The sequence below is a fragment of the Myxine glutinosa genome, chromosome 8, assembly GCF_964187855.1.
Source record: "Myxine glutinosa chromosome 8, kmMyxGlut1.1, whole genome shotgun sequence".
In the NCBI taxonomy this organism is placed as follows: domain Eukaryota; kingdom Metazoa; phylum Chordata; class Myxini; order Myxiniformes; family Myxinidae; genus Myxine; species Myxine glutinosa.
Genome location: NC_136268.1, coordinates 145869594 through 145941676, shown reverse-complemented (window position 1 = coordinate 145941676; position 72083 = coordinate 145869594). Strand labels below are relative to the sequence as shown.

Genomic DNA, 72083 nt, shown 5'->3' with positions numbered 1-72083 from the left:
ACGATTCTACAGTTCCACATATTTCAATTCCAACTTTGATCAATGCTATTGCTGATCTCATTTTCTTCCGGTTGTTCATATTATGTTCACTTATTTATTATCTTCCAATGCAGGGAAACATTGCAGACCTGTTGGCATCATCAACTTAGCTGCTTCTTCGAGGAATAACCAAGCTGCACCGATCCATACCATACCCATTGTAACGATTCTTACATACTCCTCCAGTATGATATGCAGCAAATGATCTTCACCACTGCATCTCCTTTGACCGCTTAGTGCGTGGCTCATCAGAATTTGTAGACGTATTCATCATGGAAGTACAAAGCAGTTGAACTGATTCTACAAGGTTTTGGTAGGTGACGGTGAATACAGTTGATCTGATTCTCCAAGATTTTGGTAGGTGATGGTGAATACAGTTGATCTGATTATACCATGTTTTGGTGGGTGAGGGTGAATGCAATTGATCTGATTCTCCAAGATTTTGGTAGGTGATGGTGAATACAGTTGATCTACTTCTAAAAGATTTTGGTAATTGATGGTGAATACAGTCGATTTGATTCTACAAGGTTTTGGTAGGTGACGTTGAATGCAGTTGATCTGATTCTCCAAAATTTTGGTGGGTGACGGAGAATACAGTTGATCTGATTCTCCAAGATTTTGGTAGGTGACGGAGAATACAGTTGATCTGATTCTACAAAGTTTTGGTAGGTGAGGGTGAATACAGTTGACTGGATTCTATAAGATTTTGGTAGGTGAGGGTAAATGCATCTGAACTGATTCCACAAGGTTTTGGTAGATGACAAGGTTTTGGTAGGTGACGGTGAATGCAGTTGATCTGATTTTACAAGATTGTGGTAGGTGAGGGTGAGTTCAGTTGATCTGATTCTCAAAGGTTTTGGTAGGTGATGGTGAATGCAGTTGATCTGATTCAACAAGGTTGGTGACAAGATTTTGGTAGGTGACGGAGAATACAGTTGATCTGATTCTACAAAGTTTTGGTAGGTGAGGGTGAATACAGTTGACCGGATTCTATAAGATTTTAGTAGGTGACGGTAAATGCAGCTGAACTGATTCCACAAGGTTTTGGTAGGTGACGGTGAATGCAGTTGTTCTGATTCTACAAGGTTGTGGTAGGTGAGGGTGAGTGCAGTTGAAATGATTCTACAAGGTTTTGGTAAGTGAGGGTGAGTACAGTTGATGTGATTCTACCAGGTTTTGGTAGGTAACAAGGTTTTGGTAGGTGATGGTGAATGCAGTTGATCTGATTCACCAAGGTTTTGGTAGGTGACTGTGAATGCAGTTGATCTGATTCACCAAGGTTTTGGTAGGTGATGGTGAATGCAGTTGAACTGATTTTTCAAGGTTGTGGGAGGTGAGGGTGAGTACAGCTGAACTGATTCAATAGGATTTTGGTAGGTGACGGTAAATGCAGCTGAACTGATTCAATAGGATTTTGGTAGGTGACGGTAAATGCAGCTGAACTGATTCTATAAGATTTTGGTCGGTGACGGTGAATGCAGTTGAACTGATTTAACAAGGTTTTGGTAGATGCCGGTGAATGCAGTTGAACTGATTTAACAATGATTTGGTGGATGACGGTGAATACAGTTGAACTGATTTAACAATGTTTTGGTAGATGCCGGTGAATACAGTTGAACTGATTTAACAAGGTTTTGGTAGGTGACGGTGAATGCAGTTGATCTGATTCACCAAGGTTTTGGTAGATGATGGTGAATGCAGTTGAACTGATTTAACAATGTTTTGGTAGATGCCGGTGAATACAGTTGAACTGATTTAACAAGGTTTTGGTAGGTGACGGTGAATGCAGTTGATCTGATTCACCAAGGTTTTGGTAGGTGACGGTGAATGCAGTTGATCTGATTCACCAAGGTTTTGGCAGGTGACGGTGAATGCAGTTGATCTGATTCACCAAGGTTTTGGTAGGTGACGGTGAATGCAGTTGATCTGATTCACCAAGGTTTTGGTAGATGATGGTGAATGCAGTTGAACTGATTTAACAATGTTTTGGTAGATGCCGGTGAATACAGTTGAACTGATTTAACAAGGTTTTGGTAGGTGACGGTGAATGCAGTTGATCTGATTCACCAAGGTTTTGGCAGGTGACGGTGAATGCAGTTGATCTGATTCACCAAGGTTTTGGTAGGTGATGGTGAATGCAGTTGAACTGATTCACCAAGGTTTTGGCAGGTGACGGTGAATGCAGTTGATCTGATTCACCAAGGTTTTGGTAGGTGATGGTGAATGCAGTTGAACTGATTTTACAAGGTTGTGGTAGGTGAGGGTGAGTACAGCTGAAATGATTCAATAGGGTTTTGGTAGGTGACGGTAAATGCAGCTGAACTGATTCTATAAGATTTTGGTCGGTGACGGTGAATAAAATTGAACTGATTTAACAAGGTTTTGGTAGGTGACGGTGAATATAGTTGAACTGATTTAACAAGGTTTTGGTAGGTGACGGTGAATATAGTTGAACTGATTTAATAAGATTTGGTAGGTGACGGTAAATGCAGCTGAACTGATTCTATAAGATTTTGGTAGGTGACGGTGAATACAGTTGATCTGATTATACAAAGTTTTGGTAGGTGACAAGGTTTTGGTAGGTGGTGGTGAATACACATTAAGCATACACAAGGTGTTTGCACAAGACAATACGTAGCAGAACACAGGTATCATTGTCCCAGTTAATCAAGCTTTTGGAGAGGTTAACGTGTTTTTAAGGTAAAGGTAAACCAGGTATGGGTACTCATCGATTAAAAGGTGTTATCAACCCACCTAAACATGTTAAAAATTGGTCTTGCTCGTTGTTGAGAAAAAGAAAACGTTCCAATTTAAGACTTCATCATAATACAGTTTGTGACTTGTGAGTTCACTTTTTTTCTGAGTCTCATTCTGCGATTCAAGAGGATTACTTGACCCAGAAAACCCACTTGACGCCATTTCCCCCCAAAAGTATGAGATTTGAAGATTACAGTACGGCACAGCATCACGCGTGTAAGTCACCAAAACAAAATGTTTCCCAATCCCATGTGACTCGCAGTCTAGCATATTTTCGTCATGAAGTGTGTTGTAATGTTTCTGTTGCCGAAGCGCCTCCGTGTTCGGCAAGGCACTCTATGTCCTAATAAATCCTCTGTTATTGAGCATAATCCAAAGAGCTGCCTCTTAAATATGCTCAAGTGGCATTTTTTGTCAGTCGTGAAATTGAAGATAATGCTGCATCCTATTGTAGGTTTATAATCCTGGTGGATAATGTACTGCATTGTGAAGTTAATAACCACATACGTTACAATGAATGCACGTTACAGACAAGAAAAGGAGGCAGTGAAATATACGTCCGCGTGTATTTGTTTGCGCACACACTCAAATTCACGCTCCAAGCAGCTTTTCTCTTTGAAGAAATCCCAAATTAGACAAAAAAGCAGAGCACTGTGAAATTAGACACAATAATTTGACTCATTCTGAATGAAAGCGAGTAGCAGAGTAGCGCATAATGCGGAAAGACCTTTGGCGAGGCCCGAGCCCTGCTCCAAAACAAAAAAGAAATTTAAAAAAAATGAGATATTTCCTGTCTTTCTTGTTCGGTCTCATCACCCATTGTGTGCTTTGTTTTTGCAGCCTGCTGTCAGTGAGCTGTCTGTCTGCCACGCTCATTGCGTCACTAGTGCCAACAGATGCTTGTCCGTTTCCCTTGCGCTCCCTTACGCCTGTACGCGAGTTGTAGCAAATGGTTCCCAATCACCAACTCTCCGCAATCATCATCCTCCCAGGCTTCCAATCATCGGCAATGTCTGCATATGCACCTAGAACCAGGCACGTCACAATCACAACATCCATGCTGCAGGTGCAACCTTCAGAAAGCAGCAACTGCGCTAACATCCCCGAGGACATTTCTGTCACCTATGTAGGTGTAGCTACTTGCTCTCACGCAACAAGATATTAGTCACAATGTTATAATGAACAGTTGATATGCTGCGGTAACGACAGTGTTTTGCATCAGAAACTCAAAACAGCCACATGGCTTTTGTGCTCCGTTCCAACATGTAGTCATCACTCACTCTCTGGTCCAACGCCAGGATTGGACAAAGTAGAGACACGACCAGAAGGGAGGGTCAGCGTAAAAATGGTTACGATGATTTGCAAAATTCTACCACTTCAGTACTATTTTGGACAGCTGTCTTGGACGTCTTGTCCTAATCAACAAGAAAAGAAAAACACCAATTGAAGGGAACTGGCAAGTGGAGATAAAACGAGAGATTAAAAAAGAAGATGGAGGGAAGAGAGAAGAACAGAGGGGGGAAAGGGACACATGGGTGTATGCCTGTTGGTTGTGTAGGTACACAGTGGGTGAATGTTACTTGCTCGCCATAATGGAAGCACTGATAGATCCTTTGCAGAGGGAGCTTTCAACAACAGAGCCCAATGGAGGCAGAAAAGGCAGGCTCAGACTTTCCTGGCTTTGTTGCTGAAAGATATTCTTTCTCAGCTTCTCACCTTACAAAAGCCCTTTGTGGCCAACATGTCAGACCTGTCACGACTAAAACAAGTCTATTCTCTTTCTGCCTTTGAAGCCTTTCATCCTGACACATGCCAGTCTGTGGAGATGATAAATTAGTGCCTCATTAAGGAGGGTGTGGGATTCCAGGCTGACAAGTCATTAATCATCTGCGCTGTGTCAGGAGTCCAAGGGAGAGCCATTGTTAGCAGATTTTTGTTAACATGTCTTTCTCATTCACTGACAGCATGTAATCAATCATCCAAAGCCCTGACTGACACTCCTGATAGATTTGGCCATCCACTCACAGGGTAATGACAGATAAAGTTTCGAGCCGATGTCAGAGCCGTCTGTCTGCCTAAAAGCCCCGCATCGAGCTGAGTGTCGCCCGCCTGATGCGGGCGGCAGGTGCAAGGCACCCGCTGCCACCAGAGGTGACTGCCTGACATGCTGATGACTGGGTCATGCTCCTTCGGGCCTCGGTGCATTGTGCCACTCACACCCACGTCCTCGTGGACGACAAACTCTCCTTGCCTCATAAACCCATCTCGGCCAAAACAGTCAATGTTCCGATCAAGGGGTGGAAGCATTTTTGGCTGTGGCTGATGAGGATAGCACACACATCAACTTTGTGGTGAATACTTTGGCCTAACAACAACTAATGCACATTTAGAATGCCAAACATTTTTTTCTCTCTCTCTGCTTGAGGTGCAATGCCAGTTATTGGGTGTTTTTCTCTCAAAGGTTAAATTACGTGTGTTGACAGAAGTGTGTAGTGATACCTCAGAAATACACAAGTATTAGGAAAACATCGTGCAATAGACTTGCCCTTTTTACCAATTCCAGCAAATTTTCAAGATCATACAAATTGGTAAAAAAAATTGTATTTCTTAAATGATAAAGTTCTTAAATCATTATTATTAGTTAGCCAGTCCCGCGCACAACAGGAGACGGGGTTTTTCAATCACTTGTGTGTCTGTCTGTCTATTTGTACGTGTGTGTGCTTCTGTCTGGGCCATAACTATTTTACCATTTGAGGTTTGTCATCAAATTTTCACCAAAGTTTGTTATGATAAAACGGAGAAAAGCAAATGAATAATTTGGTCAAAAGGTCAAAGGTCAGCATCACATGAAATCATCAATTGTCATCCAATTGACCTGAAATTTCAATTTACAATTTGAGTTTTGTCATCAAATTTTCAACAAAGCTTTATCATGATAATAAGACGAATTAATAATAATAGAAATTATTCTTTTTTGTTTACAATATCGAGGCTCGTGTAAGACCTAACATTAATCACATAAAAACAAACTGACACATAAAACATAGATAAAGGGAGCGGGAGACAAGAGGTTGAGAGAGAGGGAAGCACACAAGCACAACAACAGTAGAGAACAAGCACGTCGGTAGATCTGTAGAAGGGGAATGGCTGGGGTAGGAGGGAGGGGTACAGGGTATAAAACAAATGAACACTTCTCGGAATTTCAGGAAAGAAGTTAGGGATCGAAAGAGGCGGATTTTGGGTGTTTTAACGGGGGTATAAAAGATCAAGATTTTGGATGGGGGAAGATGAGAGATGGTGGTGAACAGCTGTTTTGAAGACCTGGAAGGAGGAGAAGGGTTGAAGAGAGTGTGGGAGTTTGTTCCAGAGGCGGGAGAAAAGAGGAATGAAAGAGGGGAGCAAGACCGGAGAGGAGTCAGTAGAAGACAGAAAGACCACCAACCTGCCTGCGGTGAGTGAGTGAAAGGCCCTCGGAGTTAGCTTCATCGCAGGATATTCCAATGATTCTCAACGCTTTGGTTTCAACAGCATCAAGCCGAGCTAGGTGTGAGGCAGGAGCACCAGCCCAGAGGGGGGAACAGTATTCCATTGAGCTGCGGATGAAAGCCTTGTATGTGGTGAGGAGCTCAGGTGTGCCGAGGAAGGACTTCGCACGACGGAGGATGCCCAGTCGGCGACTGGCTTTGGAGGCCAGCTTGGAAATGTGGTTTTCCCAGGAAAGATCATGGCAGATAGTGAGACCCAAAAGTTTGAGTGACAGAATTTCTTCAAGAGGATTGTGGAGAAAGTAGATTGGAGGGTTGTCCAGACGGTCTTTTCGGAGAGACATTGTAAGAGTGTGAGATTTGTCAGGATTGAAAGACCTGTTCCACTTGTTTGACCAGTCTGTGATATTGTCCAGGTCTGCAGAGAGTGAGGAGGCTGCAGACTGCCGAACTGAGGATTGAGGCACGGAGCGGCAGAGAGTGGAGTCATCAGCAAAGAGATAGAGAGGATTTTCCAGAGAGTCGGAGAGATCATTGATGAAGACCAGAAAAAGCACAGGGCCCAGAACACTACCTTGGGGAACTCCAGCCTGAACAGGAAGAGGAGATGAGAGAATTCCATTCAGGGCCACACGTTGACTGTGATCAGAAAGGAAGTCCGCAAGCCACGCGTGGAGGTTTCCATGGATACCATCGGAGGAGAGTTTGGTGAGCAGGGCGGGGTGCCAGACCATATTGAAGGCACGAGAAGTTTGTCAAAAGGTCAAAAGGGTCGAGGTCAGCATCACCTAAAATCATAAATTTTCATCCCATTGACCTGAAATTTCAATTTACAATTTGAGTTTTGTCATCAAATTTTAAATAAAGCTTTGTTATGAGAATATGGAGAAGGTAAATTAATAATTTGGTCAAAATCTCAAAAGGTCAAAGGGTCAGCGTGACATAAAATTGTCAATTTTTATCCAACTGACCTGAAAATTTTAGTATTTGCATATTGGGTCATTGAATTGGTTCGTCAATCAAAAGCTACAAGCCGATTTTTTATATATTTTTATTAGATCAAAAGGTCAAAATTGCATAAAATCACCAATTTTCATTTTGTATTTAAAAAAAAAAAAACTTTTCGTTAGTTTAAGCATATGGTAGAAGAAGAAGACGTCTGAATACAAATGGACATGGACGGGCTTTGCATTTTCAGATGCTTTCTAGGTTTTCTTTTTTAGTTGTTTTTTTTTTTTTAGCTCATATGTGAAAGCGTAGCCTCATATGCGAAATTTTCATGCCTTGCTTCATTTAGAATTTCTTATTTTGCAATGTAGTGAAAATGGGGACTTTTGGGGAGTGGGGAGTTGTTTTGGGGAGACCGTATCTGGAAGAAAAGTATTCAACTTCCATAATGTGCAATTTTGGGGGTTGAATCAGGAGGAAGTTACTGGAAGAAAGCATGCATTTTAGAGGAGCTGTAGAGAGTCTGAAGGCCGAGAGAGCACAGGGGGCTCCGTATCCATCAAAGATCAGTGAACTCGAAAGAGGTACTTGGTGTGGTGGTCCCCATCGCCACCTTGAGTTTCAAACCTTAATGCTCCGGCCCCGAAGGATATTTATGGCAAGAGATGCTGCGGTCTTCCCACACTGAAGGCAGAATAATTTGTCAGGGTGTTCATTGCCGTAAACCTTCCTTTAATGGTAGAACAGCCCTGCTGTATAAACGAATAACATACTACATTTTGGCTCAAGGCATGTATTCAAAACTTGTTGAGGTTGTTGATCAGGTTGGATGGTGGCCTAATGCACATGCTGGAACAAGCAAACTTAGGATTGGAAGCTTTGGCAACATTGTGAACAAGAATGGAAGGATTGCGTACAGGGCTGTAAAGGAGAATCCTGTAGTTGCTCGTGGGCCTGCTTTAGGTCCCGGAACAGGCATTATTGGGATTGGACGCTTCAACGACACTGAGCAAATATTTTTTTGGTTGTAATGGCTTCTCGACTGGGAAATCTTGTCACCCTGTATCAGAGACAGGACATTGAATCAACGAGGGTGTTGCATGAATCAATTATTGATTAGGTGAGGGATGGTCGATTGCTTCTGCCAATAGCAGATGAGAGATATGATTGGGCCTTTGAGATGTATAATATGTGAGGTTGTCTAGCTCCTGGCATTCCATGTGATTGGGCGATGTTGCATCGTTTATTTGACTCCATAACTGGATAACTGATTGTCATAGGGGTGAAATGGCTAGACCAATTGGATGGTCAAATACAGTTTTGGGGTTGCCTACATATCTGCAATGTCAATGTTTTTGTTTTAGAACTACTTGGATCAGGAGAGAAATGGCGATGGGCTTGCTGGGATACAGCTCTTTTTGACCAATTGGTCACCTTACTCGGTTTGTGACCTTTATGTTTCTGATTATTACTTTTAAACTTTATAATCATCATGGAGTACACTCATACTCCATATGTAGGGATGGCACAGGAAAAATGGCCACCCATTCAAATGTATAATCCTAGTCACAGGTGGGGACAACTACTTAGTTGAGATATGATTGATTGCTTCTGAGGGACATACCATTGGAGACGGACGGACGTACGCACAAACTTCAAAAATCAAGGTCTCCTCATTCACATTTCCCGAATGGATGGGTGTGAACTGCATGACAATTGCATCATTCAGTTCATATTCACGTTGCTAATGGAACGACAAGCGAATAATGCGACATGTGGCAGCAGAGTATGTCACGATGTGTCAATGAGGTCACATAGTGTGCACTTGCACAATGGAAAATGCTTGCTTTAAGCATGCAATGGGTTATCATTAGATTTTTAATCTGATTCGGAAAACTGTGGATATTCATCAAGAGCTGGTTTCAGGATGTGGAGAGTCTACCATGCACGTGAAAAACGTTCCGAGTTTGGTGTGGAGGTTAAAGGACGTGAAATCAGCAAACCAAGCGTCGTCTTAGACTACCATGAACAAGCCGAGGACGTATTAAATGGTTGTGTAAACGATTTTGTTCAACAATCTCGAAATATCAAACGTTTCTGCATGCCGGATGCTGTGTGCGGAAATGCTGACAGACGAAAAAAGAGCAACATGATTCTCCTCGTCTCAGATTATGGTGACCTTTTGTTTTCATTTTGCTTCATTTTGTTTTCTGTAAACATAGAGATAATGTGCTTTACCAAAAAGCTCTAGTTTGGTCTCATCTGTCCACAGGACATTCTTCCAGAGGGATTTTGGCTTGTTCAGGTGTGTTTTGGCAAACTCCAGTCGGGCTTTCTTATGTCTCTCTCTCAATAGCAGTGGGGTCCTCCTGGGTCTCCTTTCAATCAGGGGGTGACGAATGGTGCGAGTTGAAACTGTCGTACCTTGTGTCTGAAGGTCAGCTTGAATCTGTTTGGCAGTTGATCGAGATGCTTTCTCCACCATTCGCACAATCCTTCGCTGCAATCTTCAAGCAAGTCTTCTCTTGCGGCCACGTCCAGGGAGGTTGGCTAAAGTGCCATGGGCCTTAAAGGTCCTCATAACATTGCGTACGGTGGACACAGGAACATCAAGGTCTCTGGAGATGGACCTGTAGCCTTGAGATTGTCCATGTTTGTCTACAATATTTTGTCTGATCTCCTCAGACAATTCTCTTGTTTTCTTTCTTTTCTCCGTGCTCATTGCGGTACATACAGTGACACAAAACAGCAGAATGACTCCTTTTTTCTATTCAAACTGGTTGATGAGTGATTTTTATATTTCAGGCACCTACAACTCACCACAGGTGAGTTCAATTCCAAAGTAAAGGAGAATCACCTGCTTGAAATCTAATTCTTTCGAACAACTTCTAAAAGGTGCCAATATTATTGTCTGGGCCATTTTAGGATTTTAGTGTGGAATAAGCTAAGATTTAGTAATTTTTTCAGCTTTTTTGTTTTGTTCCACTGCAAACCAAAGAAATACATATGTAGATACCAAAATATTTTTTAATTTCAACAATTTCCTTGAAGAAATGGTGAATTATTTGAAAAAAGTGCAAGGGTGCCAATATTTTTAGTCACGACTGTATATATGACTGGCAGGAGTTATACACAGTTATACACAGAGTTATACACACGCGCTTCTGGGCTGTCTAGCCTAGGTTCGAATCTCAGCTATAAATCGCCATCCTGGCGTTTCACAGGCAGAGCGATGCATCAATGTGTGCCGTTCTTCTCGTATTAGCTGGTGGACATTAAAAATCCCAGGGTGTCCTTCGCAAAGTTGGGCGAGTCATCACTGGCACCCTAGCCAAATTTCAAATTACTAGGGCATGCCCGTACTATATATATATCTAAAATTATATCCCCCCCCCTCTATTTACATGAAATGGTTTGGTCCAAAGCGAACGGCTTGCGAGTGGTGACAATCCCCCCCCTCTATTTACATGCAATGGTTCGGTCCAAAGCGAACGGCTTCCGGAGTTTGGTAAAGAAATCGCCATCGCGTACACAAACGCGCAGGAAAGCGAATGAATCGCAAATTCGTTTTTATTAGTTGTAAAACATAGTTTAACGCCAACATAGTTTGCAAACGTGAAATAAATGAATACGCTCTCAAATGTGCCATCCGAGGCAGAGTGTGCCCGCCACGTTCGGCACACGCGATCGTTCGCTGCTCTCTGATTGGTTGAATCGTTTTTTGTACATAGCTCGGTAAGTAATTGTCCGATTAATATGAAACCTTGAAAAGGCACATCCTCGGGTCCCCAGCAATATACCTGGCAAGTTAAAAGTATATCGGACCCGTGGTTGTCGAGAAACAGCGGTCACAGACAAACAGACGTACAGACGTACAAACGTACAAACGTACAGACAGAGATTACTGGAATTATAGATAGATAGACTCCTTCAGGAACATGTCAGGCCTAGCCAGCTGGTTCATGAAAACACTTCGGTCAAAAATTCTCCCTGGCAGACCACAAAATGCGGCAGCTGTTAAAGTAGGAGTAGTAGTCTCAAAACTTCCATCACCCAACCTTAATTACAGATATTTCACAGTCAACAAACTTTATTAACTCCACATTATTTACTATATTCTACATCCTCTTCAATGTATTTCATTCTTTGGTCAATCAACGTTTTGATTCCAGAACAGAAGCCCATCTTCTGAAATGTTCTCAACACAGTGGATGTGGCTGTGTTAATATCTTCAGCTGATGCAAAACATCTTCCCACTCAATTTGGCAAATAAGTGAAAGTCAAATGTACTTAAATCTTGTGAATATATGATAGCTGTGGCAAAGCTTCCCACTCTCAGGACTAATTATAAGGGGCAGACATTGCATTTTGCATGAATTGTAGCATTGTTACGGGGGGTGAGGATGGCATCAATCAGAATAACTGGACACTTATGTACTGCAGGTCCTACATGATCACACCAAACTAGATGGATGTAATCTCCACTCACTGTTCCACCTGGTAACTACTCAGTTTAGCAAAATTCCCATGAGGACATATAAAATAAGGTGAAGCACCTTTTTGGACAAGACGAAGCCAGCCCCTTACACTCACTACACTCGTACACTAAATGGGACATCGGTTCTGACTTGTACCTGTGGCATCAGGTTTCGGCTCCAGCAATGATACATTCCGAGATAATGTCGCCTTCCAAAAACAACGCCAAGATGCTGTTGACAGAGCAAGTCAGCTAGCCTTCTGCTCCTCCGTGAGGATACGAGGCAGCCATTTTACCAACACTTTTCATTTTCTCATATCCTCAGTAACAATGTGATGCAATGTTGACTTAGATGTTCCTGACTCTCTCACAAGTTCTCAAATTGCGATACTCCGATCTTGAGTCAAGAGTTTGTTCGTCGGTAACATTGTCCTGTCATCATCTGGTGGAAAGCTTGTCTGAACATGGCACATTGAGTACACCTGTTCTTCCTCTCGAACAGGATGTTACCGATCGTTGAAAAGGTCACAAGTGCAGAAATGTGTTTGGAGGTATGGATGGTGATGTTCCCTTTCAGTGGGCTGGTTATGGTGATGTTTAAACCAGGACAAAAAGAAAACTCACTCACGGATAAAACGCATTGATGTGTTTTGAAAGAAGTGTGGTTGATGAAAACTCCATGGCGTCATCTCTCCAGCTATTAATTCCATAGAGGGCTGGATTCCTTGGTGTAGAGCAGCCGTGGCCTCAAGATGGCGTCAAATGCTAAACGTAGGGTGCTCGTTTGTTGTTGTCGTGGTTTCTCGAACAAGCAAACGAAAATCCACTTCACTCGATGGTCGTGGTGGTGTACAACAAAAGTCGCAATTGAATATCGATGTGTTGTGTGACTCGAGAAATCAGAAAAACATCCTGCACGGAAAAGAGCACCTCGAGCTGCACGCGTCCTGAAATGAGCTCTTCGCATCTCTTGTGACCGCAATGCCCATTGGCTCTCTGAAAAGACTGCAATGATTGGCCAATAATATTCACAAAAGTTTCTTTTTTTATTATTTTCAGAACCTCATTTCTGAAATGTTATCATTTTTTTAAATCAGAATTCCATCAACAAATGGAAAGAATAAATAAAGTCATTACGAAGGGATTGCAAAAACCTTGTGGTGTATTTCATGTGCCTCTTTATTTTGCATTATCATTAATTTAACAAGAGCTGGGATGTCTCCCTCAGTGAAACTTTTTTTCACAGGCACATCCTTGATACTACATGCCATTATTTTAATACCTGAAACAAAACAGATCGTCGAAGAAACTTGACATGTACCAGGCAAATCAGTAAATAATGAGACAATATACATGTAATTCTGCAATCAACTCCAACTTTTAATTGCAAATTTACAAGCAGAGCAACAGAAGTTTGGGAATGACCCTTGCGCACGCACACACAGGCACGGACGGATGCACGCACGCACACCTCGTTTTCCCATATAAAACTGTTCCTAAGAATAATTGTAATCATTTATTCAACAGTAGCTATCCCTAATGTATCAAATTAACATTAAATTGGCACGTGTTATAAATGGGACTGATTATACTTGTACAAAACCCAATACTTTATTGACCACACTCTGGTGGTGTAATGGGTAGAGTTTCCACTCTGAGTCTGGGAGGTAGCTGGTTCAAACCTCCGACCGAGTCACACCAAAACATTAAAAATGGTACATGCTGCTTCCATTGCTTGGTTATCAGCATTTAAAAGGACTAGGGCATGCCCGTACTATATCTATATCTAAAATTATATCCCCCCCCTCTATTTACATGAAATGGTTTGGTCCAAAGCGAACGGCTTGCGAGTGGTGACAATCCCCCCCCTCTATTTACATGCAATGGTTTGGTCCAAAGCGAACGGCTTCCGGAGTTTGGTAAAGAAATCGCCATCGCGTGCACAAACGCGCAGGAAAGCGAATGAATCGCAAATTCGTTTTTATTAGTTGTAAAACATAGTTTAACGCCAACATAGTTTGCAAACGTGAAATAAATGAATACGCTGTCAAATGTGCCATCCGAGGCAGAGTGTGCCCGCCACGTTCGGCACACGCGATCGTTCGCTGCTCTCTGATTGGTTGAATCGTTTTTTGGACATAGCTCGGTAAGTAATTGTCCGATTAATATGAAACCTTGAAAAGGCACATCCTCGGGTCCCCAGCAATATACCTGGCAAGTTAAAAGTATATCGGACCCGTGGTTGTCGAGAAACAGCGGTCACAGACAAACAAACGTACAGACAGACAGACAGAGATTACTGGAATTATAGATAGATAGAGCCTGTACAAAATGGTGGGAAGGCAATGGCAAACGACCGAGTATAAAGCTTGCCAAGAAACTGTTTCAGCAGCATGAGTGCTCTGTAAAGAGCACGGTAGATCAAAATCAAAATACCTGACTTTGTTTCAATAGAAAACCTCAAAATAGATGTTGGCAAAATTGTAAGGACTTCAATCATTTGTAACCACTTGACGGATGTTCTGACTGTTAGGTTAATTTTATCAACCAATTGTCGCCAAAGGGGTGTAAACTGCCATGGGAAGCAAAGTAAAGTTTATGTTTTGGGCGTTAACCCTTCATCTGAGTGAGACAGGGCGTTCACTCGGCTTCTCAAGGCGGTTAGCATACCTTTGTCAAACTTCAGTTTAAAAAAAGCCATTATTCAAATTCTCCGCCACCGCAGAGCAGCACTGGCCTTTACAGAGTCGAGTATTCCTTTGATGCTCCAATTGTTTGGATCATCAGATGGACTTCGTTCTTCATCGAGGTTTCGACCCTTTAAGGCCAGAATCCCTCCAAGCAGCACATCCACAACTGCAGTTGTCGCGTCCACAAGCACACTCCAAGATATCCTGGCACAATACAAACAGAAAAACTGAAGGTAACGAAAATATGAAAAGGCCAAAACTTGTTGAGGTTCCTTGGAGGAAAAGCAAAACAAAATCATCAAAAAAAAATGGACACCGGATGTTCCGTGTCCGTGGTAGTGCCAGGGTTGGACAAATGGGACTTTTTTGGCTAAATATTCCTGCTTCAAATGATGTTTTAATAGATAGAAAAAGAAGTCTAGCTTGACGAGGTTTAGATAATCGCCGTAAAAGATATTTACAACAAGCAGCAAATGCTACAAATGGTTCAAACTTACTTTTGTTTGAAAGTACTGTCAGATAATATTGTCAAAACTTCACTGTATTACAACAACCATATACTGTACAAGTTTAGTTATCAGCTTCTTGACTACCCTCTAATAATGGTTGGAATGTATGTAATCATGCGTCTTGTCGAGAAAATTGTTTTTTTTATGGATTCCAGTTGCAAAAAGCGTATTCAACTGTGATTATTATCTTTCAATTACAAATACTATTCCTTAAAATGTAATCAATAATTATTGACTTTTGTGGTGTTTCTTTGGATCAACTCGATCCGAAAACAGAATCCCATGAGATCCATCCTTCACAAAATAAATGTAAGCAAAGTCTGAAGATGCAAGAACATTGCAAACACCGTTTCAATCCATGACATCACTGGGGTTGTGTGGCAGCAACATAAAGCCTGTTAGTCGAGATTAGTGTTTGTATCGAAATGAAGTACAAAGCAAATGCGGTGCTGTGTTCGCATACGAGTCGAACGAAATCAAGTAAAATGGTCATGTTTATTAACGAGCTCTCTGGGGCCGTTTCTGATTGGCAAGCACAAACTGACTGGAACACATTCTCTCCCAAGCGTGGCATGATAATGAGTTTTCTGTCATATTCCCCCGCGAGTCCCGGTGGATGACAAATTCAGGCCTATGTAGGACAGATGGAAAGGCCACGGTGAGGGGATGTTAATGTCTGGTAACTACAGCCTTACAACGTGGCCGACATGATACGCCAGCCACATTAACGATGCTAAATCCAAATCTCATTCCGTTCAGATGTACCAACAATACAATTGTGTTCCTGCAAATCATCTGCAAATTTGTCTGCAACTGCGCAAGTGTGGTGTTGGCTTAGCATGGTGTTGGCTTAGCGGTTAGGGTGCCGGCTTGGGATCCTAAGATCATCTGCAAATTTGTCTGCAACTGCGCAAGTGTGGTGTTGGCTTAGCATGGTGTTGGCTTAGCGGTTAGGGTGCCGGCTTGGGATCCTAAGGATCCTGGGTTCGAATCCCGGTCGGATCGCTGAATTAACACCAGGGGGGTTGATTCAGCCTGTCGGCAAATTGAGTACCAGCTTGCTGGGATGAATGATCACGGTGTGTACCCCAATTTATAATAGGTACACCGTATCCCTGCGCATCGTAAGAGCGTGACCAAGGGTTGGCGTCAGGAAGGGCATCCGGCCATAAAAACATTGCCTCAAAACAGGGAACCATGGTTGTCATGCGGCCCGTAAGGCTAACCCCCGCTCTAGCGGGGAAAATGGCCTTAAAACGATCATTCATTCATTCATTGCGCAAGTGTGGTGTTTTTTTTTTTTTGGTGTTTTTTCATCCTTTAGTGAAAGGTCAGCCAAACATAATTGGCCCTGGTTTCATTGTTGAAACTCGATAAATGCATTGGCTGAAAGAGCAAGAAAAAGGTTCAGATAAACACAACACAACAGCAATTTTAGTTCCTACTTTGGCCTGTGCCAAGCCACACCCAAACACCGAGTCAGTCGCCAGTTTGAAAATATTTCCCCACAATTTCTGGGAGATTCCTATGTGGGAGTTGAAACATTCAACTTCAGACTGTAATTGATAAATTTTAACGATTTTTTTGACCATTTCCAAAGCTTTTTATTTTTATTTTAAAAAAAAGAAGAAAAATAAGATGGTTGATCGATTCCTCATTGATTCCTTCACAAGGTTTGCCATAGTTTCCACCTAAAACAAGACCGAAAGTTTCCACCTACAACAGTGGCACAGCCGGGCTTGTAAAATATTATAAACCACAAACACATATGATTAGCCTTTTAAATAGTCGCTAATGCCGTTTATAACATTAAACAAAGAAATTTGGAGGAATCCCGACATCCGGTGAGTTTTACTTACAGAACTAAGGGAAGATCTACTGTAATCTATATACCCCACATGGTTTGAGTTAATAACATGCTATCAAAAAACCGACGCTAATTCCTTCCTTCCGCGGTTGTTAATCCGTACACCGCTTATCATGGAATCGTGAACCATACACCGCTTCAATCCATTAACCTTGTATTCACAACATTGGGATTAAAGTGTTATGGTCATATTTACTATATTATTATTATTACGATTACGAAAATGATACTACTGAAACGATACACTACTGTATTAAGAATCCTGGGCTTAATTTGTCCGAAGCGGACCGAAGGCGAGGCATAAAGCCAAAAGGCCTATATGTACCGTTTTGTTGCAAGAGACGTAATGCCGATGCTTTCGATATTTCATGGTCATTTTAACAATCGGTTTGTTTATGTTTCACACTGAATGAAAGAGGTAAAGGTTGAGCATGGAGATTGTGATATATGACAGTTTCGACGATATGTTCGGCATGAACGGCATATAAATCAAAATGGCGGTGTGTGGAGAGTCAGCCGCCGTACCGCCATAATGACATCAGATGTAATCACTTCACCCTGTCATGTGACGAGATCTTCAGCTCTAATTGGTATACGTTTGAGGGGACATACATACAAACATTACAGACAGACAGACAAACACTGTTCTAGACGGCTTTGCCCTATGGGCTATGCCGTAAAAAAAAAACCCAGCTACATTTTGATCATTATTTTATAACATAACTGGAACAACACTTCGACATCACGACGTCGACCAATATGCCGCCGCCCACATTATTACATCATTATAATACTTGTACCAAGTTTGATTTAAATCCATACAGCTGTTCTCAGGTTATCACATTTTTACCTGACATGACCTCTGACCTTTGACCTCCTGACCCCAAAATTTCATCTGTCCATTTTTACATCATTATACTTATCTGTACCAAGTTTGAATTAGATCACTTCAGCCGTTCTCAAGTTATAGACCAATTACAGACTTTGACCTTTGACCTCTTGACCCCAAAATCTAATCAGCTCATCCTTATATAATTCTACATAATTGTACCAAATTTGGTCAGAATCCATCACTGGTTCACAAGTTATCGCGTTAAGTTTTTACCTAAAATAACCTTTGGCCTTTGACCTTGTGACCACATCATCTAATCAGTTCATCTTCACCTCATTTATACATACCTGCACCAAGTTTGACTAAGATCCCTTCAGCCGTTCTCAAGTTATCGCAGTAACGAAAACCCATCACGGACGGACGGACGGACAGCCGGACGGACAACCTGAAAACATAATGCCTCTGGCGACTTCGTCAACGGAGGCATAAAAAGCCAAGCTAAAGCAGAATTGATCACCAGCAGCAATATCCAGCATTCTACTTATCGCAGTTGGTGCGAATTATACAGCCAACTTAACGCTAGATGTCTCGCCATGGATGTAAGACATAATGGCCAACTATTTTCAAAAATATATTTTTAACACTTTCAACCTGTATGCAGATGGGACACAGCAGGTGATACATCTACATCCAAATAATGGCATGTCAGGAGAAGCGGCATCCCGTAGACTGCATCAGGACTTTTATTTTAGTTCAAGACAAGAGAGACGGGCACGTCAACCGAGCTATTGTTGAACCCTTTGTTACACTGAAATCCAAAATCTATATTTTTCATCCCAGCACATCACACGTGCAGAAGATTTGTGTGTTTAGTTGCATTGAAAAAAATATGATAACACGTGACCGATAGCAAGTTTCACTGGTATTAAATAAATCAATCAACACAGTAACAATTGAAATGATTTTCACGGTCCCCGAAAAAGGCCAACCCCCGCTTTGTGGGGAAAAATGGCCCCTAAAGGTGTTTTTTTTTGTTGTTTTTATCTGCATGCTTTAAAAAAAAACGTTATGCTGATGCCATGGTCACATGCTACTTAGACCTTTGTTGATCATGTCAAAAAGCTTGCTTTCAGATTTCATATTTGTCTTACTTTTTCCAAGTTTCACTGTTTTTTGCGTTACCAAAGGGCCGGGAGAGGATATTTTAATCGGTCTGTGTGTCAGTGAGTCCACACGCAGATCTACTTTAATATAGCGCCCCCAAGTGGCCTACTTTGACATAGCAACCAGCGTATGAAAGTTGCTCTGTCTTGGTCCAGCTTAGGTCTGATAAGATGGGTGCAGAGTGCACTTATCTTTGTGCAGTCACCACGTTTGATTTCCAACACCAGTAATAAAGTTTTGATTGGTGCTAACAAGACAGTGTGCACCATCCCTTATATGGACTTTAAGCCGGGGTGACCCATCTGCTGGCAATAATTGATGACTTTAAGGATCCCACGGTATCCTTCACAAAGAGTTGGCGAGTTGTCGTCAGCAGCCTGGACAAACTATAAACTGCTGCCCCCAACCAGTTCTAGTTGAAGGTCAAGTCTGGCATGAAAGATCCAGGCCATAAACTTTCCCCACTCGACCCCACAAAAAGGTGGGAATAATTGGGGTCATTAAAGTAGTATAGTAAGCCTTATTGCAGCTCATGTTTTAAACTCACTTCCTGTGATGTTATATAGCAGTCTATACAAATGGTAGAGATCAATGAAAATTAGAGTGGGATAATTTCTTAAAGAATATGCTGGAGGTTACTTGAAAGTAAGAACACCATGAAGGCTCAAGGAGCATGATGTCATGCTGCTCATATTTAGAACGTGCTTGTACCAAGCTGGAGGTGAAGGATTGGCATAAAAGTGTAGAATTGACGCAATTTTAATGAATGCTTACATTATGAAAAGGGAGAGGAGCTTTGTAATGAGTGTCTGATGTAATGCACTCATCCGTCAGTAAAAGGAGGATAATAGGTATTGCAAATGATGACGATGGAATAAAAAAACCTCCATGATATCCTTTAAACTTCCACACATACTATAATGGTGTTTAAATGTAAAGCTTATCTTGAACCATTAAAAAAGTTAATGTCACTTTCTATACCCCAGAATGAAAACAATTTTTACTTGGGTCAGAAGGACCATTTTTCAGAATAGATAAAGGTTTCCAACATGATGAATGTTTCCTTAATGTTGTTCATCTTATGGTTTTGCAATTGTAAAATTTCATTATATTAACTAATGTGAAATTATTCTCCATGATACAGTACTATAATTGTAGAGTCCTCCCTCCACCAATGTCACCATGTTCACTGGGTCTAATCAGTTCGAAAAAAAAAAAGTAGGAATGGTCTCCTATGACCGTATTGGCTCACCAATGCCCTTGTCAGCTTTAATGAAAAAGTAATAAGAGCATGACAGTACCTTGTAATATGCTGGTAGGATAGCTTAGAGGAATGCGTGCTCACTCACTTCTGAGCTGTCTAACCTGGGTTTGAATCTTGGCCGAGCTATAAACTGTCACCCTGGCATTTTTGCAGACGGAGCGATCCACGGTGTCCTTCAAAGAGTAGGCAAGTTATGGGCACCACACTGACAAAATTCAAAGTACCTACCTGGACTGCTGGTGGCAGGTGGTCTGGTCTTGGTGGAGGTTCCTTGACACCAGGCGACACCGCTTGCTATCCTAGAGTGTGGTTTCTGACTGGACAGCAACTTCTGCACAATCAACAAATTTCAACAACTTACTATCTGACCACATTGCCACAAAATGTTTTTTGGATAGACATATAAAAAGTGAATTATTTGTTACTAGTGAGGTACCCGTGCTACGCACGGGTGGGAGGCCAGAAGCAAACAGACAATGCAGAAACGGCGAATGCTAAAGCATGAAACCAATAAATTCCACATTCCTGTCGCACCTTCAGTCGCACGTCAGACATGGACAGCAAGTTCGTGAAGGACTTCCATGAAAAACGTACCCATTGGCAAAAAAACGGGTACGTTTGTTCCATACCCAGTCAATGACGAATCTGCATATGGCGATCTGCGAATTCACGTTTCGAAAGTAGAAACCGTCATGGCATTCCGTCATTCACTTGAACTCGATCTCTTTTTTTCATTCCAAACAGCATAACTCCAATCACAAATGAAATAACATTAATATAAAAAAATTAACCTTTAACAACATTCGTGACATAAACAAATATTTAAATCCGGATGTGAAGTTCCGTACGGTTGGGTGAACACAATTACGAATTCAAAATCGTAATTGTATTCACTCAATTCCAATCATCAATTGATACTTTAACAAAACGATTAACACGATTAACGTTTAAACATTACGATTGAATGACGGTTGTATTTGGATATTATCAAACCCGCACATTGCCGTCATCTGTCCACTTCCGCATTCGTGGAAGTTTCATAATTGTCATCAAAATCTAAACACTATTTGTAGAATTTCAATAAAAGCCACATCACTGTTCATATCGGTAAATATTATTCCATCATGTTTGGAAAAACTGGAAAATTGGAAAACTTGGAAAAACAATGTAGCATATTTTACTCCCAGGGGTCCCAGGAATACCCACCCAAAATATCGTTGTGATCGGTTGAGCCGTTTTTGCAGTACCTTCGAACGGACAGACAGACATTTGGTGAATTATAGTAAGATTACGACTAAAACCTCCATTGAAAAGCTTATAATTATCATTCTAAAACCATAGAATAACCTGTTTAATCTGTTTACCAGATGTATGTCTAATCCAGTTAAGAATCAGATTAATTGGTGCTGGCAAGTATTGTGCCACTCATATCATGCAAAGTTGTGAATGCCAGAAATAGATTGTCACGTGATGCACTCCACAGATTGAAAAAATGGAGTACGTATGAGGGATTCAATGTCTGCCGCAATTATTTTTCTCACTTGGGTGTGGCATTTGGTGAAGGCCTTAACATAACTGATTGCCTACACACCAGAAGAGAGGGTATTGTATCTGGGTCACTTTATTTGCTTCTTTGTCTGTCTGCCTGTGTCTGTCCACACACAATGTGATAACATAGCGCACAAACGCCACCTGGTGGTAGCCAGTAATACAAGTTATACATATATATTTTTTCATCTGAGTTTTTTAATCTATAAAGTATGTACAATTTGAATGTGATTATGTCTCCAAGATACACACTTCAAGAGTGTGAATCTACACTATACCAGAGCTGTTTGTCTGTGTGTCGCCATTTTTATCAGAGATGGCTGAACAGATCTGCGTCAAACTTTCAGTGGTTCATCAGTGAGCATTGCAGAGTTTTTTTTAGGTATAAGCATTTGAAAGTTTTGAAAAAAAAGTTAGATTTTTCTTGGATTAAAAAAATTAATCGCTCTCTGGTGCCTGACCCTTTATAGCAACGTGAAAGGTAATAATAAATTATCACCAGTTAGTGTGTGTGTGTGTGTGTGTGTGTGTGTGTGTGTGTGTGTGTGTAATATTACAACATTAAATTTCCTTAGTGGGTGTAGGGAAGTGTTTTAAGCACACACAAAAAAAAATTGGAGAAAATAAAATTAAATGTGTTTCTTCAAAATGCCAACAGGATTAGAACATCACCGAGCAATGCTGGGTGCGGCTGCTATTTTATCTATAAAGGATGTACTATTAAGAGCATGAGTGCGTCTACAAAGTATGTACGATAAAAATTGTTTGTTTTCATGTATTGTTATGCATTATGTTTTCCACTCTGTCAAAGCGCCTTTGGGCTTCTTGAAAAGCGCTATACAAAATAAATGAATTATTATTATTGTTATTAAAAATACATCTGCATCAGTAAAATAATATTTATAAAATACATAGCATCAGAAGGTGAATCAATACAATAAAACCGAAAAGTTGTGAGTCTGCAATATGAACATACACCTACATGTCAATGCATCATCTATACAATACGCAGACAGAGACAGACAGAGACAGACACACACACACACACACATACACAGTACACACACACACACACACACACACACACACCAGCACACACACATCACATACACACATCACATACACACACACCAGCACACACCAGTCCTGGTGAGGATCCGCAATCTCTGGTTTCCCTTTCTAGTTTCGAATATTTTACATCAACGTGGTGTTTTTTGAAGGATGGATTGTACCATGCGCTCGTTAAACCTAAGGAAGCAAACCTACAGAGCAAATATTACACGAAAACAATTGCTTTTCATCACAGCAAAGCCATAAAAGGCAGAATATAGATCGCAGCTTCCTTTATATTGCCGAAGTATTTAAAATGGTAATGTTTGAGCCTAAATGAGTGATCCAAAATGCCATTTGCAAGCGCGCCGGTTACCATTAGCAGCACGAGTTGTTTTTGTGTGATTTATGGCCGGAATGGATTTGTGGTGGGCTGTTGTAAAGCAGAGCCTAATGGAACATAAACCATCAAACCGCCAAGCAGGTTTGCACTGATGAATGGAATTTCCAGTCGGAGGCTTTGCTGCCAGAAACCCGGCGCCTGGATATGCACAAGGAACATATAACGCAAGCAAACGTGTAAATTTTTATTTAGCCCGAATTCCACTTACATTTAAAGCACTAAAATCGGTACTCGTGTTGTAATGAAATTAACTTGCCTTACCTCCCTCATTTCAGTGCAGTGCAGTTTTAATGTCAGTGGAGCGACGGTGCTTCTTCATCATGCATGCAATTTGCGGTGAAGGATTCATTAATCGAGCCGTTGCTGATGACTAAAGGATGTTTCGATTTTAAAGGAATGCTTAATAAAATACCGTGCGAAGCCCTCACCATTATTCTTCCTGAAATGCGTTTGCGAAAGCTAAAGCAGAGGATTGTCTAGCCATCGCAGAGCTATGCCCTCTGATTCTAATCCAAAGAAATAAGATTCCGCACAATCCTGGTGGCCTCAACGTTTTCTTACTTTACGATAATGACTTCTCAAGGACTTACGGGTGACCTTTACGTAACTCGCATTTCTAGATATCTATGTCTTGTTAATAAAATGCCACCTATTTTTCTGTTGTTCACCTGAAAGAGGTTCATACATGTAGATGTAGAATTCGCATGAAGATGAAATCTCGGATTCTCCCATATAGGACCAGACGTAATCAACTCTGCTTTCTAATTTCTTTGAAAGTTCAATGTGCTCCACTGTTTATTTTAGTGTTTTCACACTTGTTTGTTTTTATAACTCCAAATATGGTGTAAATTGCCATATACGAGGCACTTCAAACTGGAGACCATTTATAACCCTTAATGATGCTGAACATGTTATTCCATAGTCATCAGTCATGAACAATGTTTGCACAGTGGCGTGCACTATCAATGTCTTTTTTTCAACGCACGTTACTGTGGCTGATGAGGCCACTCTGCTGAAAGATAGTTTGAGAGCAAGGCAATGGTTGTTAAGTGGAAAACGTTCTGCTCAATATGCAGCTGGCACGTGGGTATAACTACAACTAGCAATAAAAAAAAATTGGGCGGAGGGTGGTGGAGAGGCTCTGAATCTCATGGAGGAGCTGCAGCACAAATCATGCAACAACACCTGACTTGTCTTGAGACAAACAACTGCTAAGCCGGGCGAGCCGACAACTTCCCTGGGCACTCTGGGTAGAAGCGACGCCATCCTTGCGATGCCACTTTTCCCTCCACAGTCAACTGAGCAATTAAGGAGAAATCCACCCCTATGCCCAACTCACTAACCCCATGGAATGTCAACCCATGGGGGACACCCCTGCTTTACCATCCATAAGGGGATGGTTAAAATAGAAAATAAAAAAGATAATCACAATTTTTCTTCCACTAAAAACCACCTTTAACTAGAGGGCACTTGGTAGAGAGCATACCTCTGCCTGAATACTGCACGAAGTTTACGTTTTGTATCCCACTGATAAGCTGGATTTGGATCTGGATTCGGATCTGAACCAGAATCTAACTGTCCCGTTCTTGTTGCCAAACCAAATCATTCACAAAGTTTCGTTTGAATCAGTCCATAACTTTGAGATATCGTGATATATATTGTCGCGCAACCGCCGAAATTAATATCTGGCGGTCGCGGATGCTGAGCTGATCACGAAGGCTTTAACTCCGAGGCGGAAACTCAATGGTGGATTCCAAAATCTAAAACACCTAAGCGCGTGGAATGGAGGGAAGCGGCGAAAGCCTTAACTATCAAATCAATCAAGAAACTGCGTTCAGGTATTATGTACAAAAAGTAATATAAGGGTTTATTGAATAAAGGCAGGGATAGGAAAAGCACGCACCGGTAAATCTAATATCCTAATCAGGACGTCCCCACTCACACTTCAGATACAAACGAGGGTCTGCGAACTAAAGAAAAGAAACACGTTCGTTGTGTAAAATGTAATCGTGGATGCGGCCTTATCTCGTCTTGTCGTCTTGTCCATTCAATCTCCGCTGCACACAACGATGTCCCTTGCTCCAGCGCCCCAGCACCGCGAAGGCCCGGGCCAGTGGCCACTCCAGGCTCCTCGTCGACCCCCACGAGGTCTGTGCACCAAAGGTCCAACGCAGGGCTGCACGAAGCAAACGAACTCCACTCGGGCTCGGACTCACAAGCCAACTCTCAAGCCAACCAGGGCCAGGATTCTCTCAACTCTGTATCACACCGGGACTATACTCAACTCAACGCCAACTCCTCTGGCCTGCACTGCGCACAAACTCAGGATCAGATCTGAACTCTCCACTCTCGACTCTGTCCTCCTGCTCAACTTGACAATTGCAACTCGTCTCTCTCAATGGCGTTCGGCGCTCATCACAACTCCACACCAACTCTCGTGACTCGAACTAACAGTCCTCCTGCTCAACTCCGCAATGGCGTTCGGCAACTAACTGCCCGAAATGGTGTCCGGCCCCCGCTAATATCTCCGGCCGATGACGTCAGCTTTGGCGCACTGCTCTGCCAATCAGAGCCTCCACCGACTCGCCGGCTCGCTCAGGTCATGCCCACTGCGTCACTCCAACTCTCGTCCCTGCTCCTTGTGTTGTAGCACGTGCTATGCGAGTTGGATAGGCCTCGCAGAGGTGCAAAAGGTGGCGGCCATGTGGCGGTGTTCTATCCCGATTTCTTCCCAAGTCATGTCAGGGGGGAAGGGCGTCATTTAGTGTTGTACTAAAGGTCCTAACTAATGTTTAAGTGGTGTGCAGTGCCAAAATGGACAAAGGTTTGACTACCAGGTGAGACATACAAGGACTCTACTCATTATTCCCTACACTACTTAACACACGAATCTCCTGGTAGATTCACAATCATACATCTTAGCCGACAAAACGCCTACACATGATTTATTACAGGTAGAGGGGAAGGGGAGGGGGAGGGGAAGGGGGAAGGGGAGGGGGAAGGGGGAAGGGGAGGGGGAAGGGCAGGGGGAGGGGGAGGGGAAGGGGGAGGGGGGAGGGGGGAGGGGAGGATGGAGGGGGGAGGGGGAAGGGGGAGGGAAGGGGAGGGCCAGTCAACAATGATGTTGCAGTTCTCATGGTAGGAGAGCAGCACAACAATCGCGACATCGTCCTGCATCTTCGCAACAACAGCACGAAGCGGCTTTTGGAGACTCACCGATCCTGTGACGCCCTCCAGTACCGGCGTTGCCGGGCGGGGGAAGGGAGACCCGTACATTCCCAACCCGTACATTCCCCTCTCGACTCAAGCTCACTCGGACAAAAGCCTCGCAAAAATTACACCGTGAAGGCCCAATGGCCATGTCTATGCCACAAATCAAGTACGTGAGCGAGTCTGGCGCACTGAATTGAAAATATATAGAACGCTCATACTCCGTGAAAAGTGAAGCCGCCGTGTCGCCATCTTGGTTAGCACGACTCGACCAACTCGCTTCGCGGATCTCGTTTGTTTTGAACGTGTCCCAGATTTTAAAAGCGAGACAACTGTTAAAATGCCATTTTGTGTGGCAATAAACTGCTCCAATCAGTTACGGAAGGGTTGTGGAAAGACGTTTCACAGCTGTTTCAAAGACGTTTAATTCATATCGCACAAAATCGACAAAAATCGACACAAAACACGATCGCATAAAAGGTGAAAAAACGCAATCGCTTTTCGCTCTGAATTACGTGCAAACGCGTAACGGAAATCACCATCGCCCAGCATCGAGTGCCAACCAAGATGGCGCCCGGTAGCTGCATCTCCACCTATGTGGTGTGAATGGCAATGGTCATTCTATATATTTTCAGTTCAATGGTCTGGCGGCGGGGATGGAACATCACGTGATCGCTCTGAGCGAATCAGCGAGCTGCTCTGGCACCGGCTGAGATTCCGTGTATAATGTTCCTCGCTGAAATGCGCTGAGGTAAATATGAATAAAAAATATGGATCTCGTCAAATATTTTGAGGTAGGCCATGTCCTTTCCAGGCTCAATGGCCATGTCTATGCCAAATATCAAGCACGTGAGCCTCTCCGTTTAGGAGTCTATCGTTAACATTACACACACACACACACACACACACACACACACACAAACTGTGTTTTATCTATATATATATATATATATATATATATATATATATATATATATATATATATATATATATATATATATATATATATTGTTGCGGATCTCTGCACCGGCCTTCTCCCCTTACCAAGGGGGGATTAGTCCCCTTGTCTTTGACTGACCGACGGGACCCGGGACCTATGACGTCCTTCCCGGACAGCGCGAAATAGGGTCCTAGGACTAGAATCACTAATACCTAATTACTCGCGCTTCCCAGAAATGAGGAAATAAGCCCCGCACAAATCACGGGTGTTGGTGGATACGCCGAGCGGTAGCGAACCTGTGATCCGAGCCGTTATCAATTACTAGACCCCGATCCAAGCGGTTCTTATTTGCGCCACGCTTACCCAATGATGGAAATCACAGAAACGGTCGAATTGGAAGCAAAGGAATAACAAGATTTATTCACACTATGTACAATGATTAGAAGAAGAAGACACAGTGCAGTCCTTAAGCAGTCTTATACTTATTACCCCAGACAAACGGGCCCGTCTCACACACAGACACTCACACGGGGATTGCAGATGAAAATCAGCACGTCCAGGGATGGCGTCCGGGCAGCTCTCTCTCCGGTCCCCAGCTCGCACCACGAAGTAGATGAACAGAGACGGCAGGAGCTCTCCGCACGTCGTTGGCGTGCACGGGATAACACGGGGCGAACGGTAGGGTCTGGGCTCTGGCGGTTAATCACTCGCTTTGGCTGCGTACGTAATATTTCAATACAATCAAGGGCTCTCTCTCCTGCAAGTCCTCACTGCAGTCCTCATAAAGCCGTCTTGTAAGTCGAGGCCTCTCCCTTCTCATAACTGAGGTGGGGGCCTCGCGCAAAGGGTTTTATTGCCACGCCCTATCACGCCATGCCCTCAGAGCCCTGGTTGGCTGGTAGCCCTTACCGTCATCGCCTCTGACGTGCTCCTCGACGCCGCCACACCCCGACCCTGCGCTCCTCCCTCTTTTCAGGCCTACCTCGTGTTACTCGGCTAGTTCGAGCGAACAAAGGGCAGCTAATGCTGCTGGCAGCCAAAGCGTAACAAACTGCTGCGGGTAGCCCAAAGCGTAACAGAATTGAGGGATCAGCCAAATGGGGCGTGGGATCAATTATGCCCATAGATGGAATTAAAGGGTGGCTGCAAAATGAAAGGGACCTAAGCTCATGTCTTTACACAACACAAATATTACTAGGGAAATGGCCTACTCTTACACATACTGTGGCATAACTAATACTCTAAGTGGGCCTACGTGTTGCTTGTGGACTAACTATGGGGGGCAAACCTTTAGCCTTTAATGATGTCATATGTACAAATCTCAGAACCGTAGCAATATATATATATATATATATATATATATATATATATATATATATATATATATATATATATATATATATATTGTTGTGGATATGAGGATTGTGTTTTTTTTATTTATTATTGCTTTATTCTGGACCCTCCTGCCTCCATTCTGTTGTATAAAGGTCAAAGGGCGTTCCCGTAGTTAATTCCATAAAGCATACACGAAGGACACCATATATCCCTGTTCAGTAGTTATATCCTTATTATGTGTATTAGGCTAAGGATTTGTCTTCCATTAATTTAAATACTCCATTGCACCAAGTGAAATAAGAGTAGATCCCCTTTCATTCACATTCCCCTTCCAACAATTGCCAACTGTTCCCTGCGCGACTCCATTCGCCACGAGGTCGTCTTGGAGAAGAAGGGGGAGGAGCTGCCGACTCCTGGGCGTGCCCACCCATCGTCATCAAGGGCGGAGCCAGAGGGCCGTGCCGACCAATCAGGACCGAGGCGAGCTCACCGATGGGCGTGTCCTGGACACCAGTGGCTTGATCGCCTGAGGCGCTATAAAGAGCGCGCGCGAAAGCCTAGACGTTGTTGTTGGACTAAGCAAGAGAGGAAGAGTTGGATTAAAGAGTTGGACTAAGCAAGAGAGGAAGAGTTGGACTAAGAGTTGGACTAAGAGTTGGACTGGGTTGGACTAAGAAAGAGAGAGGAGAGAAGGGCCGAAGCAAAGCAAAGAGAGAAAGAGTCCTGGAGTTTGTGAGAGAGGGAGAGAGAACCTGTCATGCCAGACCCCCCACCAGCAGCGTTGGCTCCACCAAGCAGCTCCGACCCGTTACCCCGCGCACACGACAGGATCGGTGGCATCGGCGGCCGTCGAGGTCCAGCCCGACGTCCCATGCGGGATCAAGCTCCAGCCAGCTCCGTGCCTTCCTCCCCCTCCAGCCACCCACCTCCTGTCATTCCTGCCTGCAATTTCCCCATTAGTGTACGTGAGTTTGTTCTGTGTGTCTTGTCCCAGGGTATTAATTAAGCCTGTTTAGATAAGCTAGCGATTTTCACTGTGTCTCCGATTTCTTCTGTAAATTATTTTATTATCCTTCCTTCTTCTTTGGTTTATTTTGGTTGTAAATAGCAAATAAATTATATCCGTATTCCCTACTTCTGTCTTCTTCTTCTTCACATCCTTCGCTTTAGTCTTTTCCCCATTGAATATCTGTGGCGCGATTTTGGCCAACGTTCAGGAATCGGGTTAGTCGGGGTAACTATTCAGGCGCGGCGGCCATCCGCTCGGCAAACAACATCCTAGCCGTGTCCGTAACAATATATAATAATAATAATAATAATGCATTAATTTTTTTAGCGCTTTTCAGGAAGCCCAAAGACGCTTTGACAGAGTGCAAAACATAATGCATAGCAAAACATAAAAACAATTGCAAAAAAAGAAGAATCAATAGGGAAATATTCAAAGCACAAAGGAGGGAGAAGGAGAGGAGATAGTCAGGGGTTAGATGCTGTGGGTTAAATGTTGAATGCAGTGTTGAACAGGTGGGTCTTGAGTGATGTTTTGAATGTGGTGAGTGAGGAGGAGTCTCTGATGGTGTGAGGTAGCGAGTTCCAGAGGGTGGGAGCAGCGATGGAGAAGGCCCTATCCCCCCAGGATCTAAATTTGGTCCGGATGGGGGGGGGGGGTCAGGAGGTTGGTACCAGCAGAGCGGAGGTTGCGGGTGGGAGTGTGTCTGGAGAGGAGGTCAGCCAGGTAGGATGGGGCCAGGTTATGGAGGGCTTTGTAGGTCAAGAGGAGGATTTTGTACTGGATTCTCTGGGAGATGGGGAGCCAGTGAAGCTTGTAAAGGACGGGGGTGATGTGGTCACGGGTCCGGGAATGGGTGAGTAGACGGGCAGCGGAGTTCTGAATGTATTGGAGTTTATTGGTGATTGTTGAGGGTGAACCATAAAGGAGGCTATTGCAGTAGTCCAGATGGGAAGTGATGAAGGCGTGGATGAGGGTTTCTGCAGCCACAGAGGAGAGGGATGGACGGAGACGGGCGATGTTTTTCAGGTGAAAGAAGGCTGTCTTTGTGATCTGTTTAGTGTATTTGTCGAAGGAGAGGGTTTGGTCAAAGATGATGCCAAGATTCCGGATGTGAGGGGAGGTGGATACTGGGAAACCGTCGATGTTGAGGGCAAAGTTATGGGTGGACTTGGTGAGCGTTTTTGGGCCAATGATGATTATTTCAGATTTATCACAGTTAAGTTTGAGGAAGTTGATTTGAAGCCAGGATTTTATTTCAGTGATGCAGTTTGTCAGGATAGAGTGGGTGGCGGTGGAGATGGACTTGGTGGAGATGAAAAGCTGGATGTCATCGGCGAAGCAGTGGAATTGGAGACCATGACGGCGGATTAAGTGACCGAGGGGGGACAGGTAAAGGATGAAGAGGAGGGGGCCAAGAACTGAACCTTGGGGGACACCTTGGGGGAGGGGAGCAGTGGGGGATTTGCAGTTATTGATGGAGATGAACTGACGTCTGTCAGAGAGGTATGATTTAATCCAAGAGAGGGCAGTGCCGGTAATGTTAAAGGTGGTTTCAAGTCGGGTGAGGAGGATGGTGTGATCGATGGTGTCAAAGGCGGCGCTGAGGTCGAGGAGGATGAGAATGTTGAGGTTGCCAGCGTCAGAGGAGAGGAGAAGGTCATTGGTGATTTTGAGGAGAGCAGTTTCAGTACTGTGGTTGGAGCGGAATCCGGATTGGAATGTTTCATACAGGCAGGACGTTTCATACAGGCTTGTTTTCTTGTGACGTCATCGGAGCACGCGCGCAGGGCACCCTGGGACACCTCGGCCATTTTGATACCCTCTCGAACAACGTCGTCAGCGGATTCACATTAAATAGTTTTTGTTCACGACCAGTCATGCCAATTTGCGGCGTATTTCGTTGTTCAAACAGGCCAGGCATTAGGCCAGGAGTTAAGTTTTACAAAACGCCCAAACTTCTACTGAATCAGGGTGAGGAAACAAGAAATTTAAGTGAAGAGAGGTGGCGTTTGTGGAAGGCTGCCATCAATCGCAGTGACATCCAAACAGAATCACAGTGGGATCGCACACCTGTCTGCTCCGAGCATTTTGTTAACAGTAAGTAAGAACATGTTTCATGGAATGCGAAACCTGGAACATAAAAGTATTGAATTTGAAACTGTCCAATAAACTTTCTAAAGTTATGTACTCTTATCAACTCGGTCAAAATGAATCTCGATTTTATCATGTGAAGAACGTGCTATGTATTCGTTGCTTACATGATAAATATAGGTGATGACTTATGGCCATACGCACAAAGCACACATGGCGGCACTCACTTCGCACTGTGCGTCACATGTCTACAAAGTATGCACACATGCATGCACAGCTTAAAACTGCAGTGGTTTTTGAACAAATGGAGGGCACTTAATCAATCAGGTCCATGACATTAACACAAGCAGCTTTAAAAAATACATGTTTGTTTAATATATTAATACCTTGGATCGAATCAAGTGGACGTCATTCAGTTCTTTGTGTCGGATTTGTCGCACCCATCCATCTTGGTACAACCTGTATGCCTCGAGGGATTTATACTTCTTCAACTCATCTTTGGTATAGGCCGATTTGCTGAACAACAGGTAGTTGATCACGTCGATGTGGGTCACCTGAGGCCACTTGCTCACATTCTTCTCAAATTGATCATTTGATAGACCATAAAGGTCACACCCAATGACAGAAATCTTCTCTTTGTAACGAACAAGAACGTCCGGGGGGAGCGTCTCTTGGTAGCCAAGGTTGGCACTCGCACTGCTAGCCATACTCAAGCCTGGATCTACCGTATCCTTACGTACACTCCAAGTCTGTTCTACAGGTAGTTGGTTGCAGGTTGACCCACTGCCCAGGTGTTCACCAGTTCACTGGTCCACGGCAAACTTAAACCGAATGTTCTGTGTTTGTTGGGCAACAATACGTAATATAAACTAGATGGCACCACACTCCACATGAACGTGACAACAACAACAACAACATGCATTTTAAGGCCATTTTCCCTGCTAGAGTGGGGGTTAGCCTTGCGGTCCCCATGACAATCTTCTCCATTTTGCCCTATTTTCTGCATCTCTCCTTGTCAACCCCCTTGCCCGCATTTCTTCTTCCACCATCTTTAGCCAAGTCTTTCTCGGTCTTCCCCGTCCTCTACTTCCTTCTACATCAATTTCCATCACTCTTCTCAACCAGTCACTTTCATCCTTCCTCAACACATGACCAAACCATCTCAGCCTGTTCCTCTTCACAGCATCAATCACAGGCAATATTCCCATCATCTTTCGCAATTCATCATTTGTCTTCCTCTCTCTCAACGATACTCCGCACATCCATCGAACCATTCGCATTTCCACCCTTTCCAGCCTTCGTTGCTGCTCTACGTTCATTACCCATGTCCCGCTCCCATAAATCATAACACTTCTCACACATGCAGCATACACCTTTCCCTTCAGCTTCAGCGACACTCTCCTCCTCATCAGCACGCCACTCAGTTCCCGAAACTTCTTCCATGCACATCTCACTCGAGCAACCGTTGCAGAGTCTGATCCACCCTCTCCATTCAGCATGTCTCCGAGGTAGCAAAATGTTTTCACACCTTCCAGCTTCACGCCGTCTCCAAGATCCAACTCAACATTTCCTCCATCTGCAGCTCCCTCTGTGCACACCTTACATTTGAATGTAGCTGCCACAATGGTAAATGACCCTCTCAGACCACTACATTTTTGATGAACCCACTCAGTGCACATTGTACATTGAATGGAGTTCACTCCGACACCCTTCCTGCACACAGCACACGGCCACTTCCCAGTTCTTTCCACCTCACCACATGCTTTACCACTTGCCATCACCTTCGTCTTTCCGATATTCACCTTCAGACCTTTTGTCTCCATACATTCCTTCCACTTGTTCATCTTTTCCTTCAGTCCATCCATACTTTCCGCAATCAACACCAGATCATCTGCATACAACAACTCCCACGGTCCCACGGTAAACCCTCCTTTACGTTCTGAGCCAGCACCTCCATCACAGCTACAAATAGTAGTGAACTTAGTACCGACCCCTGATGCACTCCCACCTTCACCTCAAACTCACCACTGTTCCCGTCCTTCGTCCTTACAGCTGTGCGCACTCTTTTGTACATTGCCATCACTACTCTGATCAACCATTCCTCCACTCCTAACTTCCTCAATGCCCATGTCAATACTTTGCGTGGAACCCTATCGAATGCTTTCTCCAGATCAACAAACCCAAGAAACAACTTCTTCCTCTTCTCCATGTACTTCTCCTGCAACTGCCTCACAATGAAAAGCGCATCTGTCGTTCCTCTTCCTAGCATAAATCCAAACTGCATTTCGTCGATCTTCACTTTCTTCCTTATCCTCCTCTCCAACACCCTTTCCAATACCTTCATTCCATGCTCCAATAACTTTATCGCTCGGTACGAGCCACACTCCAGAGGGTCACCTTTCCCCTTGTATAGAGGGACGAGGGTACTCAGTTCCCAATCCACTGGAATGTGGGCTTCTTTCACCACCAGATTACAGATCTCTGTCATTCTCTTCACACCCCAACTTCCTGCTGCCTTCAACATATCTCCCACAACTCCTGTCGGCCCTCCCGCTTTTCCACTCTTCATTGCTGTTATCGCTTCCTCAACATCCTTCTCAGTTATCTTCTCTGCCGGTCCTAAAACTGGGTTACTCTCTATGTTGCCATCCCATTCATTCTCTGTATTCAACAGCATTTCCATATATCTTTTCCATCTTCCTTTAATTCCATCTGGGTCGACAACGATTTGTCCCACTTCATCCTTCAAGCAACTCACCCCCATCACGTCACACCTCTCTTTCGCTATGTGCTTTGCAATCCTGAATACTGCTCTCTGACCCTCTTCCGAATCCAAGCGTTCTCCGAACATTTTCCTACATGCCTCCTGCGCCTTTGCTACCTCTTTCTTTGCAGCCTTCCTGGCTGCCTATAACTTTCATGCTCTGCTGTTTCTGCTCCCGTACCCTTCGCCTTCTGCCACTCCTTGAACTTCTTCCTCTTCTCGTCAATCCTCTTTCCAACTTCATCATCCCACCACCATGTTTCCGAGTGCCTCGGTGGTCCTTTTGTCCATCCACATACCTCACCAACGGCTCCCAACAGACTAGCTTTCATTGACATCCAACCACTTTCAAGCTCAACCACATCATCCTCTACCCTACTCAGCCTCTCTTTTAATGCCTCCCTTACTGTCACCTCTTTCAACCTCCACACCTTCATTCTTGGTTGGTACTTCACCCGCCGAGCTCTCCTCGCACCTTTCATTTTTATGTCGCAGACAACCAAGTGGTGCTGTGAAACAGCCTCCTCCCCCGGGATCACCTTTGTGTCCCGGAGGTGCCCCCTATCTCGCCTACGCACCATCAGGTAGTCAACGGTTGTCGTCGACCCACCTGACGTGTATGTAACAAGCTTATTATCCTCTTTCTGGAACTGAGTATTACAAATCAACAAATCAACTCCATCAGCAAACTCCAAAATCCTTTCACCTTCTCCATTTCTCACATCCGTATCCGTAACCCCATGAACTCCCTCAAAACCATCCATACTCCTTCCCACATGTCCATTCAGGTCTCCTCCCACCACAACAACTTCTTCATCTTTCACGTTTTCCTTCAGCTTCTCTATCGCACACCAGAACTTGTCCTTCTCTTCATTGCTTCGACCAACCTGCGGAGCATATCCCAAATGACATGACAAAACAAACAAAATTACTTTATAAAACAGACTTTTTGCGATCCGCATTTTGCGACCGCCGATGAGTGAGGACATGTAAGTGAGCGCCGTGAGATTTTAGTTTTTGACAAAATGACGGAAAACCTTGAACAACGCTACTGCATCAAATTTTGTGTAAAGCTTGGCGATTCCCAAGTGGAAACGATCCGCAAGATTCAACACCGTTCATTCCATTATGAAGGAGGATTTGGGCTTCAGGAGAATCTCAGCGAAGTTCGTACCAAAGCTGCTAACGATTGAGCTGAAGCAACTCCGTTTGGAGATCGCACAGGACATGCTGGAGACTGTGAACAGCGATCCCAGCTTCCTCAACACAGTGATCACTGGCGATGATTCCTGGGTTTATGGGTACGACCCAGAAACCAAGTTGCAGTTTTGATGCAAGTTTGATGAAACACAAAATTTGATGCAGTAGCGTTGTTCAAGTTTTTCCGTCATTTTGTCAAAAACGAAAATCCGACGGCGCTCGCTTACATGTCCTCACTCATCGGCGGTCTGCCGTCAAATGACAGCTTCTGCAGGTGGGAAAAAATTCACGCGTGTGCATTAGGATCGCCTACATACGTGCACCAATCAACGCCTCCCTGGCTTCTTTTTTTTTACGCACGAAAAATAAAGGTCGGATACTTTTTGAACACACTACGTATATATATATATATATATATATATATATATATATATATATATATATATATATATATATAGTTGCGGATATGAGGACTGTATTTTTTTGATTGTGTGTATTATTATTATTGTTTATTCTGCGCCTCCTGCCTCCGGAGCTGTGTAAAGGTCAAAGGGCGTCCCATAATTAGTCCATAAAACATCCACACCACAGCCAATCATAGAATACCCCTGTTCAATAGTTATATCTTATTATGTGTTTTAGGGTAAGGCTGTGTCTCCCATTAATTGAAATACTCCATTGCACCAGTGAAAGAGATAGATTCCCTTCATTCCCACTCCCAAAACTTCCATTCCCCCTTTTCGTCAATTGCCAACTGCATTTTGGGCGGTTTTCTCTTCATCCACCATTGGCCACGAGGCAGGGTTGGGGAAGAAAGGCGGGTCCCCACCTCGTCATAGAGGGGAGGAGTGAGTCAGCCCCACTCAACCAACCACGAACAAGGGGTTGGACTTGGAGAGGGTGTGGAGAGAAACATCGAGGAGGTTCGCGAAGGTTGAGGGGCGGGGCCTATATAACCCACGGCAGGGCGTTTCCAGACGAGAGATGAGCCTTTACCGAGAGACGAGAGGGAGTCCAAGGAGTTGAGTCCAACCAAGAAGTCCAGAGTTGAACTGCAGCTCGAGCCACCGCAACTGCATTTGCTGCAGCTGGAGCCACCGAAACTGCAGCCACAGCAGCATGAGGCCTGGACGGCAGTTTGGAGCAGGGCCGCGGAGGAGCGGCGGCTGCCCAACGAGTCAATCGTGCTGAAGGACCAGTGGACCTCCCTATCCCGCCAGCCATCCATCTCCCGCCAGTCCTATCATCATTCCCCGAGTGAGTCTGTCCTTGTTTGTTCTGTCCCTGGGTTAATTAAGACTGTAGGTAAGCTAGCGTTGCACTGTGTATCTAATCTCGTCTGTAAATAAACGTGACTGCTTTCTTCCTACTTATATGTGTAAATAATAAATCCAATTCCTCTTCTGTACGTCTTCTTCCTCTTTGTATTCGGTCGCTTTAGAGTTTTCCCGATTGAATAGCGGTGGTGCGATCCGGCCAAAGTTTGGGGCAAATCGGGTATTAGTCGGGGAATAACTGTTCGGTCGCGGTTACACCACCGCTCGGTCAAAATAACATCTTTAACCGCGCCCGTAACAATATATATATATATATATATATATAGTTTCAAAACACACCTGGTCACAAATGTACCTCACTAACCGGGTCCTTAGTCGAGGTCCTCAGCATCATCCCGTTTCGGCAATTCAACCTCGATACAGTCAGCTAAAGTGGGCCAGCAGGGGCACATACGCCTCCACATGCAGCAGCTACACCTGCATGCGTACATACCCCCACCCCCAGCCAGTGAGAACACACACTACAACAACAACAAAACTACCTCCACTTCCAGAATCAACAGCCCCTCATCCACTCACTCACACACACACAAAAAAAAAAATCTACAAAAAAACAACAACCGACCACCACCCTTACGACTTGCACCACTCAAACAAAAACACATTCATGCAAAACCACACCCACTCCTGCAACACAACATATATATATATATATATATATATATATATATATATATATATATATATATATATATATATATATATATATATATAAATATATATATAAATATATTGTTGTGGATATGAGGATTGTGTTTTTTTTATTGTGTTTTTTTATTATTATTGCTTTATTCTGGACCCTCCTTACTCCAGTTATGTATAAAGGTCAAAGGGCGTCCCATAATTAGGTCATAAACAATCACGTCAGCCAATCATAGATTTCCCCCTTGTTGATAGTTATATCTTTATTATGTGTATTAGGGTAAGGCCTTGTCTTCTATTAAGATGACACTCCATTGCACCAAGTGAAACAAGATAGATTCCCTTTCATTCCCATTCCCAAAATCTCCATTTCCAGCTACATCCCCTCCAAGTCTCCATTGCCAACCGCACGGGGCAGTTTGCCAGGTTTGTTACAGCGGTGGGTTGCTGATTTCGCCCCAAAGCCGCCATTAAGCATGTGCTCAGCTCGGGGAAGAAGGGCGTGCCCGCCCATGGTCATCAAGGGCGGAGCCAGAGGGCCATGCCGACCAATCAGGGCCGAGGCGAGCTGACCGATGGGCGTGTCCTAAAGGCCGGTGGCTTGATCGCCTGAGGCGCTATAAAAGCGCGCGCGCTAGAAGCAAGGACGAAGTGGTTGAGTTGTTGAGTTGTTGGGTTGTTGAGTTGAGTGGTTGGACCAGATGAGCTTTTACAGAAGTGGTTGGACCAGATGAGCTTTTACAGAAGTGGTTGGACCAGATGAGCTTTTACAGAAGCAGATGAGCTTTGACAAGACGAGAGAGACGAGTCCTGAAAAGAGCACGCGACGTCCACGCAGCCACAGCAGCAACAACAGCAGCTTGGGGCCTGGACGGCAGTTTTGAGCAGGGCCGCGAAGGAACGGCGGCTGCTAAACACGCCGATCGTGCTGCAGTATCCGTTGGACCTTCCTCTCCCTCCAGCCATCCACCTCCTGCCTTTCTATCCTTTTGTGTACGTGAGTTTGTTCTGTGTGTCTTGTCCCTGGGTTAATTAAGCTTGTATAAGCTAGCATTGCACTGTCTCTGAATTCTTCTGTATATTATTTTATTATCCTTCCTTCTCCTTGGATATTTTGAGCATGTAAATAGTAGGAATAAATTTAGTAGTATTTCCAACCTTTTGGTTTTCTTCTTCTTCTTCACATCCGTGTCGCTTTTGTCTTTTCCATATTGAATATCTGTGGCACGATCCGGCCAACGTTCAGGAATCGGGGTAACTGTTCGGCCGCGGTGCTATCCGATCGGCAAACCAACATCTCATCCGCGGTCCGTAACAATATATATATATATATATATATATACTAGCTGAGGAACCCGGCTTCGCCCGGGTTGAATAAGAATAATGCAAATATATGATGAAAAGAACATGTATATTTTAGAGCAATAATGCAAAAGTACATTTCCTACATGACGTTTTGTCAATTATCAATTTCTCAAAACCTCTTGGTATACAACATTTCTGGTTTTCTTACTTGGTGCCAAGACATAAAGATTGCTTGGTTTTCCAACCCTCGAGCAGCCCACGTACAGCTGGCAATGGGAAGTACCCGGCATTGCCGGACGGGGGAAGGGAGGGGAGGGGGAAGGGAAGGGGAGGGGAACGGGGGGGAGGGGAGGAGAGGGTGGGAGGGGAGAAGAGGGGGAGAGGGGGGGAGGGGAGAGAGGAGGGAGGGGGAGGAGGAGAGGAGAGGAGGGAGGGGGAGGAGGAGAGGGGAGGGGGGAGGGGGAAGGGGGAGGGGGGAGGAGCGGGGAGGTGAGGGGGGAGGGGGAGGGGGTGAGGGGGAGGTGAGGGGGGAGGGGAGGGGAGCGGAGGGGAGGGGGAGGTGAGGGGGAGTGGAGGGGGAGGGGGGAGGGGGAGTGGAGGGGAAGGGGGGAGGGGGGAGGGGGGGATGGGGAGGGAGGGGGGAGGGGGGAGGGGGAGTGCAGGGGAAGGGGGAGGGGGGAGGGGGGAGGGGAGGGGGGAGGGGAGGGGGAGGGAGGGGGGGCTTCACCCGGGTTGAATAAGAATAATACAAATATATGATGAAAAGAACATGTATATTTTAGAGCAATATCACAGTACATTTCCTACATGACGTTTTGTCAATTTTCAATTTCTCAAAACCTCTTGGTATACAACATTTCTGGTTTTCTTACTTGGTGCCAAGACATAAAGATTGCTTGGTTTTCCAACCCTCGAGCAGCCCACGTACAGCTGGCCATGGGAAGTACCCGGCATTGCCGGGTGGGGGAAGGGAGGGGAGGAGGAAGGGGAGGGGAGGGGAACGGGGGGGGAGGGGAGGAGAGGGTGGGGAGGGGAGAAGAGGGGGGGAGGGGAGAAGAGGGGGGAGGGGGTGGAGGAGAGGAGAGGAGGGAGGGGGAGGAGGAGAGGGGAGGAGGAGAGGGGAGGGGGAAGGGGGAGGGGGAGGAGGAGAGGGGAGGGGGGAGGGGGAGGTGAGGGGGAGGGGGGAGGGGGAGGGGCGAGGGGGAGTGGAGGGGGGAGGGGGGAGGGGAGGGGGTGAGGGGAGGTGAGGGGGGAGGGGGGAGGGGAGCGGAGGGGAGGGGGAGGGGAGGTGAGGGGGGCGGGGTGAGGGGGGTGGAGGGGGTGGGGAGGGGGGAGTGGAGGGGAAGGGGGGAGGGGGAGGGGGAAGGGGGGAGGGGGGAGGGGGAGGGGGGAGAGGGGAGGGGGAGGGGGTGAGGGGGAGGGAGTGGGGGAGGGGGAGCGGAGGGGGAGGGGAGGGGGACGGGAGTGGGAGGGGGAGGGGAGTGGGAGGGGGGAGGGGAGTGGGAGGGGGGAGGGGAGGAAGTGGGGGGAGGGGAGGGGGGGCTTCGCCCGGGTTGAATAAGAATAATACAAATATATGATGAAAAGAACATGTATATTTTAGAGCAATATCACAGTACATTTCCTACATGGCGTTTTGTCAATTTTCAATTTCTCAAAACCTCGTGGTGTACAACATTTCTGGTTTTCTTACTTGGTGCCAAGACATAAAGATTGCTTGGTTTTCCAACCCTCGAGCAGCCCACGTTCAGCTGGCCATGGGAAGTACCCGGCATTGCCGGGCGGGGGAAGGGGGGGAGGAGGAAGGGGAGGGGAATGGGGGGGAGGGTAGGGGAACGGGGGGGAGGGGAGGGGAACGGGGGGGAGGGGAGGGGAACAGGGGGGGAGGGGAGGGGAACGGGGGGGAGGGGAGGGGAACGGGGGGAGAGGGGAGGGGAACGGGGGGGAGGGGAGGGGAACGGGGGGGGAGGGGAGGGGAACGGGGGGGGGAGAGGAGGGGAACGGGGGGGAGGGGAGGGGAACCGGGGGGGAGGGGAACGGGGGGGGAGGGGAGGGGAACAGGGGGGGAGGGGAGGAGGGTGGGGAGAGGAGAAGAGGGGGGAGGGGAGAAGAGGGGGGAGGGGAGAAGAGGGGGGAGGGGAGAAGAGGAGGGAGGGGAGGAGGAGAGGGGAGAAGACGAGGGAGGGGGAGGAGGAGAGGGGAGGGGGGAGGGGGAGGGGGGTGGAACGGCTAGCTTGGCAAGCGATAGCAGGATTTTTACTTTTATTTTTACCTCAATGAGGGCTATATATATAGTCCGTGCTTGGAGCCTTCAAGTTCACATAAAGTATTTTTATGAAAAATAATGCAGATGTATAACAATCCACCAATGCAAGTTCAGAAATGCATGCAGATCCTTTACTTTGCGATACAAACGCAATTCCCGCCATTTCCACTCACGATCGAGGCCCTCCACAGTCGGCTTCTATCAGTTCGGCCACGCCTCTTCTTCCTCCTACAACTTCGTCTCACTTTTCACTCAAAATGTACTAAATTCTGCCGCATGAAATTATGTAGAGGCCTCGTCGGGGGGATATAAGGTACATAAGGAAGGCGTTGTAACAGAAGAATCAAAATAAAAGTGGCAGAACATGAGGAAATCTGAGCTATTCTGGACCCACAGCCAAACCCGACAAACCATTGCAATACACCCCGAACGTCTAGCGCCGCCACAAACCACCATGGAATTGCAGGTGACGCTGTTTTTTTAAACCATTGATATTAAAATAAAACGTAGCCTATAACCACCAGGATTTTATGCTGATTCCGAATCTGTGTCTGAAACTTTTCTCCGATGTGTAGGTCTTGAGTTATAAGCGGACATCCAGACAGACACACATACAGACACTCCTCCTTTATATATAGATATATATATATATATATATATATATATATATATATATATATATATATATATGTATATATTTATATATATATATGTATATCTCTATATATAAAGGAGGAGTGTCTGTGTGTGTGTGTGTGTGCATATGTGTGTCTGTCTGGATGTCCGCTTATAACTCAAGAACTACACATCGGAGAAAAGTTTTAGACACAGATTCGGAATCAGCATAAAATCCTGGTGGTTATAGGCTACGTTTTATTTTAATATCAATGGTTTAAAAAAACCGCGTCACCTGCAATTCCATGGTGGTTTGTGGCGGCGCTAGACGTTCGGGGTGTATTGCAATGGTTTGCTGCATTTGACTCCATTACGCACGAGGTAACCACGAAGAAGAAAGGCGGGTCTCCACCTCGTCATAGAGGGGAGGAGTGAGTCAGCCCCGCTCAACCAACCCAGAACGAGGGGTTTGGCTTGAGAGGGCGGAGAGAGAACACTTGGGGGAGGTTCGCAAAGGTTGAAGGGCGGGGCCTATATAACCGGCAGCGGGACGCTCCCCACGCGGATGAGCTGAGAGGAGAGATGAGTTCTGAGTCCAGGAGATGAGCAGGTGTGACCAAGCCGCCGTGATACGTGCCGCGCTGCAGGAGAAACGGACCGAGGCAACGCAAGGAGCGCGCGAGGCAGCAGTGCGGAGAAAGGAACTTCGCCCCCGCAGTTTGGGACCGCGGGAGTTCGCACGGCCGCGGCTTGGCTTCTTGACGGCAGCGCCTTCTGACCCGACCGTGCCCAGGCCCCGCTGAACCTTCCTTGCCTCTCAAAGCCATCCATCTCCAAACCATTCATTCCTGCCTGCATTTCCCGTGTAAGTGTGAATGTTCGTCCGTCTTCCACGTTGTCCTGGAGTTTATTAATTCAGCTTGTATAGGTAAGCTAATGATTTCACTGTGTCTCCTGCTCCTTCCATTTTCTGTATATAACCTTGACCGCTCTCTTTGCTTTGGCTTGTGTAAATAATTAATAAATCCTGTTATTCCTCCGTACTTCTTCTTCTTCTTCATTCTCGTTCGGTCACTTTAGTGGTTTCAATATTGAGTGTACGTGGCGCGATTCGGCCAACGTTCAGGATCGGGTTAGTCTTGGTAACAGTTCGTGCTGCGGTTGCTAAACACCGCTCGGCAATCAAGTAACATCTTATCCGCGGTACGAACGGGGCTGTGCACCGGCCTTTCCAGAGGCCGCAGTGCAGCTTCAGGGACCACGTTGGTCAGCAATAATCGAGGGGACTAATCCCCCCTCAAGGGGGAACCATAGGCCGACGTTGGGTTCCGTAACAATTGGTGTCTGGGAGTGAGATTCGAGGCCTGAACGAAATTTTTTATAACGAAAAAAAAAATTGGTCAAAATTACGAGCGGCTGAAATTTTGTTTAACATCCCAAATTGAGTCGTGCCATGGACAATCAAGGTGATCGGATGCAGGTGGGTGAACTAGAAGAAGGGTTAGGGGTAACCCAGGACCAGAGGGAAGAAATGGAGGAGAGCAATGAGGAGGTGGTTGAGGAGGTGTCAGGTGCACAAAATGGCGCCCTCGCGCACGTGGTTGAAGGGACACAAAATGGCGGCTCGCACGTGGTTGCGGGGGCCACGCCCGCGGCACCAATGGGCGTGGTCCAAATGCAAGCCTTCATGGCCCAATTCATGATGGAAATGCAGAAAAAGAACGACAGTATGGAACGAATGGAAAACAGAATGAGGGCTAATAGTGAGCAATTGGGAGCAATAAGGGACGAAGCGAGGGGTACCAGTGCCCAAATTGGGAAGATAGACAGCAAATTTGAGGGGTTAGACAATAAATTGGAGGGGTTAGACAATAAATTTGAGGGGTTAGACAATAAATTTGAGGGGTTAGACAATAAATTTGAGGGGTTAGACAACGGGATAAAAGGGGTGAAGAATGGGTTAACGGGGCTAGAAGACAAGATGGAAGGCAAATTGAGGGAAATAGGGGAGCAATCCGCCCGGGAAATCAAACAGATGGGGAACCAGATAGAGGAGGTGAAAATCGGGTTGGAAGGTAAACTGGATGCTCAGAGGAATGAATTGGAACAGATGAGGGCGGCATCTACCAAAGAGATGGAGGAGATGGGGGAGGAAATACGACGAGGTGTAAGCGAGGAGGTCTCGGGGGTACGCGAGGAGGTAAAGCGAGGTGAGGAGCGTATGGAGAAAGAGGTAAGAACTAGTATGGCTAGGTTACAGGGGGGAATAGAAGATCTAACGAGGGGAGTGGAACAGCTGACGGTGGGACAGAGGGAATTAGTGGATCAAGTGGAGAAGAACACTGCGATAATCGGGGGGTTAAAGGCGACGCAGAAAGACATCAAGAAGGAACTTATAGCGACAAAGAGGGAATGTCAGATGGTACATGAGGGATTGACAAAGAGGTTGGACGAGGTGACGGAGGCAATGGAGACGAAAGAACGGGAGGTGAGGACGCACATAGAAACGGTCAAGGTGGCATTAGAGGAAGAGATCGAGGGGGCGCACCGGGAAATGAAGGAGGTAAAGGAGAAATTAGAGGAAGTGGAAGAGGGGGTGAGTGAAATTAAGAAGAGACGGAGGGAAACTAAGAGGGAGATAAAGGAGGAGGTGATGGAATATGTACAAGGTCTGTGTTCAAATCATGAATATATGCTCACAAACCAAATAAAGAGTTTGCAGGTGGCAGAAGAGGTGCGACGACGAGGTGCCGAGGTGAGTGGCGATATACGCGGAAATGTATATGGTGTGAGGGGAGCTTCAGTCGGCTTGGGGGTTGGTTTGGACCCGGGTGTTCGTGAGAGGCCGCTGGTGAAGTGTGCGACAGGTACGGAGCGCGACAGAGGAGGTGTGCGAGAATGTCCGACTATGGGGTGTGTGAGGAAAAAGTGCGCGCCGAGGAGTGAGTGTGCTGTCAAGAGTGAGTTGGTCGCAGCACGTGTGCGGGGGGGCACATGGAAGCGCGGAGTGGGGAGTGTTACAGGGGATGTAACGGAAGCATGCACACCTGTGGGGAGTGTTACAGAAGATGTAACGAGAGAGTGCACACCTGTGGTGAGTGTTACGGAGGGTGTAACGGGAGAGTGTGCGCAAAAGGATGCGCGAAAAAGGTGTGTAACGGACGGGTGCATGAGGAAAGAGTGCGCTGTCGAGAGTAAGGGTGAATGCGTGACCAAGAGTGGTGGTGAAAGTAGTAAGAGTGACACGGAGCGTGAGTTGGTTGTGGCAGGTGAGAGAGGATGGACACCTGGAATGGAAGGAAGCACACCTGAGATGGTTGAGCGTGTATGGGAATGCACACTGGAGTTGGTAGTGAGGCAAGTGATTGGGTGTGCAAGTGAGTGCACACCCGTGGTTGTCACAGAGGAGGTGACCGAGGAGGGGGTGCGAAGAGGCTTGTTGGTGAGGTGTACGAACGACGAGTGTGTGCCAAGGTGTGCGGTGGTCAGGTGTGTGACAAAGTCTGGGAGCGGAATGAGTGTACCTGGGTGTGTAAGAGAAGGTGCAATGACGAGGAGCATGGGAACGGCTGGATGTATGAGCAAGGAACGGGCTGCGGGGTGTAAGCATGCGAGTGGAGCATCGACGCTAACCGGGTTAGCGGTTAGAGTGACTTATAGCCGAAGCGGGCCTTCGGTGCGTGCCGGGCTTCGTGTGCCGCGGGCACCCGCGGCGGTTTCGAAAGAACCGCCGTGCGGGATCCACGCCGGGCCGTGCTCTGAACGGCCGCGTCCGTGCTCCACTAAGCGGAGCGGGCGGCCCGGTAGGAAGGGTCGTCATGACAACCCTTTGTGGTTGAGGCATTCCGGCAGGGCGAGATCGGGCCATTGGACGGCTCCGTGCCGAGATGGTGCGTGGGATCTCGGCCCGGGTAAGCGTCCTTGCCTGCACTGAATGCCAGACGGATCCAACCGCCGGCACCAAGCAACCTGCATTCATTGCTCGGCTTTGCGAAGCCGAGCTTTAGAAATGAATTGGCGCACCGAGAGGCTCAAGTGAGTAGTCGTGTGATGAGGATAGTTTTGGACCCGAAATTGAAAAACAAAATTTCATGATTGGCAAGGATTGGCAGAGAGATGATTGGTAGTGATTGGCAAATTTTTCATTGGCTGAAATTTGATGTGCCGAATTGGTAGTGAGAGATACCCGATGTGGTGGGATGGCAACTCTGCCATCCCTCACAGCGGGGGCAAAGGAGCACTAGTTATGGGGTTTATGGCAGTGAAAACTAGCCCGGGAGGGTTAGGATATCTTGTGTAGGGACCTAGAGAGTGACCATAGGTAACGCTAAGGTTAGGATGTGACAATTGAACCGGTAGTGGGGACATAGAGAGGGTAGTTGGATGATAATGACGAGGGAGCGCAATAATGTAAGGGGTGCCGGGGAAGCGCGAGTTTTAGCAGGGCAGCAGGTAGAACAGATGATGCCGTGTGTGTGTTTAAAGGTGTGATTGCACATGTGTGCAACTAAACAGGTGTATGGAGCAGTGTATGAGTGAGTGATGGTGATGTGTGCTGTGTTGACCAAATGGTCCAGGAAGGAAGGAGGGTGCAGGTGGCACCAAGTGATTGCACAGGTGTGCAACTGCAGGTGTATGGAGAATGGTTGTGTGAAATACATGGAGTGTGGAATATATGGAGTGTAGAATGGATGGTCGTGGAGTGAGTATGGTGGAAACTGTGGAGTGGAGTGGATGGTGCGAAGGTGTGGATGGGGGAAAGGAGGATGGACCCCCATCACGAATACCCGGGGAGGGTAGTATAAGTGTTAGGTAGAGGGTACAGGTAAATTGTGGTTGGATATTGGCATCTGTGGTGCGTGGTGGAAGAATGATGGTTGAATGGGTGCATTAGTGTTGTGGAAATGGCTGGGTGTGTAGCCTGTTAGTGCGTGTAGTCGGATGGGCATTCCACCACTGTGAGGATGTCGGCCAGGTGAGGCCGCAGGTGGGCTCTGGGAGCCGGTAGAGTTGTTGTGGATGGGGCCCGAGGATCCGGAGGACGGACCCGGGTAGCCCAGTGCCAGAGGGCACCGAGGGGTGACAGAGCCAGGAGGGGCCTTCCCCAGTTAGATAGGTTATGGTGATGAGCTGGGTAAGCTCGGGTGGCAACTACAGTGGTGGAGGTGTGCAGGTGGGTAGACCTGCTGGAAGAGCTACACGATTCAGCCCAGAAATTGTGCAAGGGCACCGGGAGATGAATCGGGGGAGTGAGACCCCAAATTGATAAGCACCACAGTTTGGTCAATGGGAATTGGTTTTTAGAACCCATAGTGTAAGTTGGCCAATGGATTGGCAGGGAAAGACCCCGGGTAGTGTAAAGTGTGTTAAAGTCATTTAGGAAGTAGTTAGGATTAAGAATCTCCTCGCACCATCTACATGCACTCACCTGAGGTGACAAAGCTCCACACCATGCCGGGGTTTGTTGGTTTTTATTATTTTTGTTGTGCAAATGTCTGGAATGTGAGACGCATCATGACGTGGGTGTGACATTGTGCTTTGTTGTTCCATCTCTCCCTCCTTATGAGGATTGATGATGAATTGGTGATGGCAAATTTGGTTAGAGGGATTGTGGTGACGAATTTGGTATAGGGGAAATATGGGGGAGACGTGACAGTAGTGACGAATTTGTAAATGTGTAGATTGTTGTAAATATGGGGTAAGGGCAAGGGTAGAGTAGGTGACAGGGGGGGTGACGTACGGTAGGGACGAGCTTTTCTCCGCTCTGTCTCCATACGCACCTCGCCTTGCATTGCCTTTGTTGATGTGTACCCTTGTGACCTTACCCCTCACTCACCTGTCTTTCCCCCCCCCCCCCCCCCTTGTCTCCCACCCGAGGACTGTGCGCCACTGGGCGTTGAGGGGAGCGTGCGGAGGTCGCCTTGTGTGCCAGGACCCGCGCAACCAGCATGCATTGCATTGATGTACCACTTTATGGACCGCTGTTCTGCGGCCAAGTACCACTTGATGGACCCCAGGTTCTGGGGCAGGGCACCTCTGTTGGAGACCGGCCATAGTGGCCAGGGAATCTTGCTTGCGGACCTCGGTAAGGTGGCACCTGTGCCAAACAGGTGGACCACCCTTACTTGGCCCCTGTGGCCCTAAATAAAAATGGACATGGTTTGTGCTTTTTATATTTCCAAGTAGGCCGCATGAAGCAAGAAGACATCGGGAAGAACATCGGCCCAGCAGAGAAGGAGAAGACCACCACCAGTTGTTTTTTTGTGTGTTTATTACAAACAGTAATGACTGTGCACTGGTTGGTGCGTTTGGTGGTTGGTGCTTTTGGGTGCTTTGGTGTTATTGGTACTGGTGCATCGATGCAATGCGTGCTGTCTCCTCCCTCCCAACAGGAATTTCCTTATCTTTGTTTCCCTAAAAAAAAAGAAAAAACACAAGTCCTGGGTTGCGTTGTAAATAAGAAATAACGTCACTGTAAATAATGCTCCCCATCGTAAATGTATAGCTTGAAAACAATTCCGCAATTCGGTTATCCTGTGGGCGCAAATCTGTTAGGCAGGGTGCAATGCAGCAGGGGGACATATTTATTTGTGTTTTAAAATTGTCACACTCAGGGTCAGGTTAATTGTAGAGGGAATTACACCTACGTGTCACACTAAAAGTTAAGTTTTATAGGCCTGAGGACGGGCCTGAAGGAAGGAGGGTGCAATGTAACGAATTTGAGAAAGTGTAACGAATTTGAGAAAATGTAAAGAATGTGAGAATTATGGTTTTGTTGTGTGTAAATGGCACCCTCCGTAAGTAAAGAAAGGTCGAAGCTCGTCCTCTTAGTTCATTCCATAAACCTACACACAGGACACCATATATCCTTTTAAATAGTTAGTCCCTTATTCTATGTAGGTTAAGGATGTGTTTCCCAATAGTTTGACTCTTCATTGCACCGAATTAAATAAGAGTCGGTCCCTCCGACGCCCCATGGCAGCTTCCAAGTGCCAGGTTTGCCAGGTTTGCTGCAATTGACTCTTTAGCCACTTTGCTGCATTTTCATCTCCCGTCCACTTTGCTGCATTTGACTCCATTACGCACGAGGTAACCACGAAGAAGAAAGGCGGGTCTCCACCTCGTCATAGAGGGGAGGAGTGAGTCGGCCCCGCTCAACCAACCCAGAACGAGGGGTTTGGCTTGAGAGGGCGGAGAGAGAACACTTGGGGGAGGTTCGCAAAGGTTGAAGGGCGGGGCCTATAGAACCGGCAGCGGGACGCTCCCCACGCGGATGAGCTGAGAGGAGAGATGAGTTCTGAGTCCAGGAGATGAGCAGGTATGACCAAGCCGCCGTGATACGTGCCGCGCTGCAGGAGAAACGGACCGAGGCAACGCAAGGAGCACGCGAGGCAGCAGTGCGGAGAAAGGAACTTCGCCCCCGCAGTTTGGGACCGCGGGAGTTCGCACAGCCGCGGCTCGGCTTCTTGACGGCGGCGCCTTCTGACCCGACCGTGCCCAGGCCCCGCTGAACCTTCCTTGCCTCTCAAAGCCATCTATCTCCAAGCCATTCATTCCTGCCTGCATTTCCCGTGTAAGTGTGAATGTTCGTCCGTCTTCCACGTTGTCCTGGGGTTTATTAATTAAGCTTGTATAGGTAAGCTAATGATTTCACTGTGTCTCCTGCTCCTTCCATTTTCTGTATATAACCTTGACCGCTCTCTTTGCTTTGGCTTGTGTAAATAATTAATAAATCCTGTTATTCCTCCGTACTTCTTCTTCTTCATTCTCGTTTGGTCGCTTTAGTGGTTTCAATATTGAGTGTACGTGGCGCGATTCGGCCAACGTTCAGGATCGGGTTAGTCTTGGTAACAGTTCGTGCTGCGGTTGCTAAACACCGCTCGGCAATCAAGTAACATCTTATCCGCGGTACGAACGGGGCTGTGCACCGGCCTTTCTGGAGGCCACGGTGCAGCTTCAGGGACCACGTCAGTCAGCAATAATCGAGGGGACTAATCCCCCCTCAAGGGGGAACCATAGGCCGACGTTGGGTTCCGTAACAATATATATACAGACTTGGCATTTAATATGGAATTTTTTTTTTCTTGACTTGGGTTTACTTTCTTAACTCAGCATATCAATCTGGTGAGTTTCTTAAAACTTTGGTGATTTATTTGTTAAAAGAACCATGTCACTGATTGTCTGTCGCAGCAAGAAGTCAACAACAGGATTATATCACAGGTGGCGTGGCAAAATGTACGGACAGGTGCATTTGACGATTGGCTTCACAGTCGGGTATACAAGGGTTGTTGCGTTCTGTATTAGTGGAAAACAACTGCTGCACGTCTCCATATATATATATATATATGGTTGCCAAAAACAGCGCAAATTCACCGAGTGGATGCTGAACAAAGACTAAGGTGGTGTGGGTAGGGTATGTGTTCTTCTGCCTCTCGCTGCTTTATACCCTTAGGAGTAAAGTAGATACTGTATATTGTTCCAACCGCCTCGGATGCTGTTCCACCAATGCAAATAGTTCCTAATTTTATGCGGGAGGAAGTAAAGTTGAAAAATGCCACGCACTGACGACGTATGGAAACGTCGATCATGACATTGGTAGAAGTGTTCCCCTATTGGTTAGCAACGTCATAGCAAAACGACGTTGTTCGAGAACTTACTGTGCATGACTTTCTCGCTGGATAGACATTTAATATATAAACTTTAGAATTAATTAAAAAAGTAGAGAAGTAAGTAAATAATAGGAATGTCAGAAACATTTTCACACAAGGCAGAGCATACTGTAACACACTCATTAAAACCACCGTTTAGAGGCCATTTTTCCCCGCAAAGCGGGGGTTGGCCTTTTCGGGGACCGTGGTTGTTGTTGTTTTTTGGGCCCCTTTTTGAAGCAATGTTTTACGGCCGGATGCCCTTCCTGCCGCCAACCCTGTTTGTTGCCTTTTACGACAAGCAGGGAATTACCAGTGAACTGGTACTCAATTAGCCGACCTCGGAAGGAATGACAGGCTGAGTCAACCCCCCTGGCGTTAATTCAGCGATCGACCGGGATTACGAACACCAGGATCCTTGGTTATCCTAAGCTGGCACCCTAGCCGCTAGCCCAACACCAGGGATGAACTGAAATTGTTTAAAAGAAGTACCGAGCCTATTTTGAGTGCAGTTAATATAATGATAGCTCATTTTATGAATAGAAATGTGAAAAATAAAAATTCCCGTTAATAGGATTGTTATTTGGTCATGGACCATTCCCCCTCATTTATTAGGTAATATGTAAATTTATTAGGTCAATAATTTATGAGGTAATTATTAGGTAATAATTTATCTCAGAAATAACCTGAGTGGGTCCTGGTGTCCAGCTGTACGTACGTCCGTTAGCATTTGACTAAAAACATCTCACAAACTAACCGATCGATATGGACCAAATTCAGTACGATGCATTGGAACAGCAAGGACTCATGGGGTTGTGCTCCCCATCTGGATGCGGACCCTGTGGAGGGATAGAAAGGGGGGTTTGCCCCAAACATTGGTATTTCATTCAAAAATCTTGGTAGAAACCGACAACCAGATCCAGACTAAACTGGCCATGAAAAGCCCAGACCATGCCCGAACCTTATGTTGTGCTCCCTATGGCGGTATCTCCAGTGAAAAGGAAGCCATGCCCCCCTCCCGGAATTCCTAATTTTCACGAGAACATCTTCTCCACAACTACCTGTTCGATAACAACCAAATTTGGTATGATGTATTAGGGGACAATCAACTCTCGAGGGGTTGGGTTCCCCGTCCAGATACTATTGTGTGAAATGTAAATATAAATAAACTAGGGAAGTTTTTTTGGCACCTACAAAAAAAAAAGGAAAAAAAACCCACCAACTTGATTTCTACAAAATGCCAATAGGATTAGAACATCACCTGGAAACGCTTGTGTTCCATAAATATACACACATTAGTCTACAAATGCAAGTTCAAAACACCACCACAGTGCCATTACAAAAGTGCGAGGCCTAGAAAGCACATCAAGGTCATATTTTATAACACAACAGTTTAAGATTAGAAAAGTTAAGGCTTATATTGATGTCATATTAAATTTCCTGGAAATAAATCGCAGCAAACATCACTAAAATATTATGGGCCATGTTGTGGTTGAACCATTTATTTTTGTTCTAAAAATCTATCCGAGTTGGATGGATAATGGCCACACCATCACACACAACTCGGTGCATTTATATTCGCCGAGCTGAATGTTGGAAAGTATTTTAAAATCTGAATGATTGTTTTGGTAACAATGCTTTAATGCGTTAGGCCTAGGATGATGGCCTGTTCTGCCTTTTGGTGTTCCAACTGGCAATCTAGGTCTTTACAACATCTAAATTGTGGCAGCTGCATGAGAATTATGTTTTTGTTCATGTAACATCAATTTCCGATGACTTTCCGCCTTTCGTGTGCCCAATCCCGTCACATTTCAGGAACCGGGGGAATGCTGAATATAGTTGAGTCCGGATAGTACTTGCACATGAGAGATCTCCAAATAAGGCCTAGTTAGGTTGTTGTTCGCTGAGGGACAGGAGGATAGCTCACTCAGTGGAGTCTTCACCTCCGAACTGTATTACCAATGTACTCTTTTTTTGTGGAGTCCAATCCGAATGAAAAATCTCCGAACATTCCTTCATTCAGGGTGGGAGGTCGGTCAAGCTTGTAAGATGAGGTTATTCCATGCAGGTATCCTGTATATATAACCTGCCGAGACATTATATGGGATTTTTAAGCGTATCATAACATGGTGTGAATGTTAAGTTAGATTAAGTTCCTCGTGATGATAACTAACAGAGTGAGAACAAAGAAAACAAGCGTTACGCCTATGTCCCCCGTCGGTGAAGTGATGTGAGTTGACAAAGTGGAAGACGCAAGGCGGCCATCTTGGTTTTTGACGTGGCGACCCAATTTTCAATAGCGTTCTTCCTTATGCCTAGATACACCCACACACCAGATTAGAAGTTGGTACTTCGCTTATTTTTCCAAGATATTCCGCTCACAAGATTCAGACATACATGGTGGCGGCCATCTTGGATTTTGACGTGGCGACACAATTTTCAATAGCGTTCTTCCGTATGCCTAGATACACCCACACACCAGATTAGAAGTTGGTACTTCGCTTATTTTTGAAGATATTCCGCTCACAAGGTTCAATCATACATGGCGTCAGACATACATGGCGGCGGCCATCTTGGATTTTGAGGTGGCGACCTAATTTTCAATAGGGTTCTTCCATATGCCTAGTTGCACCCACACACCAAATTAGAATTCGGTCCTTCACTTACGCATGCACGCACGCACGCACGCACGTCCACACGCACGGGAAAACCATAATCCCCCCTTTCGCTCCGCGGTGCGACGGGAGACAATAATTACGACACAGTGATTGATAAAGTGAATGGGGTATGGATGTAAGCATTGGCCAGCTGATGGGCCTATATAATTGGTTTACCTCCGTATGATACATTGCTAGATTTCTTTTGCACAAATCACGGCAAACAGGATCTTTACAACGTGTCTAGTTAAAAGGTTAGCCACGTTTCTTTCAACTGCCTCGATAACTTATAAAAGGGGAGAAGGGAATGCTTTTCCTTTCATTATGATGGTTGAAGTGGGTGTACATTAGAGAAAATCAATGGGTGTGGTCTCCCAAAGTACATCATAGTGACCTTAAAGAAAATCCGTGCAATTAGCCGACATTTTGCTGCATCTTGGCTTTCAAAACAATTGTAGATCAAATACAGTAGTTATTTTCCATGCCGGTTGCACTATAAAACAATAAAACAAAGCATGGGTTTCAAATTATCCCCAATTCCGATCCTTCATCTTTATTACCCCAATTAACCTTCCATAACCCAAACATCGTATGTGCTCGTTTCAGTGTTTCCTCCATCTCTGCTCTCCTTCATTTCCTTGACGTTTGTCCCACTGTCAGGTCTACGTTGCTCTCACACGAGCCTCACTCCTGCAACAAAAGGGAGAAGAAATGGGAGTTGTTTGGCAATGTTTAGGCGACCATGAAAGCCTTGAGGAAAAATAGGAATTTGAAGAGTCCTTCATCAACTTGTGTGCTTGTATCGCTCCTGAGAAAATGACTGTGTGCTGACGCAGTGTCCACTGTACGAGGTGGGTCAGAGCAGGAGTTTGAAATTTGGACAAGGTGCTAAGGAAAGACACCATGGGACATTCAATGTCCATCAGCAACTAATAATGGCAGACGGGTTCCCAGCTTTATGTCACCACCGACAGATGGCGCACTTATTGATGTAGCGCCCTGCCTGCAAAACACCAGGGTGACAGTTTATAGCCGGGCTAGGAATGAAAACCAGAATGGACAGCTCGAAGGCGGGTGCACTACCTCCGAGCTGTCCTGCCAATTCCAATTGGAAGAGCGAGGCAGCTGGTTCCACATACAGGAAGAAAGCTCAACAGAAGACCATAGGTGAGTAGAAAAGGTTGCTAAGGAGACAGTTTACCCAAGAAAGCTGTTAGGGTTATGGGAATTAGGGAATTAGAGAGTTTACTCTCTGGCACCAGAAGGTTGCCAATGCAGTCAGATGAAATGAAAACTACATTTATCGTGGATCAACCTGAGTTTAAAATGTCCTATGCCTCAGTACAGATGTGAAAAATATAAAGGATGCTGGAAAACTTGCAATGTCGAAACATCAAGGAGAGCGAATCAATTCGATCAAGCGACAGAAAGCCAGTGTCAAAATCAAAAGCTAAATCCATGATAATGTGCAAGAAAAAGGCCTTGCATGTAGAGTCAGAAGGAACCAAGTCAAAATTCGGAAACAAAGCCAGACTTACAGATTCAGAAGGAAACAAAGCCAGATTTCCGGATTCAGAAGGAAACAAAGCCAGATTTCCGGATTCAGAAGGAAACAAAGCCAGATTTCCGGATTCAGAAGGAAACAAAGCCAGATTTCCGGATTCAGAAGGAAACAAAGCCAGATTTCTGGATTCAGAAGGAAACAAACCCAGATTTCCAGATCCAGAAGGAAACAACGCCAGATTTCCGGATTCAGAAGGAAACAAAGCCAGATTTCCGGATTCAGAAGGAAACAAAGCCAGATTTCCGGATTCAGAAGGAAACAAAGCCAGATTTCCGGATTCAGAAGGAAACAAAACCAGATTTCCGGATTCAGAAGAAAACAAAGCCAGATTTCCGGATTCAGAAGGAAACAAAGCCAGATTTCCAGATTCAGAAGGAAACAAAGCCAGATTTCCGGATTCAGAAGGAAACAAAGCCAGATTTCCGGATTCAGAAGGAAACAAAGCCAGATTTCCGGATTCAGAAGAAAACAAAGCCAGATTTCCGGATTCAGAAGGAAACAAAGCCAGATTTCCAGATTCAGAAGGAAACAAAGCCAGATTTCCGGATTCAGAAGGAAACAAAGCCAGATTTCCGGATTCAGAAGAAAACAAAGCCAGATTTCCGGATTCAGAAGGAAACAAACCCAGATTTCCAGATCCAGAAGGAAACAACGCCAGATTTCCGGATTCAGAAGGAAACAAAGCCAGATTTCCGGATTCAGAAGGAAACAAAGCCAGATTTCCAGATTCAGAAGGAAACAAAGCCAGATTTCCAGATTCAGAAGGAAACAAAGCCAGATTTCTGGATTCAGAAGGAAACAAACCCAGATTTCCAGATCCAGAAGGAAACAACACCAGATTTCCGGATTCAGAAGGAAACAAAGCCAGATTTCCGGATTCAGAAGAAAAAAAAGCCAGATTTCCGGATTTAGAAGGAAACAAAGCCAGATTTCCAGATTCAGAAGGAAACAAAGCCAGATTTCCGGATTTAGAAGGAAACAAAGCCAGATTTCCGGATTCAGAAGGAAACAAAACCAGATTTCCGGATTCAGAAGGAAACAAAGCCAGACTTCCGGATTAGGAAGGAAACGAAGCCAGATTTCCGGATTCAGAAAGAAACAAAGCCAGATTTCCGGATTCAGAAGGAAACAAAGCCAGATTTCCGGATTCAGAAGGAAACGAAGCCAGATTTCCGGATTCAGAAGGAAACGAAGCCAGATTTCCGGATTCAGAAGGAAACAAAGCCAGACTTCCGGATTAGGAAGGAAACGAAGCCAGATTTCCGGATTCAGAAAGAAACGAAGCCAGATTTCCGGATTCAGAAGGAAACAAAGCCAGATTTCTGGATTCAGAAGGAAACGAAGCCAGATTTCCGGATTCAGAAGGAAACGAAGCCAGACTTCCGGATTCAGAAGGAAACGAAGCCAGATTTCCGGATTCAGAAGGAAACAAAGCCAGATTTCCGGATTCAGAAAGAAACGAAGCCAGATTTCCAGATTCAGAAGGAAACAAAGGCAGCAGATATGGACCAAATCCCCCCAAAAAATGTGCAAGAGTGAAATGGAGGACAAAAAATAAGAAATCGTAAATCTTGACCCCTTTGAGTTCGACAAAGATGACAGCAGGCAGAGGCAGTTGGTGTGGACATGATGCCAAAGGCAATCAAATGTTTATTGCATTGTTTGACTGTTGAGTTTAGTGATCTTAATCAATTCAGAAAGATGTAGGTCGTAATGTTTACTGACTGGGAGAACAGGATGCGTTGCGCGAGGGCTTTGGCTGCTGCGTCATTTTTAAGCGAATGAAGCACACGACTCGCACCCGCTCAAACAGGAAGAATTCTTCATTTGCGAAAGTGGTCGACACATCTCAACAGCAATTTCCTGCTTCTGCACTCGACTCTGATGACTGCTTTAAAGTGCACCGGAGTAACTGCAGTTTTAACGGCGCATGGCATGCACATTCACAAATGAAAGATGCTGCAATTCATTTCTTTATAACGCTATATTAATTCACAATCATTTCATAATCAGAATTTATCATATAATTATCCTGATTAATGTCATTATATATGGCTGTAAATTTCGCCAATGAAAAGCTTAAGAGCTATTCTGTCATCGTGAGATGATAAAGGTGTTGGCCCTTGAATTTGTGGCTTTTTAATCATCATTGGTATGCCTCGGTTACTTCACCTTTATCTACATAAGGTATGTGGGTACATTCGGGCAATGTAGTTGACGTACCCGAAATCCTAAACATAATAAGTAAGGAAATCTCAATAATTCACAGCTTTGGCAGCATTGGAAAAAAAATAAGAAAAGTTGGATGAATGCAGAAATGTTTAAATACAATTACATTTATAGAGGCTTTATTACTATCCCAATACGAGGTATCTCTACTTCCACGCTGGTATCCTGGGTAATGTGGTCTGGATAGGTGTTGCTACCAGTGTTTGTCTGCTTACATCCGGCAGACAAAAGTAAATTAATCAACGTCATGAGGACCAATCAAGCCTGGTGATGGCTTAACGTTGAAGGTGGCTGGCTTGAGATCTCAGGGTCCTGAGTTCAAGCCCCTGCCATGCCGTTGAATTAACACCAAGGGGTTTGACTCAGCCTGTCATCCTTCGACAACAACAACAACATGCATTTTAAGGCCATTTTCCCTGCTAGAGCGGGGGTTAGCCTTGCGGTCCCCATGACAATCTTCTCCATTTTGCCCTATTTTCTGCATCTCTCCTTGTTAACCCCCTTGCCCGCATTTCTTCTTCCACCATCTTTAGCCAAGTCTTTCTCGGTCTTCCCTGTCCTCTACTTCCTTCTATATTCATTTCCATCACTCTTCTCAACCAGTCACTTTCATCCTTCCTCAACACATGAGCAAACCATCTCAACCTGTTGGTTTGGTTGAGACCATCAGCAAAACCAAACCATCAGCCCATGTCAATACTTCACAGCATCAATCCCAGGCTCTATTCCCATCATCTTTCGCAATTCATCATTTGTCTTCCTCTCTCTCAACAATACTCGGCACATCCACCGAACCATTCGCATTTCCACCCTTTCCAGCCTTCGTTGCTGCTCTACGTTCATTACCCATGTCTCGCTCCCATAAATCATAACACTTCTCACACATGCAGCATACACCTTTCCCTTCAGCTTCAACGACACTCCCCTCCTCATCAGCACGCCACTCAGTTCCCGAAACTTCTTCCATGCACATCTCACTCTAGCAACCGTTGCCGAGTCTGATCCACCTTCTCCATTCAGCATGTCTCCGAGGTAGCAAAATGTTTTCACACCTTCCAGCTTCACGCCGTCTCCAAGATCCAACTCAACATTTCCTCCATCTGCAGCTCCCTCTGTGCACACCTTACATTTGAATGTAGCTGCCACACTGGTTAATGACCCTCATAGACCACTACATTTTTGATGAACCCACTCAGCGCACATTGTACATTGAATGGAGTTCACTCCAACACCCTTCCTGCACACAGCACATGGCCACTTCCCAGTTCTTTCCACCTCACCACATGCTTTACCACTTGCCATCACCTTTGTCTTTCCGATATTCACCTTCAGACCTTTTGTCTCCATACATTCCTTCCACTTGTTCATCTTTTCCTTCAGTCCATCCATACTTTCCGCAATCAACACCAGATCATCTGCATACAACAACTCCCACGGTAAACCCTCCTTTACGTTTTGAGCCAGCACCTCCATCACAGCTACAGATAGTAGTGGACTTAGTACCGACCCCTGATGCACTCCCACCTTCACCTCAAACTCACCACTGTTCCCGTCCTTCGTCCTTACAGCTGTGCACGCTCTTTTGTACATTGCCATCACTACTTTGATCAACCATTCCTCCACTCCTAACTTCCTCAATGCCCATGTCAATACTTTGCGTGGAACCCCATCGAATGCTTACTCCAGCTCAACCCCTCCCATGTGCCAGCCTGTCATCCTTCTGAGGTCGGCAAAATGAGTACCTGCTTAATCGGTAAAATGAGTACCGGCTTAATCGGTAAAATGAGTACCAGCTTCATCGGTAAAATGAGTACCAGCTTAATGGGATGAATAAGCCATTTGAGTACCCTGCGTCAGAGTGGCGACCCTTCCAGGATTGTGCCCAACAGCCAAGAAACTGCTTCGGCAGCCCTGTGCATCTGAAGATGTGAAAATGAATGGTCAAAAGAACCAATTTAAAAAAACCCGACTACTTTACCTCCTCTTTGCGTCTTTCTCTGATGACTGCGTTTGTCTTCGAGCATTGCAGGACCTCTCTGGAGGATCGCAGTCATTTTTGTGAAGACGTACGACTCAAAATAGCTGCATTGAAATGCCATGCCTGCGAGGACTTCATCTTGTCATCAGAAAACATTTCTAGAGTGACAAGAATGCCTTAGGTGCTATTGACACCGAACAAAAGAATGACATTTCTACCAATCATTCACTGAGCAGCATTAGTCATTAAATCAGACAGCGTAGCCCAATGGCATCACGAGAGAAAATATTTTGTTCTCTTTCCTCATCTGTGAGCAGAGTCATAGAACTGTGCGAAGAGCAAAAAACCCACTTGACAAAACAAAATCCTGAGAAAAAATATGCAATTGAGGATTCCACCAAAAATTCACGAGGTATTTCGTGACATCACGAGCATTTTGAATAATTCATCAACGAGTGCCTTATTACGTCAGCGAGGTGAGTTAACGATGCACCAATGCATCACGATTCGCACCAATCCAATACAAGGTATATGACATGGGCAAGGATAAAAGGTTGCTCTCAGTTTCAGAGCAACTAGAACATAAGACCCATCGCTTCGCTGACGGGACTAGCAATGTTATAGAGATAGATTTATGTATGCTTTAAAAGGAGGTGTATAATCAGAAATACTGTTTTATAGGGCGATATATTACTCTTATATAAATAAAATGGAAATGGTGAAAGAAAAAGTATTGAATATAGCGTTTTCCAAATCTAATCAATATGAGAAACTGGATTGAATGAGACTCACCATTATTACAAGTGAAGAAGAAGATGAAGGTGGAAGAGTTTTTGTTTTAAACTAAATTTTTGGTTTAAAATTCACGTCCACAGGGGATGCATGTGCTCCTCATGCCCCACACAACTGATTTTTTATCTCCGCCGATCGCACTGTTCCTTCTGATTTTGGTTTGCATTAGCGGGAACGATGGTCTCGGTGTGGCTTTCAACGTGTGAGACATAATCCGTGGCTCGTGCTAACTATTAAAGCCAGAAGGTAGTTCTTATATATACAGTGCCTATAGAAAGTCTACATCCCCTTTCAAATTTTCTCCTTTTGTTGCCTTATAGCCTGGAATAAAAACGCATTAAATCCGACTTTTTCCACCTTTATTTACGCATCATAAACCACAACTTCCAAGTCAAAAGCAAATTCTATAAATTTCAGAAAATTAATTAAAAATACAAAACTAGATTATCCTGGTTGGATAAGTGTCCACCCCCCTGAGTTAATACTTGGTGGAAGCACCTTTGACAGCAACTACAGATGTGAGTCTGTTGGGATAGGTCTCTACCAACTTTGCACACTTTGATTGGGCATCTGCCCCTTCTTCTGTACAAAACTGTTCAACCTCAGTCAAGTTGCATGGGGAGAGTTGATGGACAGCAATCCAAGTTGTGCCACAGATTTTATATTGAATTTAGGTCGAGGCTTTGACTGGGCCACTCAAGGACATTTATATTTTTGTTACTTAGCCACTCCAGCGTAGCTTTGGCTGTGTGCTTTGGGTCATTGTCATGCTGAAAGGTGAACTTTCATTCCAATTTCAGCTTTCTTGCAGAGGGCAGCAGATTTTCCTCTAGGATTTTTCCATATTTTTCTCCATCCATTTCCCCTTCTATCCTGACAAGCACCCCAGTCCTTACTGATGAGAAACATCCTCATAACATGATGCTGCAACCACAATGCTTCACAGTAGGGATGGTGTTCTTTGGGTGATGTGCTGTTGGGTTTGTGCCAAACGTAACGTTTTGCATTTAGGCCAAAAAGTTCCATCTTGGTTTCGTCAGACCACAAAACTTTTTGCCACATGGCTTCAGAATCTCCGGAATGGTTTTTTGCATACCTCAAACTGGACTCAAGGTGGGCTTTTTTGAGTAATGGCTTCCTTCTTGCCACCCAACTGTACAGGCCAGACTTGTGGAGCGCTGGGGATATTGTTGTCACATGAGTACCATGAGTACCTCCCATAAACTCTATTGAGTACCAGTTCACTGGTAATTCCGTGTTTGTCACAAGAGGCGACTATAACAGGGTTGGTGGCAGGAAGGGCATCCGACCATAAAACATTGCTTCAAAAAGGGGACCATGGTGCCCGAAAAAGGCCAACCCCTGCTCTGTGGGGGGGAAATGGCCTCAAAAGGTGGTTCTTCTTGTTCTATGTACACAGTGACCAGTCTTTGTCAAAAAGACCTGTAGCTCTTTCAAAGTTGCCATTGGCCTCTTGGTGGCCTCTCTGATCAGTCTCCTCCTTGCTTGGTCACCCAGTTTGGAGGGACAACCTGATCTATGCAGGGTCTTGGTGGTACCATATGCCTTCCACTTCTTAACAAATGTCTTGACTGTGCTCCAAGCGATTTTCAAGGCCTTTGAAATATTGTTACGTTTATGGGGGTAGATGAAAGAATCCCAGGGTAAAGGTAGGACTGTATAATTATCGCATGCACCGTGGATGCGTAGGAGAAACGTCTATGTACTTAAGTAGGGAAACTGTAGCTTAAGATTGTTTATGTGTCTTCACACGAGGGGTGAAGCAGTGCTAATTAGTTAGCGATTAAGGTTAGTTTTCCCCAGTATGTGATTTTTCCTCTTTGATTTTCCTTAACGTTTTACATTTACAAGGCCGGCCATGAAAACCCCCGTTAATCAACATTTACAACCAGCGCCGGCCCTATGAACACTCATGGCAACTAAGCCCCGCCGACACGAACACTTATGGCAAAAGGCCACGCCCCGAGAGACACCATAGGCCTGCAGGACGTGGGCAGAGCAAGCTGGGAGGCAAACGATATGATTGGCTCTCAGGAGTGAAGAGGAGGAGTCTCTTGATCTGGCTGGAACAAGAAGCTTGCCATTTTTGAGTGTTGGCCAGTTTTTGTCTTCTTCCTGTGGTGTCCTGGTGGAGCAGGTCGCCAGCAATTGTGTGTGCTGTGGGGGAGAGGTGGCAATCAGGAGGAGCGTTGGGACTGCAGGGCTCCCTCGGGAGCTTGGCGGAGGAGAAAAAAGGGGCCGTCTTCGCCTCACACCCTCGGCGCCTTTGTCGCCATGACCATCTTGTCAGCTTCCCGAGCGGGAGGCTCAGAGCCTCGTCACCACCACTCTCCTCAAAAAGGACCGAGTCAGGACAACGATAAGTAACGGATGGCCAAAAAGGGGTTTTATTTATTTTATTTTATCTTTCCCTTGTGTGTCCGTATTAGAGTTCATATGTGGAGGTACCTCAGTTAGAATTTTAGTTTTACACCTCAGCCTTCATTTTCATTCTTTGATTTCTTTTTATTAAATCATTATTGTTGAATTTACTGTCGTGTTTACTTGTTTGTGGTTCCGGAATAAACCCGTGTGTTCCATTCAGATAAATGCTTCGTATTCCTTCATTCCACGCGCGACAAAAATACCAACATTTTTCAGGTGCCGCCTCGGGAGTAAAACCATCTCGGCTATTCGTTTAAGGCTGGTCTTAATCAGCTACAGACAGGACAAATTTTTTATCTCCATCCTCTGATCTGTGCCTTTCCACAACTTTCTCCTCGGAGATCTTTTGAAACCTCCTTGGTGCTCATGGTTGAGTCTTTGCTGTGAAATGAACTACCCAAAGAGGAAACCTACAGGAACAGCTGATTACCTCCATCCACCTTTATGTTTTCACCCCTGTCTGTCTGTCCGTTTGTCTGTCTGTCCGTTTGTCTGTCTGTCCGTTTGTCTGTCTGTCCGTTTGTCTGTCTGTCCGTTTGTCTGTCTGTCCGTTTGTCTGTCTGTCCGTTTGTCTGTCTGTTTGTCTGTCTGTCCGTTTGTCTGTCTGTCCGTTTGTCTGTCTGTCCGTTTGTCTGTCTGTTTGTGAACAAAATATCTCAAAAAGTTGTGGACAAATTCGGACAAAATTTGGCAGATATGTAGCATATGTGACAAGGACGATATTATTAGATTTTGGTGAAGATCCGGATAGTATAATCTTTCAAGTGATTCTTCACCATTGGGAGATAGGGCCTTTCACTGAGGAGAGGCTTCCGTCTGGCCAATCTGCAATAAATCCCAGATCGGTGGAGTATGGCAGTGATGGTTGTCCTTCTGGAAGTTTTTCCCATCTGCACACAGGATCTCTGGAGCTCAGCCAGAGTGACCATCGGGTTCTTGGTCACCTCTCTTAGCAAGGCCCTTTTTCCCCGATTGATCAGTTTGGCCAGGCGGCCAGCTCTAGGAAGAGTCCTGGTTGTTCCAAACTTCTTCCATTTAAGAATTATTGAGGCCACTGTGCTCTTGGGAACCTTCAATGCAGCAGAAAATTTTTTGTGGGCTTCCCCAGATCTGTGCCTCGACACAATCCTGTCTCTGAGCTCTGCAGGCAATTCCTTCGACCTCATGGCTTGGTTTTTGCTCTAAAATTCATTGTGAGCCGTGAGACCATATATAGACAGGTGTGTGCCTGTCCAAATCATGTCCAATCAATTGAATTTACCACAGGTGGACTCCAATCAAGGTGTAGAAACATCTCAAAGATGATCAAGAGAAATGGGAGGCACCTGTGCTAAATTTCACGTGTCATAGCAAAGGGTCTGAATACTTATGTCAATGTGATATTTCAGTTTTTTCTTTTTAATAAATTTGCAAAAATTTCTAAAATCCTGTTTTCTCTTTGTCATTGTGGGGTATTCAGTGTCGATTGATGAGGGAAACAATGAATTTAAACGATTTCAGCATAAGGCTGCAACATAACAAAATGTGACAAAAGTGAAGGGGTCTGAATACTTTCTGAATGCACTGTATATATAGGAAAGCGCTACAACCTCCTGTAAACTCTATTCCTGGCAGGGAAAACGATTAAACTCAGTGATAATGATAGACTGACTGTCTGTGTGTGTCCAGACAATAACGCTTTTACCATTTGAGCTTTTGGCATCGAGTTCTCGACAAAGCCTTATTTTGAGAATATGGACAAAAACAATTGATAAATCGTTAAAAATCACAAAGGGCAATGGCAGAGTAAGTACAAACAGGACTTAGCCCATTCACAGCATGTCAAGCACGAGATGTTTTTTTTTTTTTGGTTTTTTTTGCCGCATTGCAGACGCTGCTAATAGAGTGCCCTCTGCTGTTGTTGTTGTTCTTCTTGTTCTTCTTCTTTTTCTTCTTCTTCTTGCAGAGAAGACAAAACCTCAAAGCTCCACCCATTCTGGGAACCATAGCTCCACCCATTTTGGGAGAGGCTTCATATAAACAAATATCCACCATTTTATTAACTCGCATAGCTTTGAGGCCTGTTTTGTAGGCCCGTGGTATCCTCCTCTCTCACACAGTTTTATTTCAAATCAAATTCGATATATCATTTCATTTTTCACAGTCACTAACATAGTTTTAAACTCGGTTGAAAAAAAACGGGAAGAAAATCCGATGAAAGTTGCCCTTTATAGAATGAAATGAATTCTCAAAGGCCTGTAACTTCAAGTCCATTGAGATATTTTTTTTTTAAATCGCGGCATGGTCAGTCATACACCGCCCGAAATAACAGACGGGAAAATGCCGAGATATATTAAAAATTCGTCCATTTGATGACAATCGTCACGATGAAATATTTAATTTATACGTCGTCACAATAATGTGGAGAGAGGAGCATAGCTTCGTTCACGTGTCGCCAAACACGGGAAATTGCCGAGATATCTTTTTTTTTAAATCGCGGCATGGTCAGTCATACACCGCCTGAAATAACAGACGGGAAAATGCCGAGATATATTAAAAATTCGTCGCCACACACGGGAAATTGCCGAGATATATTTTCACTTTGCACAAAAATAACATCAAGTAATCGAATCAATAGGAATGTCCTGTGCCTATAACATCGACGTTATAGGCACAGCTGCATCTAGGCATTGTGTAACATGGACGCGGCGTTTGTTTTAATTAAAACTTTTTGTACTTGTTTAAACATAGTTTCCGTGTTTATTTATTTACCATTAAGCTTCAGTGTGTCTGTCCAGGCTACAACATTTTTTCCATTTGAGCTTTTGTCATCAAATCTACAACAACCCCTTTTATGAGAATATGGAGAATACAAGTTAATAAAATGTACAATTTTTTATTTTATTTGTCGTTTTTGTCAAGTTTACTTCGAGTATAAAGCGGACGCAAACTGTTTATTTTACGAATCTTCCAAAATTATTGTGAAGTGAGGTCTGGTTGATGACGGGTAATGGGACAGCACCAAACTACCTTCCTCGACTCATCCTGCACAGCCAGCATTGCCTCCATTCTGGGCTCATGACTTCACCGGTTAAGCCCAGTTTACAATTTTTGCACCCATGTTATTCCAGGTTGCGACATTGAGCACAACTCCCACCGACACGGTTAGAGGTCGTGATTTCTCCAGCAGGTAACGGAGATATTCACTCTCATATAGTTTGTGAAAATTGCTAAATAATACGGCATATTCTCCATGATAGCACAGTGTTCCAGTTTTGCTTTCCTCGAAACAATGTCATTACAGAAATGCTCAAGAGAGCCTTTATGTAATGGTAATGGACATGTTGGTTAAAGCAGCTACTGTGTTGAGAAATGAGCTACAATACATGTGCAGACACATACTCTCCCACCAATTTCACGAATAATCGAAGTTCTGCTGCTTTTACAATATTATTTTTGCCACATTGTCATCTAGACCTTGATCAGAGCATAAATAATTCGTGGACAATATCTATCTATAATTCCAGTAATCTCTGTGTGTGTGTGTGTCTGTGTGTCTGTGACCGCTGTTTCTCGACAACCACGGGTCCGATATACTTGAAACTTGCCAGGTATATTGCTGGGGACCCGAGGATGTGCCTTTTCAAGGTTTGAAATTAATCGGACAAGTGGTTCCCAAGGTATGGTCACCGTACTCGCAAGCCGTTCGCTTTGGCTTTGCGAATGAACCAAACCATTTCATGTAAATAGAGGGGGGGGGGGGGTTCTACCGTACTCGCAAGCCGTTCACTTTGGCTTTGCGAATGGACCAAACCATTTCATGTAAATAGAGGGGGGGGGGGGGTTCTGTGGTCGTTACTGCCACGTGGTTTCAAAGTTTTTTTTTGTTGTTGTTGTTTGCACGCATGTTTTTTTGCACCCACGTACGGGCACGCCCTAGTAATATGTAATGCAGAAACAACATGGTGTTATTAATTGGATATATTAATGTTAGTAACATTTGTTACTTATTTTGCTGAGTTGTAGTCTCTTTCAGGTGTTATACCCAGCCGAAAGTACAGTGAGGCCAAAGTGGCAGCATGGCAAGGATTGCACTGGGAGGTTTGCCTTTGCCTTTGCAATGGAAGTCATTTCTACTTTCTAGAGGGTGCTGGCGACAACTCAACCACTCTTCTCGAAGGACACCGTTGGATCTTGAACGTCCAGCAACTGTCAGCAAATGGGACAACCATGAACATGCTCCTCCTAATGGACGGTGCGCATGTCGATGCCTCGCCTTGCCTGCGAAACACAAGGATGACGGTTTATAGCTGGGTCGAGATTCAAACAAAGGCGAGACAGCTCAGGGACAAGTGCAGACAGCTCATACTGAGCTAGTGTGATAACTAAAATAAAACTTGGATAAATACGAGTACACCTGTTCCCCATGGGGGTGGCAGGAAGGGTCATTCCTCTCTGGGATATATAGATTGCAGTAGATCTATGGTCGGGCCTCAAGAACATTGTGGGTTGTTGTGTTTGGTTACCAAGTTTCTTGTAGAGTGCTCATCAAGTGGCTCAAGCGTTTGAGCAAGCACTCCTTTCAAAACCGTTGATAAGGAACGGCTGGCTTTGAAAGTGCAAGCTAGCTGCTTGACAACTGAACATATTAGTCAGGTTCACTATGTTTTTTCGTTCAAAATTTTGGTAGATTAGCAAAACTATACATTTTTGGAATATTCAGAGCATGAGGAATCCAAAAATTAATGTTTACATTTGCGAGACACCTTTGCGAAAATGACAATCAGGACAGTGATGAAGATCTGTAAAAGCATATTCCTGAACGGTATAGACCTCGTAGATCCTGTGTATAGGACTTATAGTTCAATCTGATACTACCTATAACTTCCTATAACAACCTATAACTTCAAAGGACTTGCAATATCATGTATTATGTAATACAGTTATATCACCAATATAAAGACAATGGTTTTCAATTACCTTTGTTTGTTGCTTTTCTATAATCCTGAGCACTATTTTGAGGCCTTTATTGGATTCCTTGACCCAGAAAACATAGGATTAGCATATTTAATTAAGTCTCTAGGTTGACTAGAAGCCGAGATCGCGCAAAATATGTATTTTATGGCGGCCATTTTCAAAATCCAAAATGGCGGCCATGCAGGTGTCTGAGCAAATGCCAACATTGATTTTCAGATTCTCCGTGCTCTGAAGATTCCAAAAATGTACAGGTTTGCTAATCCCAAAATTTTGAAAGAAATTATATTTGTTAACATAGTGAACCTGACTATATACCAGGCTTCCTCCTTTTCAGTTTCGTGTTAACCAGCAGTAGCGACTGTTTCAAAAGGCGTAAGCCTACGTGTCCTAAAATCCTGCTCTGCCGCTCTTTCACACCCTCTCTGTTCTCTTCACCCTATCTTTTGCTCAAGGTCATCTACCATCAGCTTGGAAATCAGCCAAAATTACCGCTTTACAAAAAAATGTGCAAAAACACATCCTTGCAACTACAGACCAATCAGCCTGCTCCCAATTATCAGCAAAGTCATGGAAATCCATCATTGCTTCGGATATCAAATCCTTCTTCTCCAAAGGCTTGATCTCTGATCATCAATTTGGTTTCAGACCAGGTCACTCTACTCTGGACATGCTGCTTCTGCTGTCTCAACAATGGATGGAAGTCCTCAATGCCAAACAGGAAATTAGAGCTGTCTCCCTTGACATCTCACGTGCCTTCGATACGGTCTGGCACCCCGCTCTGCTCACCAAACTCTCCTCCTATTGTATCCATGGAAATCTCCACGCATGGCTTGTTGACTTCCTCTCTGGTCGTAATCAACGTGTGGCCCTGAATGGGTTTCTCTCATCTCCCCTTTCTGTTCTGGCTGGAGTTCCTCAAGGCAGTGTTCTGGGCCCTGTGCTTTTTCTGGTCTTCATCAATGATCTCTCTGACTCTCTTGAAAATCCTCTCTATCTTTTGGCTGATGACTCTACTCTCTGCCGCTCCATCCCTCATCCCTCAGATCGGCAGTCTGCAGCCTCCTCACTCTCTGCAGACCTGGACAAAATCACAGACTGGTAAAACAAGTGGAACATGTCCTTAAATCCTGACAAATCTCACACTCTTACTTTGTCTCTCCAAAAAGACCGACTGGACAACCCTTCAATCTACTTTCTCATCAATCCTCTCCAAGAAGTTCTGTCACTCAAGCTTTTTAGGTATCACTATCTGCCATGATCTTTCCTGGGAAAACCACATTTCCAAGCTGGCCTCCAAAGCCAGTCGCCGACTGGGCATCCTCCGTCGTGCGAAATCCTTCCTTGGCAAACCTGAGCTCCTCACCACATACAAGGCTTTCATCCGCAGCTCAATGCAATACTGTTCTCCCCTCTGGGCCGGTGCTCCTGCCTCACACCTAGCTCATCTTCACGCTGTTGAAACCAAAGCATTCAGAATCATTGGAATCTCCCGCGATGAAGCTAATTCCGAGGGCCTTTCACTCACTCACCGCAGGCAAGTTGGTGGTCTTTCTGTCTTCTACCAACTCCTCTCCGGCCTAGCTCCCCCAGCTCTGTCTGTGCTCTGTCCCCCAATTATTCCTTCAGGTCGCACAATATCTGCCAGCAACCCTCTTATGGTTAAACTGCCAAAATCAAGACTCTCTATTCATCTTCACTGTTTCATTCCCCTTTTCTCCCACCTCGAGAACAAACTCCCTCACTCTTTTCAATCCCACTCCTCCCTCCAGGTCTTTAAAACAGCTGTTCACCACCATCTCTTATCTTCCCCCATCCAAAACCTTGATCTTTTCCACCCCCGTTAATTCACCCCAGAACCACTTTTTTGAAATTCCGACTTTCCTTGACACTAGCAGTGTCCATGTGTTTTATACCTCTCCCACCCCCCCCCCCCCTTTCCATGCTTCTGCCCCCCCAAGCCTTCTCCCTCCCACAGATCTCCCGACGTCCCTGTTCTCTACTGTTGTTCTTGTGTGCTTTCCTCTCTCTCTTGCTCCCTTGATCATATGCTTTTTATATCAGTTTGTTGTTATGTGATTACTGCTAGCTCTTACACGAGCCTCGATCTTGTACACAAAAAAGGCTGCCACAAAAACGCCACGTTAGCGGCAGAAAAGGTCATATTATTAACGCTTGTGGAGTTATGGAGATTATAGGAGATTTCGCTCAGTTCCATTAGTAAAATATGCCACACGGATGTCGGGATTCCTCCAAAATTCTTTCATTTTAGTGTTAAACAGCATTAGCGGCTTTTAAAAAAGGTAATCATACGTGTTTGTGGTTTATAATATTTTTACTTCTGGTCGGGGCCGTTGCTACCACAAAACCGGTGCTATAATAAGCTATTTATGAACAATAAAACGGCATTTGTTCAATGTGGAAACACCCCATGGGGAGGTGGGATATTATTCGTATTGATATTGTTTTGTAATAACATTAATATTGTTACGGACGCGGTTTAGATGTTATTTACCGAGCGGTGGTATTGCCACGACCTAACAGTTCCCCCGATTCTTCCCCAACTCACCCGATTCACCCAGACGTTGGCCAAATCGCGCTATGCCAAATCAATGATAGAAAGGACACGACGACTGGGAAAGAGGAAACGACGCAAGGGGTACAGTTCTCAAGACCTCCGGAGGAGGGTATAATTACAGTGGTGGAGAAAAGGGGTAGATTACAAGGCAGTGAGGTAAAGACACAGAAGAGATGGGCACTTAATTACCGTCTTATCTTATCCCAGACAGACCACAGACAAACGGAACAAGGCGGACTTACACAGGGATTGATGGCAGGAAGGGACAGGTAGGTCGATAGCACAAGGTGCACCTTGGCTCGGGGACAGGATAAAGCACGGTCCAAAAGATGCAGGGAGGCCTCACAGCGCTCGGAGGTGGTCTTGCTTGCTCCAAGCTCAGCGCGCATCTGACGTCACCTCCTTCTCCCTGTGCATGCTCAGTGGGGAGTCACACGCCCTCGGCTGGTTGGCTCCGCCCCACTGGGGCCGGTCCGCCGCTTCCATTGGGTGCGGGGGTTACCGGGCTCCGCCCTTGACGAGGAGCTGACAGGGAGCCCCTATTTGGTAACCCCGTCGAGCACATGTTCGATGGCGGCTCGTTGGGAAGGCCTGGTGCCCTCCCAACACCCCCTACCAACCAAGCCGGAGTGAGGACGCGCACTCCCTGCGCTCGTTGTCATTGTTGTTGTTGTTGTTGTTGTTGTTGTTGTTGAACTGTGAGGAAGAGCTGCGGGGAGGTATTGGGAGGTCCTAAACTTCCTAACAGTGCCATACAATCACATTCTGGTGCAACGAAGGGTCAGAATTAATGGAAACGAGTCCTTAACTGACATAGACTAAGAATAACTAGCAAGATGTCCTATAGTTGTCTTACATGAGATGCGGTGAACCTGGGCACGACATTTAATGGGGGAAATAGGGGGAGGTCGGGTCTACAGAGTGTTGTTTACAGAAAATGGGACTAGGGAATGGGGGATTGGGGATAGTTGGGAAGTATTGAGGAAATAGGGGAATATTTACAAGCGGATATGGATGGATGCAAATCCCATATCCACAACAATATTATACTTTCATTATTCGAAGCGTCCCTGTAAAAACGCCATGATAAAGCTACCTTAACATGGATATACACCTCAACACGCAACCCCATTGGTGGCAATGGTGGGGAAAACCCCCTTCACAGAGAAAACCCCCTTGGGGAGGAGGGCAAATTAATGCACTACAACCTTCATTGTGTGGCCCTTAGTACTCCTGTCAAGTTTGGGTGAGATTGGATACGAAACGATCAAATGTATTGGGGTCAAAAATCGTGAGACAGACACCAAATTGCGTATTTGTAAGGTGGATCCGCAGGCATCCTCTCTATCTCTAAATCGATGATGGAAGACATATATTACGAGCTAACATTTCATCATTTACCAATTTTGTTTCATCTAATAAACAAAAACCATAGTTCTGTCAAGAATGATAAGGCATTTGAAGCTCGTGATAAATTATTCACATTCAACAAAATGAAGACGGAAATTTTATTTTTAAAGTACAGGTATTTCATTTTTTTCTTCTTCTAAGGTATGTAACACGAGTATTTCCAGGTAAGCCGGGGGTACACAATGTGAGTACTTCTAGAAAACCTGAAGGATACACCAAACAACACGAGTATTTCAGGGTAACCCCAAGGGTAGACAACAAAAGCATTTCTGGGTAAGCCAAATGGTACACAGCGAGAGCATTTCCGGATAACTTGGAGGGTACACAACGAGAGTATCTCAGGATAACCTCAAGGGTACACAATGAGAGCATTTCAGGGTAACCAGAGGGGTACACAACAAGAGCATTTCCAGGTAACCTAGAGGGTACACAACGAGAGTATTTCCAGGTAACCTGAAGGGTACGCATGAGAGTATTTCTGGGTAACCTGAAGGGTATGCAACGAGTATTTCCGGGTAACCTGAAGGGTATGCAACGAGAGTATTTCCAAGTAACCTGAAGGGTATGCAACGAGAGTATTTCCGGGTAACCTGAAGGGTATGCAACGAGTATTTCTGGGTAACCTGAAGGGTATGCAACGAGAGTATTTCCAAGTAACCTGAAGGGTATGCAACGAGAGTATTTCCGGGTAACCTGAAGGGTATGCAACGAGAGTATTTCCGGGTAACCTGAAGGGTATGCAACGAGAGTATTTCCGGGTAACCTGAAGGGTATGCAACGAGAGTATTTCCAAGTAACCTGAAGTGTACACAACGAGAGTATTTCCGGGTAACCTGAAGGGTATGCAATGAGAGTATTTCTGGGTAACCTGAAGGGTATGCAACGAGAGTATTTCCAAGTAACCTGAAGGGTATGCAACGAGAGTATTTCCGGGTAACCTGAAGGGTATGCAACGAGAGTATTTCCGGGTAACCTGAAGGGTATGCAACGAGAGTATTTCCGGGTAACCTGAAGGGTATGCAACGAGAGTATTTCCGGGTAACCTGAAGGGTATGCAACGAGAGTATTTCCGGGTAACCTGA

General features: G+C 45.1%; 1 long non-coding RNA gene across 1 annotated transcript; it reads right to left on the bottom strand.

The window, feature by feature from the left end:
* Positions 1 to 14032: 14032 nt before the first annotated feature.
* Positions 14033 to 20685, bottom strand: LOC137432140 (uncharacterized). Its single transcript, XR_010985438.2, has 3 exons — positions 20567 to 20685; positions 20261 to 20363; positions 14033 to 14600 (listed from the first exon to the last, which is right to left on the bottom strand). It is a non-coding gene; the product is annotated as an uncharacterized LOC137432140 (long non-coding RNA).
* Positions 20686 to 72083: the final 51398 nt, after the last annotated feature.